The sequence below is a fragment of the Mobula birostris genome, chromosome 14, assembly GCF_030028105.1.
Source record: "Mobula birostris isolate sMobBir1 chromosome 14, sMobBir1.hap1, whole genome shotgun sequence".
Classification (NCBI taxonomy): Eukaryota; Metazoa; Chordata; class Chondrichthyes; order Myliobatiformes; family Myliobatidae; genus Mobula; species Mobula birostris.
Genome location: NC_092383.1, coordinates 53,116,973 through 53,189,061, shown reverse-complemented (window position 1 = coordinate 53,189,061; position 72,089 = coordinate 53,116,973). Strand labels below are relative to the sequence as shown.

Genomic DNA, 72,089 nt, shown 5'->3' with positions numbered 1-72,089 from the left:
ATAGACCCAAAGTTGATGCACAGACTTACCCCTTCACTTTTCTCAACCCCTGCACAGTCAAACTAAAATTTGAGCTGAACCACAATGTCCTTCAGCTGAATGTTATCCCTTCCACAAACTCCAATGCCCTCCCCACTTGCCATTTTACTGAATGGGACAACACCATTCTATCCTACTCTGGGCTCATGACACACGCCATCTCCAATATTAGAACTAGTCACTAGTCAACAGTCTTCTCCTCTCTCCACCCCAGCTCCCCTACCACATCTGCTGCTGAAAATTGCACCCATGTCCTTTTCAGATCATGTGTTCCAATGTTCTCCAGGATAACCTCCCACATTCCATTCTCCATAAATCTCAATTGTTCAAAAATTACTTTCCTTGTATATGTCACTCCTACCCCAAACATCTAGCACACCAGTCCCTACTGGCCTGTTCCTGAAAAGATTGTAAATTTTAAACATACTCATGCTACACAATTGATTTTCCTTAGTCTGAAACAAAAGAGAAAAGATATGATATTTGCAGTTTGAATAGTCCACAGATCATCCCTTCTATAAACACTACCTCTAAACTCACATATCCATTTCTAAGTTTAACCCTGCACCTCCATCTCTGCCATATCCAAACTTAGCCTCAGTTCATAAAGAAGCTTTGTCCTATCCAACTTCCCACAGTCTCCCCATCTTTTTACTAATTAGAATCATTGAGCAATACACATGGATATAGGCTTTCGCGGGTCCTTCCTCTCTTTCTATGATGCTAATAATTAAAGTTATAAAAATTCTCTCCCTTTACAGAGACTTAGCCTTCTCCAACAGTTCTCCATCATATTTGGCTCAATGTCACATTGACTCATAAGTTTTGCTTTACTCATTGAGCCAGAAGGATGTGGGTTTAAAGTCCATTCCAAATTTTTGAGGACATAATTTGACTGTCATTTTAGCAAGGAAATGATATGCAGCACTATTGAAGTAGTATTCTTTCTATGACACTATCTGCCCTCTAGCCTGAACAACAATGATTCCCAGACACAGTTGAGAAAGAACAACAATGTGATCATGATTTACTTGTGTTCCAACATGCTCCAGAACAGAATAGCCGATCATGTAATAAATTATGCAAATACAGAAAATATGCAACAGGTCAAACATCATTGGTGGAGAGAGTGAAACATAGTTAATATTTCATTTTGATAACCTTTCATTCATAATTTCCAGCATTTCTGCTTTTATTTTTGCATTTACAGCATTTTAGTATTTTTTTGCTATTTAATCATTAGTAAAGAATGTTTAATTTTACATTTGGAATCAAACTGCACACACACACAACTCATATCTGAAAATGCTTAAACTAATTGAATGAAGTTAAATGCAAGAAAAACACACAAAATGCTGGAGGAACTCAGCAGGCCAGGCAGCATCTAGGAAAAGAGTACAGCCGACCTTTTGGGCTGAAACCCTTTGACAGCACTGAAGATTTAAACGTCAGGGCAGGCATCCCTGGGAGAGACTTCACGGAGTAATAATCCATAGAATCATAGAACATTACAGCACATTACCTTTTGGCCTTTCTTGGCTGTGCCGAACCATTTCTCTGCCTAGTCCCACTGACCTGCACCCAGACCATATCCCTCCATACACCTCTTATCCATGTACCTGTTCAAGTTTTCTTGAATGTTAAAAGTGAGCCCGCATTTACCACTTCATCTGGCAGCTCATTCCACACTCCCACCACTCTCTGTGTGAAGCCGCCCCCCCATGTTCCCTTTAAACTTTTCCCCCTTCACCCTTAACCCATGTCCTCTGGTTTTTTTCTCCCCTAGCCTCAGTGGAAAAAGCCTGCTTGCATTCACTCTATCTCTACCCATCAAAATTTTATATACCTCTATCAAATCTCCCCTCATTCTTCTTGGCTCCAGGGAATAAAGTCCTAACCTATTCAACCTTTCTCTGTAACTGAGTTTCTCAAGTCCCAGCAACATCCTTGTAAACCTTCTCTGCACTCTTTCAACCTTATTAATATCCTTCCTGTAATTTGGTGACCAAAGCTGTACACAATACTCCAAATTCGACCTCACCAATGCCTTACACAACCTCACCATAACATTCCAGCTCTTATACTCAATACTTCGATTAATAAAGGCCAATGTACCAAAAGCTCTCTTTACGACCCTATCTACCTGTGACGCCACTTTTAGGGAATGTTGTATCTGTATTCCCAGATCCCTCTGTTCTACTGCACTCTTCAGTGCCCTACCATTTATCTTGTATGTTCTACTTTGGTTTGTCCTGTGCAATACCTCACACTTGTCTGTATTAAACTCCATCTGCCATTTTTCAGCCCATTTTTCCAGCTGGTCCAAATCCCTCTGCAATCTTTGAAAACCTTCCTCACTGTCCACTACACCTCCAATCTTTGTATCATCAGCAGATTTGCTGATCCAATTTACCACATTATCATCCAGATCATTGATATAGATGACAAATAACAATGGACCCAGCATTGATCCCTGTGGCACACCACTAGTAACAGGCCTCCACTCAGAGAAGCAATCCTCCACTACCACTCTCTGGCTTCTTCCACTGAGCCAATGTCTAATCCAATTTACTACCTCTCCATGTACACCCAGCGACTGAATCTTCCTAACTAACCTCCCATGCGGAACCTTGTCAAAGGCCTTACTGAAATCCATGTAGACAACATCCACTGCCTTCCCTTCATCCACTTTCCTGGTAACCTCCTCGAAAAACTCCAATAGATTGGTTAAACATGACCTACTATGCACAAAGCCATGTTGACTCTCTCTAATAAGTCCCTGTCTATCCAAATACTTGTAGATCCTATCTCTCAGTATTCCTTCCAATAATTTACCTACTACTGACACCAAACTTACCGGCCTATAATTTCCCAGATTACTTTTAGAGCCTTTTTTAAATAACAGAACAACATGAGCTATCCTCCAATCCTCCGGCACCTCACCCGTAGATACCACCATTTTAAATATATCTGCCAGGGCCCCTGCAATTTCAACACTAGTCTCCTTCCAGGTCCGAGGGAATACCCTGTCAGGTCCTGGGGATTTATCTACTCTGATTTGCCTCAAGATAGCAAGCACCTCCTCCTCCTCAATCTATACAGGTTCCATGACCTCACTACTTGTTTGCCTTATTTCCACTGACTATGCCAGTTTCCTTAGTAAATACAAATGCAAAAAACCCATTTAAGATCTCCCCAGTTTCTTTTGGTTCCATACATAGCCCACCACTCTGATCTTCAAGAGGACCAATTTTATCCCTCACTATCCTTTTGCTCTTAAATATACCTGTAGAATCCAATCACAAACAATAGAAAACTTGCAGATGCTGCAAGAAAAGTCCTGCTGAAGGGTTTCAGCCCAAAATGTCGACTGCACTCTTTTCCTAGATGCTGCCTGGCCTGCTGAGTTCTTCCAACATTTTATGTGTGCTGCTTGGATGTCCAGCATCTGCAAATTTTCTCTTGTTTGAGGTTAAATGCAAGGCTTTACTTATTTTTTAAAAGCAGGTTTCTCCTATTTATTTGAATGAGCCTATTGTGCTTTGACAGATTAGTCTGCTGCAGGTTCATCAGTTTGATTCTTTCAGGATCTGAGGTGCAGCTTAGCTAACAATGAAAACATACATAGAGACAAAGGAGACTAGGCCTTATACTCAGAAGGTACTGTGCAAATGGAAATATGAAATAAATCAAGTGTTGAAAATACTTAGCAGGTGTGACACCATTAGGGGAGAGCGAAACAAGAGTTAGCATTCATATCATTGAGCTCATCTCATGTTTTTTCCATCACATTGCTGTGCCAAGATGGTCCTTTTTCTCCAATGTTCCATGGTCTTCACCTCCTCAGCTGTACCGCAGATGTGGAGAAAGTAGAACAGAGCCAAGGGCCATATCAACCATGTCCAAGGGAAATCCTCACTTGAGGGGAATGAAGAATTCCAGGTGCATGCAATGTATTGGAAAGGACAAGTGAAAAGGAGAATGTTGCCTTGCAGAAATTGATTGAAAGAGAAGTAGAAAAAACATGTATAGATTTGCTGTGGTTATATCAAACCCAAATTGTAGAGAATAATTATGACTGCCACTCTTTGATGAGCAAAATATTTATTCTGTCTTAGAGTAAATGGAAAGACAACAACAAAAGTGCAATCTGCGGTTAGCAAAGGAGGACGATCATGCTCAGTTGAAAAGTGGAGCATAAAAAGTAGCAAGGGCGGGTGGGACAGAGGACTGGGAAATTTTTAGGACCCAACAGCAAAAACCTAAAAAGTTCATAAACGGGAAGAAAAGTGAATTTTGAGAGGATATGGATTTCAGCAAGGCATTTGATAAGGTACCCCATGCAAGGCTTATTGAGAATGTAAGGAGGCATGGGATGTAAGGAGGCATGGGATCCAAGGGGACATTGCCATGTGGATCCAGAACTGGGCTGAGAAGTGGCAGATGGAGTTCAACCCAGATAAGTGTGAAGTTGTTCATTTTGGCAGGTCAAATATGATGGCAGAATATAGTATTAATGGTAACACTCTTGGCAGTGTGGAGGATCAGAGGGATCTTGGGGTCTGAGTCCATAGGACACTCAAAGCTGGTTGACTCTGTGGTTAAGAAGGCATATGGTGCATTGGCCTTCAATTGTGGGATTGAACTTAGGAGCCAAGCGGTAATGTTGCAGCTGTATAAGACCCTAGTCAGACCGCACTTGAAGTACTGTGCTCAGTTTTGGTTGCCTCATTACGGGAAGGATGTGGAAACCATAGAAAAGGTGCACAGAAGATTTACAAGGATTGGGGAGCATGCCTTATGAGAATAGGTTGAGTGAACATGGCCTTTTCTCCTTGGAGCAATGAGGTAACCCGATAGAGGTGTACAAGATGATAGAGGCATTGATCATGTGGATAGTCAGAGGCCTTTTCCCAGGTCTGAAATGGCTAGCATGAGAGGGTATAGTTTTAAGGTGCTTGGAAGTAGGTACAGAGGAGATGTCGGGGTAAGTTGTTGTTGTTGTTATTGTTGTTGTAGTAGTAGTAGTAGTATGCAGAGAGTGGTGAGTGCGTGGAATGGGCTGCCAGCTGTGGAGGTGGAGGTGGAATGATAGGGTCTTTTAAGAGACTCCTGGATAGGTACATGCAGCTTAGAAAAATAGAGGGCTATGGGTAAGCCTAGGTAATTTCTAAGGTAGGGACATGTTCAGCACAGCTTTGTGGGCTGAAGGGCCTGTATTGTGCTGTAGGTTTACTACGTTTCCATGAAACTTCTGTGTGAAACAAAGAAATGGCAGATATGTTAAATTAATTTTTATTTTTTTTCCTCTGTAGCGTCTCCTGTGAACATGCCCAAGGAAGATAAAAGAGGTGGTGGGAAGGGGTATTCTTAATCAGGGATGGTATTACAGCTGCAAAAAGTGAGGATATCATAGATACATCATCTGAGTTAGTATGGCTGGAAGTCATAAACAAGAAGGAAGCAACCCCACAAAAGCAGCAGAGTCATTGAGAAGATCAGAAGCGGATTTTGCAAAGGCGCAAAAATACCAGGGTTGTCGGCATGGGTGACTTCAGCTGTCTAGGAAGGACTCCTGAAAGAAAATGTAGACAGGCCAACTAGAAAAGAGGCCATACTGGATCTGGTAGTAGGCAATAAATCTGGTCAGCTCAGTGGGTGAACATTTCTTAAACAGTGACCATAACTCCCTGATTTTTTGCAGAGCCTTATACAGAAATAGGAACAGACTGAGCTGAAAAGTGTTTAACTGGGGAAGGAGGGCAAATTATGATGCTACTTGGCAGGCATTGGCAAGGGTCATCCCAAAGGAGGGGGGAAAAGATGGCAGAGTGAAGGAACCATGGTTGACAAGAGATGTGGAACATCAAGTCAAGAGAAAGAAGAAAGCACATTTAAGGTTTAGAAAGCAGGGATCAGACAGGGCTCTTGAGAGTTATAAGGTAGGCAGGAAGGTGTCAAGTCAAGTTTATTGTCATTTAACTACATACATGTATATAACATATATAATGTATATAGAAACAAGACAATGTTTCTTCGAAACATGGTGTAAAGCCCATAACTCACAATAACTTATGAAAGTAAGGATAATATCTACAGATGAATCACACATAAATCACAAACTGAAGTGCATTAAAATTAAATATTGTAAGGTATGCAACAGATTAACCAGTGACACTTTGAATACGATGTGGGCAGGAGTTCAGAAGCCTAATGACCTGGAGGAAGAAACTGTTTCTCACCCTGACTGTTCTTGTTTTTATGCATTGTGCATCGTTGTCTATGGTAGAAAGTCAAAGAGGATGCTGGATGGATGGGTGGTATCCTTAATAATACTAAGGGCCCTGCATATGCAGCATTCCTGGTAAGTGTCCTGATGGATGGTCGGGAAGCCCCTATGATCCTCTCAGCTGTTCTCACAGTCCTTTGTAGCGATTCCTGGTGCGATGCTCAATTGCTCCCATACCAGATGGAGATGTACTCTCAATGGTGCTCCTGTAAAATGCAATTACAATGGGGGCTGGGAGCCTTGTTTGCCTCAATCTCCTGCAGAAGCAGAGGTGCTGCTGTGTCTTCTTGTTCAGGCAGGCGATATTAAGGGACCAGGTGAGGTCATCCATAACATGAACTCCCAGGAACTTGGTGCACTTAATTCTCTACAGCAGCCATGGACTTGCAGAGGGGGATACTTTGCCTGCACTATGCTGAAGTCCAGAATGAGTTCCTTTGTCTTATCCATGTTCAGGCTTAAGTTGTTTTCTCACACCAATCCACCAGCCGCTCCACTTCCTCTCCGTACCCCGCCTCATCATCATTCTTGATAAGGCCAACCACTGTTGTGTCATCCGCAAACCTGATGACACGGTTTGAGCTGAATCCTGCGACACAGTCATCTGTCAGGAGTATGAACAGCAATAGGCAGAGCACACAGCCTTGGGGAGTGCCAGTGCTCAGCGTAATGGAATGAGGGATGTTCCTGCCTACATGGACTGACTGTGGCCTTACTGTTAAGAAGTTTCATATCCAATTGCAGAGGGAGGTGTTTAGACCCAGCATGGACAGTTTCCCCACCAGCTTCTGGGGTATGTTGGCGTTGAATGCAGAACTGAAGTCTATAAACAGTGCGACCCCATTTTCCGGGTGGGACAGGACAGGGTGGAGGGTAGAGACTATTGCATCATCAGTGGATTGATTTGAGCAATAAGCAAACTGGAAAGGGTCCGGTGTAGCCAGGAGAAAGGCTTTAATGTTCTCCATGAGCAGCTGCTCAAAGCATTTCATAATGGCTGATAATGGTTAATGCCACCAGACGATAGTCATTTAGGCAGGTTACTCTCACCTTCTTTAGCTGGATGATGGTTGCCACCTTGAAAACTGAGGGGACAATAGATTGTTCCAGGGTGATGTTAAATATATGTGTCAACACCTCCGTTTGCAGACTCTTTCAGAAAATGATCTGGTATAATTATTGGGCTCCTCAGGTTTGCATGGGTTTACGTTGCCAGGGTCTTCCTCACCTCAGCTTCAGCCTGATGGAATGTCTGCTCCCCTAGGGGGAGGGGTGCCTTCCTTGCCAGCACTTAGTTCTGCGCGTAGAATACATTCAACCTCTCAGGGAGAGGCTCCTTCTTGAGGAGCTTAAGGGACTTAGAGCTATTCCCACTGCCGTCTGTAAGGAGTTTGTATTTCTCACTGTAACTGCATGGGTTTCCTCTGGGTGCTCTGGTTTCCTCCCACATTCCAAAGACATACAGGTTATTGTTAATGAATTGTGAACATGCTATGTTGGCACCAGATGCCTGGTACACTTGCAGGCTGCCCAGCACAATCCTCACTGATTTGATTTGACACAGATGATGCATTTTACTGTATCTTCCCATGCACATGTGATAAATAAAACTAATCAAATCTCACTGTAGTTGGCCAAATCAAAAGTGGTGACAAATTGACATCTATTCACTTTTCACCTGTAACCCAAGACATTTTAATTCCTTGGTGCTAATGTATTAGAGGATGTGTTCCAGGTGTCATCACATAGAAGGCACGAATGCACCTCTACTTTCTAAGAAATGTCCGTTGTTTCTGCTTGTCACTGAAAACCTCAACAACTTCTAAGCATCCTAACATGGCCTGCAATGCACACACCAATGCTCTGGAATGGAAAGTAGTGGATACAGCTCAGTACATCACAGGCAATATCCTCCCACCATTGTGTATGTTTACATGGAGCACTGCACGACAAAGCAACATCCAAAAGCAAAGTGATTCACCATTCAGGCCATGCTCTCTTTTCACTACTACAGTGGGGCATTAGGCACTGGGTCCTACACCACCAAGTTCAGGAACAGTTATTACCCTACAACCATTGTGGATAACTTCACTCACTTTAGCTTTGAACTGATTCTATGACCTACAGGCTCACTTTCAAGGGCCGTTTACAACTCGTTCTCAATTTTTTTTTTCATTTGCGCAGTTTGTCTTCTTTCACATGTTAGTTGTTTGTTGGTTGGTGAGGCTGCACTTTGCATATTACATTCAGCTTTGGTCACCCTGCTATAGGAACGACAGCATTAAGCTGTAAATAGTGTAGAGTAGAAGGATCTACTGCTTTCCTGGTGTATATGACAAATTCTTCTCGGGCTTCCTGCTGGGTACAACTAACTCAGTCCCTTGAATTCTGACAATGTCCTTGTAAACCTTTTCTACAGTAATGTTATTATTGTATCTGCCTCAAACACTTCATCCAGCAGATCATTCCAAGTATTACCCTCTGAGTGAAAATGTTGCCCCTGAGGTTCCTCTTCCTCTTCGATCCATGGAAGAAAGACTGTGCATTCACTCTGTCTATGACCCTCCTTCTGAATCTTCTCCAATGCCAACACATCGTTCCTTAGATATGGGGCCCAAAACTGCTCACAATATTCCAAATGCAGTCTCGCCAATGCCTTATAAAGTCTCAGCATTATATCCTCGCTTTTATATTCTAATCCCCTGGAAATGAATGCTAACCCTTATTACTGACTCAACCTGCAAGTCAATCTTTGGGGAATTCTCAGTCTACTAGGAATCTGAAGTCCACTTGCACCTCCAATTTCTGACTTTGCATTCTCGGACTGATGCTTGTATTACCACTTAGTCACTTCCAAGAGTTATAAATTGATGGTGGCATGCAATTAATGTTCAGGAATTTGGGAAAATTTAATTATTGTATGAAATCTTCTATTGCACATAACATTTGGCATTAATTTTAATTCTTTAATATGGTAATTAATGTGTAAAGAATCTGATTAATCTATTTTCCAGGGAATGATAAAGTGGTGGATGTTGAATATTGTGAGCTCAAATATCCTTCTATCGAAATCAATGTTACATTCTTTCCAAAGCCAAAATATCCTATTGGTTATAGTGCCAAAAACTGCCCACAATATTCCACCCAAGTTCAATTACTTAACTATTATGCTGCCAAGTCCTACATAACGAGTTTTATGGGTTGAAGATGCATAAAAAAGCAGTCAGAGATCAGCTATTATCTCACTATGTGGTGGTATATCGGGAAGCACCTTAAATGGCCTGGCTCATTTCTTCTATTCCAATGTTCTTTATGACATCTCTAGAAATAGAAGAATGGATATTGAATGTTGTAAGAGATGGTGAGGTAAGACAATTCCCTAATGATTCCACTCTTAAAGGAGAACAATCCTTCAGCAGAATTTCCAGATAAAAATGCATGCCATCTTATAGATTTTCTTTACATGTTCCTAAGAAGAGGATTATTTTTAGTTTGATTTCAGAATCAGAATGCAGTGAAAACAAAGGTGATCAGTTAATTAGCATTTGCATGGGCATATTTTAAAGATTTCCTCTCAATAACCAAATATTAATTACTGTAATGTCTTTTTAAGGTGAAGGGATTAGGTGTATTTAATTTTAGAGGCAATAATCTCCAGTGGTATAGGTAAAACTCAAGAAGCAGTTCATCTGATTGAGAAAAGATCTTCTAACTTCTACAAAGTTTGTAGTTCTGTATTAGAAGATTACTAGTTTCGAGTGTCTAATTTCAGAGACCCAACCAGTCCCCTCCACCAAATCTCATTTAATTGAGTCAACCCATTCTCATAACAACATTTCCTTCAAGCCCATTCACACTTTCCAGAGTAAAGGTGCATCTATTGAAATTCATACGGGATATGAGAAATAGTCTTGCTCGGACCTCCTCCTCCAATCCTGTTTCCAGTATTTCAATGATTGTAAAGCATTCATTAAAAATTCAAAAGCTTAATTAACCTTGCTACCAATTTTCACCCTGCTCTTACTTTCATATGGCCCATCTCTCATTTCTTTCCTTCCCTTTCACTTCATTTCGTGGGATAAGTTAGCAACAGATATACAAGTCTTCCACATCAATGTTATATCTACCTTTTCCCCACATTACCTCCTGTAAAAACACCAGTCTGTTATTACACTTTCCACACATCTGTTGTGGAGGCGATTTCCTTGTCCCTGAACGTCAGCTACCATAGCAACACACACAAAATGCTGGAGGAACTCAGCAGGTCAGGCAGCATCTATGGAAATGAATAAACAGTCAACGTTTTGGGTAGCAAAGGAAGGTGGGATAGGCTGGAATATCTTCTTCAGGGCTGGAACGGAAGGGGGAAGACTGGAAAATCGGCTATCATAGACCCCTGGAACACACCTATTTCCCATTCCTCTAATCCCAGATTCCCCTCTCCCAAGCACAGCAAGGATAACGTTCTCTTGCTCCTCTTTACGCCTGTTAAATTCAATAGATCACTGTCATTGCTGATAATAAAGTAACTGGGCCCAGAACACACACACTGGTACGACTCATGCGTTCTTTTTGTTTTACCTGCGCTCAAGGAGAACAGCATGGCTCCTGTCACCTACACTCTTCCGAAGCCGGGACAGAAAACTGCTGTTTTTGTACAGAATTGGCTTATCAGCTACAGATATTGGCCATTAGGTTTAAATTCTTTACCTGTAAGAGCAATCACCATTCACAATAGAGGTACTAAAAGTCAATAGACACTTGAAGTTGACAACCAAGTACTCCATAACCTCATCCTTTACGATTGACTCCTACATTTTCCCAACCACCAAGGTCAGGCTAACTGGTCTATAATTTCCTTTCCACTGCCTTGATCCTTTCTGAAAGAGTGGAGTAACATTTGCAATTTTCCAGTCCTCTGGCACCATGCCAGAGTCCAATCATTTTTGAAAGATCATTGCTAATGCCTCCACGATCTCTACCGCACCTCTTTCAGAACCCTAGGGTGCAGTTCATCTGGTCCTAGTGACCTACATACGCTGAGGTTTCAGCTTTTTGAGCACCTTCTCCCTTGCACTCATTTCTCTTCCCTCACGGCCTTCAACATCTGGCACACTACTAAATGCTCATTTAGTTCATCTGCCATCTCCTTGTCCTTTGTTATTATTTCTCCGGCCTCATTTTCTAGCGGTCCTATATCCACTTTCATCTCTTATTTTTTTTTAAACAGAACGAGATTCAGTGTGCCGGCTTTTGTTCAGGTTAAAAGGTTCAGCTGTTTAAGCAGAACGGGAAGGAAATGTAGAAAGCTGCCTCAGTTAAATGCAAACGCCGCATTTTCGCGTGTATTTTCCACCATTTTTTCCCAGATCGGGAAGAAAACACGTCACAGAAAAATTATACGCGGGTTTATAACGGCATTTTCCAACGGGCAAATTTAAAATCGTACAAGTTCTGAAGTACAGTCCGGGAACGGATTAATTAATCTGCGTAGTGTACAGTTCCGGTGGCGGTGGAAACGTATTCAAAGTCGCCTTGGCCCAAAAGCATCTTCGAGCCCAGTGACCAGGCTAACCACATACAAAAATATACCGTGCGACGACGTCCCCGTGTTTATCCCCACCGTATCCACCATCCCACCATGCTTATTGGATCAAAGACCTGTAAGCCCCATACATTTCCAATAGTAACAACAACTATGCTGTTCCAACCAAATATTACCAGTCACAAATGGGTCACATGAGCCATGAAACAGGTAATATTACAAACCAAAGTCTTCAGTGAAATTTTAAGCAGAAGTTAATCTAGTAATGATCAGCCAGAATTTGGTCACTGTCAACTTGGTTAAAGATAAAACAAAGCTACAAGTTAAAACAACATTCAAAGTGTATAGGACAGCTATCGCAATATTTTTAAAGCAATGTGCAATATTGCCCGGAGTGTAGAGTAGAGCAGCCCGGGAAGTCTCACACAAGTATCGTTCTCATTCCCCTGACAGCTTCAATCCTTTGATGTTGTAATTGCTTTTGGCAATATTGTAAAACACTCACAATTTTATTTAACTCTTCTCCTCTCACACAAGTAACAGCGCATATTCTCCTGTAATCTAGGTTGCAATTTAATCACACTAACATTAAAACAGGCGTCCCCGCCTCTACTGTATCCCGATACTTTTGAAATTTACGCGCGCGTTTTACATATCTATTAGCAACATTGTCTCCCGCCTGACCCTGTTTTTAATGCCAATCTACAGTGCGAGGGAAACAATTTCTTGGGGCTCCTATTAGATCAACTCTAGGGACATTTAAATCAACATTTCCCTCATCCCCTCTGCAGGCTTCTGGCTTGCGTAAAGCTCTAGAGGCAGGGCACCGGCTAACGCTGGGTGTACTTGAGGCGGAACTTGGCATGTGCTTTGTTAAAACCGTGCCAGGGGTATGTAACATCGAGTTCATCCTCGGACTCGAGTGGTGATTGTTTCTTTTCAAACACTGGGGTATTTTTACACTTTGCCTGTTCGCTGTGCTTATATCGAAATGGAACAGTCACAAGCCTTTTGCCATTTCCTGTCGCTAACAAGAAGTCTGCGGACACCCAGTCCAGTCCACACATTTCAACATAATACTTTCTGCTATAAACATGGGGGTCCTTTAGAGGTCCGCGACAGGGGATTTTCACACTACCATTCGTGCACAGACACAGGCCTACACATCTCGGAATTCATTTTTTTTTGGTCGAATTTTCCAGTGCTTCGAGCGGGACACGACCCGGACAACGGCAACTTTAAAATAAAACGCTGCAGCTTTCCTGTGTCGGCGACAGAGGTGTTGGCGTACCTTGACTACTCCGTACAGGAGGGGAGTTGCGTTCCAGCTGCAGATTCAAATTTCTTGTTCAAATATGAACAGCCTACGATTTAGCACTGATCCGCCACCGGGGCCGAATTCCTTTCTCCCATATAACGGGTTAGCCATCTCGGGGGAACCTCCAAGTAACCGTCGTCGCTGATAATAAAATAAGATAAATAACTGGGCCCAGAACACACCGCTCCTACAACTCAAGCGTTCCTTTTATTTTACTTATGCTCAAGGACAGCATGGGTCTTCTGAAGCCAAGCCAGAAAGCTGCTATTTTTGTACAGAATTATCAGGCTTATCAGTTGCAGATGTTGACCATTTGGTAAAATGTACATGTTTAAATTCTTTATTTGCAAGATCAATCACCACTCACAATAGGAGGTGTTAAAAGTCGATCAAAACTTCAAGCTGACAACCCACATATTTTGAAGTTAGTAAACCAATTGTCCCTTGGTTGCTGGAGGTGTTTGACACCCTTCTATGAACTCTGTCTTGTCTGTCTCTGGCACGCCCTCCGCCCCCCCCCCCATGTTTTTTGGGGAATGCTCTCCCTCTAGCATTCAAAGGGGACGGTAGCACTCACGATATTCCATCTCCATCAAACACTTCCCTGAAACCAGAATGGCTCATGTCAGAAAGAGGACAAGGGTAAATGTCCACACTGTAGGGCTCAGAATCTTTGAAACTCCATACCACTGATAGTTGAGAAGATGACCATTAAATACAATATATTCAAAGCAGTGAGTGACTTTTAAACTACAAGGCAGTGAATGAGCTCATTGTGGAAGCAAGATCTCCGAGGACCTAACCTGGTCCCGATAACTCAATGCAGCTATAGAGAAGGCTATACTTCATTAGGAGTTTGAACAAAAACACTGAAAAACTTCTATAGTTGTACCGTCGAGAGCATTCTGACAGGCTGCATCACTGTCTGGTATGGGGGGGGGGGGAGGAGAGAGAGAGCTACTGCACAGGACCGAAAGAAGCTGCAGGGGGTCGTAAATCTAGTCGGCTCCATCTTGGGTACTAACCTACAAAGTACCCCGGATATCTTTAGGGAGTGGTGTCTGAGAAAGGCAGCGTCCATTATTAAGAACATTCAGCACCCAGGGCACGCCCTTTTCTCACTGTTACCATCAGGTAGGAGGTACAGAAGCCTGAAGGCACACACTCAGTGATTCAGGAACAGCTTGTTCCCCGCTGCCATTCAATTCCTAAATGGACATTGAACCCTTGAAGACTACCTCACTTTTATTAATATATATTATTTCTGTGTTGCGTGATTTTAATCTATTCAGTACTGTAATTGATTCAGTTATTTATTTTTACTTTTTTTCTTCTGTATTATGTATTGCATTGAACTGCCGCTGCTCCTAAGTTAATAAATTTCACATCACATGCCGGTGATAATAAACCTGATTCTGAGACAGTGTGCGGAGCTAGTTCCGTGGAATGGAATATTCCTGCCCGTTTTTTTTTTAAAACACTCTAGAACACCACCGCACAGAACCAAGCCCTTCCGCATAGTTAGCCAGAACTGAATTATTAATTTGCCTGGTCGCATTGACTTGCATGGGAACGACAGCTCTCCATACTCCTCCTATCCACGTACCTATCCAAATTTCTCTCAAATGTTGAAATTGAACCCGTACTTACCACTTCTGCTGGCAGCTTGTTTCACACTCTCACCACCCTCTGAGTGAAGAAGTTCCTGCTTTAAACATTTCACCTTTCTACCTGAACCTATGAGCCTAGTTCTAAACACAAAATAATCTACAGATGCTGGGGTCAAAGCAACACTCAGAACACGCTGGAGGAACTCCGTGGAAAAGATTGGTCGACATTTCGGACGGGAACCCTCTGTCAGGACTGTAGAGGGAAGCGGCAGAGGGCCTCTGCCCCTTCCCTCTACAGTCCTGACGAAGGGTTCCAGCCAGAAACGTCGACCAATCTTTTCCACGGATGCTGCTCGACCTGCTGGGTTCCTCCAGCGTGTTGTGAGCCCTAGTTCTAGTCTTCTCTAACCTCAGTGGGAAAAGCCTGCTTGCATTTATCCTATCCCTGTTATGAGAAGCGTTTAACCACAAGATCTCCTGGAGTTTAGACACTTTCTAACTCTCCGGAGAAAGGAGTAGCTGACACAGCCCCTTTAAGGATTCAGAACTACCCCGCTAATTGGCAATCATGTTTTGGCGCCAAGAATTCAGTCTTTAAAGAGCACCTGAAAGGCGCCTCAAAGCTCAATCATAGTTTAACTAGAGATAAGGTCTAGTGTTTTGTTGTACAGGTACTCAGCTCACTTTCCAGCTTTATACCATGTCTCGATCCTTGCCTCAGCATTTGGGTCCTAACCACCCTTGGCAAGGTCTCTCATCACAGTATGATTAAGCCAACATGGACCCAGCGGGGCATCAGTCTTCCGTCCGCTGTCGCCAGCCACGGCGAGATGATCTCGAGAAAAAGCCTGGAGGTTCAGTACCTCTAGGTTATCGTTCATCAGCTTTCACAAAAGGGAGGCCAGAGTCACCCGAGAAAGCTAGTCAGTCACTCTGCAGAGCCAGTATGTCTTCCATCTCCGGAGAGATTCGATGGTGACCCGGGTTCTTGCCGCGGTTTCCTCACCCAGTGTTCGTTAGTATTCAAACTCCAGCCGTCCTGGTTCCTTTCTGAGCAGGGAAAGGTGGCTTTCATTATCTCTCTTCTGACTAGAAATACACTGGCCTGTGCCACCGCGCATTGGGAACGAAGGTCGGAGATTTCCTCTGATTCGGAGGAACTCGATGCCTTCACGAGAAAGGTGTTCCCGCACCCCACTGGAGCCAGCTGGTCCTCCTGATAAAGATTTGACCAACTGTGGAATAGCAGATGAGGTTGGGGGTTCATGTGGAAGACATCAATTTCTACATTATTGACTCCCCACTCACCCCCCCCCCCCCGATCCTCGGGTACCCTTGGCTGCCTCAGCATAACCCATCCGTGGACTGGAGGGCGGGGAGAATCATTGCTTGGTCCCGTCATCGTAAGACGTTATGATTGTGCAATGGTGTCCCGACCCGAGACCAACGATCAACAAGGGGGAAGTTTTCAGTGCGAGGTCATCTGAAACCTTCTGGAGACCTTGTTCTGCCCTCAAGGAAAGAAAGGCCGGTTCTGGACAGCGGGACTGTGCGTGTCCCGACTCTGTCCAACCGGGTCCGCACGGGAACTTTCACCTGAGGATGAGGAGACTCGGAGGACAGACGAACCACCCCTGCCACCGAAGAAACCTCGGGAGTCCTCTTGAAGGAGGGTTCAGAAGAACTTGGGACTCGCAGACCAGTTGTAGTTCCTTTCGTATACAGTACCAGGACTTAGATGAGGCTTTCAGCAAGGGAAAGGCATCGACTTTTCCACCACACTGACTATGCTGTAGAAACATAGAAACATAGAAAATAGGTGCAGGAGTAGGCCATTCGGCCCTTCGAGCCTGCACCGCCATTTATTATGATCATGGCTGATCATCCAACTCAGAACCCCACCCCAGCCTTCCCTCCATACCCCCTGACCCCGGTAGCCACAAGGGCCATATCTAACTCCCTCTTAAATATAGCCAATGAACTGGCCTCAACTGTTTCCTGTGGCAGAGAATTCCACAGATTCACCACTCTCTGTGTGAAGAAGTTTTTCCTAATCTCAGTCCTAAAAGGCTTCCCCTCTATCCTCAAACTGTGGCCCCTCATTCTGGACTTCCCCAACATAGGGAACAATCTTCCTGCATCTAGCCTGTCCAATCCCTTTAGGATCTTATACGTTTCAATCAGATCCCCCCTCAATCTTCTAAATTCCAACAAGTACAAGCCCAGTTCATCCAGTCTTTCTTCATATGAAAGTCCTGCCATCCCAGAAATCAATCTGGTGAACCTTCTTTGTACTCCCTCTATGGCAAGGATGTCTTTCCTCAGATTAGGGGACCAAAACTGCACACAATATTCCAGGTGTGGTCTCACCAAGGCCTTGTACAACTGCAGTAGTACCTCCCTGCTCCTGTACTCGAATCCTCTCGCTATAAATGCCAGCATACCATTCGCCTTTTTCACCACCTGCTGTACCTGCATGCCCGCTTTCAATGACTGGTGTATAATGACACCCAGGTCTCGTTGCACTTCCCCTTTTCCTAATCGGCCACCATTCAGATAATAATCTGTTTTGCTATTTTTGCCACCAAAGTGGATAACTTCATATTTATCCACATTAAATTGCATCTGCCATGAATTTGCCCACTCACCCAACCTATCCAAGTCATCCTGCATCCTCTTAGCATCCTCCTCACAGCTAACACTGCCACCCAGCTTCGTGTCATCCGCAAACTTGGAGATACTGCATTTAATTCCCTCATCCAAGTCATTAATATATATTGTAAACAACTGGGGTCCCAGCACTGAGCCTTGCGGTACCCCACTAGTCACCGCCTGCCATTCTGAAAAGGTCCCGTTTATTCCCACTCTTTGCTTCCTGTCTGCTAACCAATTCTCCACCCACACCAATACCTTACCCCCAATACCGTGTGCTTTAAGTTTGCACACTAATCTCCTGTGTGGGACCTTGTCAAAAGCCTTTTGAAAATCCAAATATACCACATCCACTGGTTCTCCCCTATCCACTCTACTAGTTACATCCTCAAAAAATTCTATGAGATTCGTCAGACATGATTTTCCTTTCACAAATCCATGCTGACTTTGTCCGATCATTTCACCGCTTTCCAAATGTGCTGTTATCACATCCTTGGTAACTGACTCCAGCAGTTTCCCCACCACCGACGTTAGGCTAACCGGTCTATAATTCCCCGGTTTCTCTCTCCCTCCTTTTTTAAAAAGTGGACTTACATTAGCCACCCTCCAATCCTCAGGAACTAGTCCAGAATCTGACGAGTTTTGAAAAATTATCACTAATGCATCCACTATTTCTTGGGCTACTTCCTTAAGCACTCTAAGATGCAGACCATCTGGCCCTGGGGACTTATCTGCCTTCAATCCCTTCAATTTACCTAACACCACTTCCCTGCTAACATGTATTTCGCTCAGTTCCTCCATCTCACTGGACCCTCTGTCCCCTACTATTTCTGGAAGATTATTTATGTCCTCCTTAGTGAAGACAGAACCAAAGTAATTATTCAATTGGTCTGCCATGTCCTTGCTCCCCATAATCAACTCACCTGTTTCTGTCTGCAGGGGACCTACATTTGTCTTTACCAGTCTTTTCCTTTTTACATTTCTATAAAAGCTTTTACAGTCCGTTTTTATGTTCCCTGCCAGTTTTCTCTCATAATCTTTTTTCCCCTTCCTAATTAAGCCCTTTGTCCTCCTCTGCTGAACTCTGAATTTCTCCCAGTCCTCAGGTGAGCCACTTTCTCTGGCTAATTTGTATGCTTCTTCTTTGGAATTGATACTATCCCTAATTTCTCTTGTCAGCCACGGGTGCACTACCTTCCTTGATTTATTCTTTTGCCAAACTGGGATGAACAATTGTTGTAGTTCATCCATGCAAATGTAGATCTTCTGTACGTCCTCTGCGGATCGATTATACACACTCTCAGGCCCAGAGAGAAATGCAATGGAAGGGCATATAAAGGAGGCTCTTGCCAGGGTCCACCTCAGCAGCTAGTGCAGGCTTCATACAAAAGGATGGGAGCCTGTGGCCATGCATTGACTATAGGGGATTAAACTACATAACAGCCAAGAATCATTCCCCCTTTCCACTGATGAAAAAATGAATATTGCCTTCAGATTCTTCAAGGGGCAAGAGTATTTAGTAAGCTAGACCTGCAGAGTGTGTACAGTCTGGTCTGTATACAGGAAGATGATGAGTGGAAGACTGCATTCAACAGCAACAGGGCATTACGAGTACCTGGTTAAGCCCTTCAGGCTCGTGAATTCTCCAGCAGTTTTTCATGCCTTTATAAATGACATTCACTGGGATACCCTCCATAAGTACTTGGATGTTATCCTAATCTTCTTAATTCCATGGAGGATCATGTCACTCATGCCGGGGACATTTTAAAGTGCCTTCTAGAAAATGGGCTGTCAAGCAGGTGAAGTCTGAATTTCACGTGATGACCATCGTGTTTTTTTTATCATCTCCAGTGGCCATCTCAAGATGGCCCCTACAAAGACCCAAGGCAGTCAGAGATTGGCCACAACCATCCTGTTATGAGATTCACCCAACCTTCCAGCTTCTGCGGTTTTTGCTCTAACACTCCAGAGTATGGATAGTTGGTGCAGCCCTTTTAAGGGTTCAGGACCATCCCACTAAATGGCAATCATGTTTCGGCATCAAGAATTCCGAATTTAAAGATCACCTGAATGAAGCCTCAGTGCTCAATCATAGCCTAATTAGAGATATCGTCCAGTGTTTGTTTTGTGCTCAGTTCTCAATCTAGTTTGATATTGTCTCAATCCTTGCCTCAGAGACTCCAGCATTTGGGTCCTAACCATCCTTGTCAAGGTATCTTGGCACAATTTTTATAACTCTAACAAATCTCCCCTCAGTCTTCTATGCTCCAGAGAATCTCACCTGGTCCGAACACCAGCTCCATACCAAAGAAAGCCCAGCAGCATCTCTACTTTCTGCAAAGGCTGAGAAAAGTCCATCTCTCACCCCCCATCCTCACCACATTCCACAGAGGTTGTATTGAGAGCATCCCGAGCAGCTGCATCACTGCCTGGTTCAGAAATTGCACCATCTCGGATCGCAAGACCCTGCAGCGGATAGTGAGGTCAGTTGAGAAGATCATCGGGGTCTCTCTTCCCGCCATTAGAGACATTTACACCACACGCTGCATCCGTAAAGCAAACAGCATTATGAAGGACCCCACGCACCCCTCATACAAACTCTTCTCCCTCCTGCCATCTGGCAAAAGGCACCAAAGTATTTGGGCTCCCACAACCAGACTATGTAACAGTTTCTTCCCCCAAGTCATCAGACTCCTCAATACCCAGAGCCTGGACTGACATCAACCTACTGCCCTCGACTGTGCCTATTGTCTTGTTTATTATTTATTGTAATGCCTGAACTGTTTTGTACACTTTATGCAGTCCCAGATAGGTCTGTAGTGTAGTGTAGTTTTTGTGTTGTTTTTTACATATTTCAGTGTAGTTTTTGTATTGTTCATGTAGCACCATGGTCCTGAAAAAACATTGTCTCGTTTTTACTGTGTATTGTACCAGCAGTTATGGTTGAAATGACCATAAAAAGTGACTTGACTTGACTTAAGTCCTAGCCTATTGAACCTTTTCCTATAACTCTGGCCCTCAAGACAAGGCCAATTCCTTGTACTTTTTCAATCTTATTGACATCTGTCCTGCAGGTAGATGACCAAAACTGCACACAATACTCCAACGTGGGGCTCACCAAAGTCTTGTACAGTTACAATATAACATCCCACTCCTATATTTAATACAACCAACACACATAAAAGTTGCTGGTGAACGCAGCAGGCCAGGCAGCATCTCTAGGAAGAGGTGCAGTCGACGTTTCAGGCCGAGACCCTTCGTCAGGACTAACTGAAGGAAGAGTGAGTGAGGGATTTGAAAGTTGGAAGGGGAGGGGGAGATCCAAAATGATAGGAGAAGACAGGAGGGGGAGGGATGGAGCCAAGAGCTGGACAGTTGATAGGCAAAAGGGATACGAGAGGATCATGGGACAGGAGGTTTGGGAAGAAAGACGGACGGGGGGAACCCAGAGGATGGGCAAGGGGTATATTCAGAGGGACAGGGGGAGAAAAAGGAGAGTGAGAGAAAGAATGTGTGTATAAAAATAAGTAATAGATGGGTTACGAGGGGGAGGTGGGGCATTAGCAGAAGTTAGAGAAGTCGATGTTCATGCCATCAGGTTGGAGGCTACCCAGACGGAATATAAGGTGTTGTTCCTCCAACCTGAGTGTGGCTTCATCTTTACAGTAGAGGAGGCCGTGGATAGACATGTCAGAATGGGAAGGGATCGCTCCCTACGCAACTTCCTTGTCCATTCGTCCCCCCCATCCCTCCCCACTGATCTCCCTCCTGGCACTTATCCATGTAAGCAGAACAAGTGCTACACATGCCCTTACACTTCCTCCCTTACCACCATTCAGGGCCCCAAACAGTCCTTCCAGGTGAGGGGACACTTCACCTGTGAGTCGGCTGGTGTGATATACTGTGTCCGGTGCTCCCGATGTGGCCTTTTATATAATGGCGAGACCCGACGCAGACTGGGAGACCGCTTTGCTGAATACCTACGCTCTGTCCGCCAGAGAAAGCAGGATCTCCCAGTAGCCACACATTTTAATTCCACATCCCATTCCCATTCTAACATGTCTATCCACGGCCTCCTCTACTGTAAAGATGAAGCCACACTCAGGTTGGAGGAACAACACCTTATATTCCATCTGGGTAGCCTCCAACCTGATGGCATGAACATCGACTTCTCTAACTTCCGCTAATGCCCCACCTCCCCCTCATACCCCATCTGTTACTTATTTTTATACACACATTCTTTCTCTCACTCTCCTTTTTCTCCCTCTGTCCCTCTGAATATACCCCTTGCCCATCCTCTGGGTCCCCCCCGCCTTGTCTTTCTTCCCGGACCTCCTGTCCCATGATCCTCTCATATCCCTTTTGCCAATCAACTGTCCAGCTCTTGGCTCCATCCCTCCCCCTCCTGTCTTCTCCTTTCATTTTGGATCTCCCCCTCCCCCTCCAACTTTCAAATCCCTTACTCAATCTTCCTTCAGTTAGTCCTGACGAAGGGTCTCGGCCTGAAACGTCGACTGCACCTCTTCCTAGAGATGCTGCCTGGCCTGCTGCGTTCACCAGCAACTTTTATGTGTGTTGCTTGAATTTCCAGCATCTGCAGAATTCCTGTTGTTTGCGCCTATATTTAATACACTGATTTATGAAAGCTCTTTATGAAGTCACTTCCAAGGAATTGTGGATCGGTATTCCCAGATCCCTTGGTTCTATTGCAGTCAGTATTCTACCACTCCCTGTATCAGGCCTACCCTGGTTGGTCTTCCCAAAGAGCAACAGCTCACACTTGTCTGCATTAAATTCCATATGCTGTTTTCCTCCCATTTTTCCAGCGGGTTCTGATCCCTCTGCAGCATTGATAGTCTTCCTTGGCGTCTGCCTCAGCCCCAGTCTTGGTGAGATCTGGACAGTTGCTGATCCAGTTTACCACATTATCATCCAGCTACCACCCTGATATGATCCAGATACAGTATCACCAGGACATGCCCGCCACTTATTGCTACTCAGGTACAGGAGCTTGGAACCACACATACAGCATAAGACCATGAGATACAGGAGCAGAATTAGGCCATTTGGCCCATCGAGTCTGCTCTGCCATTTCATCATGGCTGATCCATTTTTCCCAGCTTCTTTCCCATCATCAGATTTCTGAATCGCTAATGACCCCAAGTACACCAGCACACTATTGTGTTCTTCTATTTTGCTCTCATTTTGCACTCATTTTTTAAAGTTATATCTTATGTTTTTATGAATTGCAATGTACTGCTCTAGGAAAACAACATATTTGACAACCTATGCCAGTGACATTAAACACCATTCTGATTCAGATTATTGATAGAGTTGGCTTCTCCCACAAAGCCAATGTTTAATCCAGAGCGACACACAGAAAATGCTGGAGGAACTCAGTAGGTCAGGCAGGGAATGAATAAATAGTTACCGTTTCAGATCGCCGAGAAGCTGGGGAGGGGAAGGAGGCCAGCTGGAAGGTGATGGGTGAAGCCAGCTGGATAGGAAAGGTAAAGGGCTGGAGAGAAAGCAATCTGATAGAATTTTGACAGACGGAGGCACTGGACAAAGCGGTCCCCCAATTTACGATGGGTTTCACCAATGTACAGTACAGAAGGTTGAATTGGGAGCACTTGTTGGAGAAATTCTGTTTTGGCAAGTTTCCAAAAGCAGAATTTCCTGGTGGCCAACCATTTTAATTCCTATTCCAACATGTTGGTCCATTGCATCCTATTTTGTCATGATGAGGCCACTCCCAGAGTGGAGGAACAACACCTCATATTCCATCTGGCTAGCCTCCAACCTGATGGCATAAGCATCGATTTCTCCTTCTGGTTTAAAAAAAATTCCCTCCCCCCACTTCCCTCTTCTATTTCCCACTCTGGTCTCTTGCCTCTTCTTACCTGCCTATCACCATCTCCTTCCCTTTCTCCCATGGTCCACTCTCCTCTCCAGCCCTTTGCCTACCCACCTGGCTTCACCTGTCACCTTCTAGCCAGTGCTTCTTCCCCTCCCCTGACCTTCCTATTCTGGCATTTTCCTTGTTCTTTTCCAGTCCTGAAGAAGGCTCTCAGCCCAAAACGTCAAATCTTTGTTCATTTCCATAGATGCTGCCTGACCTGCTGAGTTCTTCCAGCATTTTGAGTGTGTGTTGCTTTGGATTTCCAGCATCTGAGGAATTTCTTGTGTTATGTAACCGGCAACAATGAATATCAATCGAGTCAGGTTATATAAAAACAACCAAACATTTATTAAACACAGATAAACAATTTAAAAAAACCACAACCTTAACTGGAAGTTAACTGCTATGTGGCCATTCAACAAATCGCCACTCAGTACTGGTTCTTAAAGTGATAAATGCGAAAACAGTTCTTAAAGCGGTAAAGTCAAATACAGTTCTTAAAATGGTAAATTTGAAAGTCCAACAGATTTATACATTCAATTGGGAGAGACTTCTCTGGGGAAGGATTTCTTCACAGATGCGACTTTCCTGCTGGTTCTGTCCAAAGAATTCATGACAAAGGAAATAAACAACTTAAAAGCAACTAACCTTTCTTCTGGTGATCAAATCCTGCATGAACTCTTTGCTCTTTTGGCAAGAGTTATCTTTGATGCAGGTCGCTACTTCTTCAACGAAGACTCAATAAGGTCGATCCTTTGTTAAACTGCCGAACGATACCAACTTCTCTTAATCCTTCAGGTCCTGTACTTCGATAAAGTCTTCACTCTCCAATACTACTGAAAAGGTACATCAACAAATCTGGCAAAAATGGGTAAACTGCCAGTCCAGCACTATTGTAGCTTGCAATAGTACGTAAAACTCTGTTTTAAAAATGGAACCGTGTCATAAAAAAACACGCAATGGACCAGAGCCTCAGGCTAACGTTCTAGCTGGAAAACTAACTGCGTCACCAGGGGTCTTTCCTTTTATACCCGTGGTGAACATGTCATCATGTGACCTCACATCGGTGGGAAAATTACATCAGGTGACCTCCAGAAGACCATTACATCATTCTCACAAGAAAGTCACAAGATCTCCTTGAGGTATGTAACACTTGTTAATGATTAATCCAATTTACTCCTTCATCTTGGATGCCAAGTGAGTGAACCTTCTTGACTTAACCCCTCATGCGGGATCTTGTCAAATGCTTTGCTGAGGTTCATGTAGACAACACACTGCCCCACCTTCATCAACTTTCCTGGTAATTTGCACGAAAAACTCTACAAGATGGGTTGGCCACAACCTACCATGCACAAAGCCATGTTGACTATCCCTGTCTATCCAAATATTTATATTTCCTGTACCTTAGAAAACCTTCCAATAACTTGCCCACTAGTGATGTCAGACTCTCCAGGCTATAATTTCCTGTCTAATTCTTAGAACATTTCATAAACAACTGAACAACTTTAGCTATCCTCAGGCACCTCACCAGTGGCTGAGAAAGTTTTAAGTATCTCTGCTAGGGCCCCTGCTATTTCTGCACTTGCCTCCCACTGGGTCAAAGGGAACACCTTGTCAGGCCCCAGGGATTTATCCACCCTAATTTGCCCATGAGCTCATGTTACGTACCCCATAACTGGGTTGCCAAACCAGCAGAAATGGAACACTCGTTGGAGTCTGTGATTACTAGGAACTAATAAAGTTTTATTAAAGAAGTAAGTAATACAGTACACTAATCGTAAGGATATAATGTAACAGGTTAGCAATGATAATACACACATACACAGAAATAGGGTAATAGGAATCAATCAAGCTCTATCGCAGTCCAGGGGTAAGGTAATCAGTCTTAAGTGAAGCAGAGTTCAGTTCAGTTTAGTGCAGTTCGAAGTAATTGCTGTTGTACCGTTGGAGAGAGAGAGGGAGAGAGGGAGAGAGAGAGAGAGAGAGCGCAAGAGAGAGAGATGCAGTTGGTTTCTGGCAGACCTTTTGATGTCTTCTGATCCCACTGTGGCCACCGACTGTGACCCCCTCCATTCTGGATACGATCGTTCTTCCACGGTGAACCTGGCACCCAGGCAAGGGTGGACACACACCCCAGGTTCCCACCGATTGTACCCTTACACCCTGTGAGCCTCTGACTGATTCCCACGAACCGGTCCTCCAAACTCCCACCAACTTGTGGGGGAACACTGCTCTTTCCAGGGTCTCGTGGTGTGTCTCGTGCCTTAGCAAACCTGTTCTTTTTATCCCCCTGCTGGGGTATCACCTGTCCATCAAACTTCAAACAGTTCAGGTTCAAAGCAAGCGGTCTGTCAATATCAGAATTGTGTTTCTTTCTCGTTAATCTCTCTTCTCTCTTATTAGCATTTTGAATGTTTCTCCATTGTCTTCCGTTATCTCTCTCATTAGCATCAACCGCCCGGTAGCTCTGCTTGGCGTCACACATGACACTCACCACTGCTTTGCCTCACTTTTATAGACTGTTTCAGTCTCCTGAGTAAATACAAGTGCAAAAGAAATCCATTTAGGATCTCCTCCTTCTCTTTTGACTCCATTCCTAGATGACCGCTCTGATCTTCCAGAGGACCAATTTTGTGTCTTGCTATCCTTTTGCTCTTAACGAAAGGATAAGTGGAAGCCCTTGGATTCTCTTTCACCCTGTCTGCTAGAACAACCTCGTCTCTTCTTTTTAATATCATTTGTCTCTGTACAGCACCATGTTCAATGCTCAGGTCGAAGTTTCCGATCACGGTTTTGAGGCAAATAACTTAAGATTCGCAATATCGCCCCGTCTAGAGTCTTTGTACAATGGGGAGAATGGGGGCTGCAGTTTTCTGTACCACCAGAGTGACTGCAATCAATAGATTGAAAAATGTTTTGTGATCCTGCGGTCAGAACAGGCGCTTTAGAAATGTAAACCTTTCTCTTTTCATATAATATTAATATACATCTCTTGGCACCGAGGCTGTTTGTCATATAATCACTTCCTTGTTGCCATGGTAAAATGCTGCTTATTTTTAAAAAAAAACTGATTCTATGTTGCAAATCGAACTTCGCATACTCACCATTTAATGCAATTATTCTGCATATAGATTTGCAAATCATTCAGCATTAGACCCTTTGATCAATATTCATAAATGTGGTTTTAATGGACCTTTCCGATATTTTAATAAATGTTTTGCAAGGTTGCAACTGACTAGGAGGCGGAGCCTCGGCGCTGTTTAGTTTCAATATTGGAAGAGCTCATTGAACGAGGGGAGCATAAAAGCAATTAAAATACTGCGCTGCCATCCTTTCGAATAAATGAAACATACAGAGACCTCGCATATATCAGTTAAGTATTAATGATACTATCTAAATAGACAGTTGATCCTCTTCAATGCGACCCTATGAATTTGAATACAAAAGTATGACTCGCGTATCCGCCCCGTGTTTGCAGAGTGGTAGGATCTAATTTGAAATTACAGCGGGTCGGTGTAAACATCGAAAGTAAAAGAGGGCGCGAAGGTAAGTGGTTTCGCTCCAATATCGATGGCAAAACAAACCATTTAGATTCTCCATACATTTTCGTATTTACTTCACTGTAGTCGACAAACTATTGTGTCTAATGTTTCAAGGAAATGGTTCACAGATGTTTATATGCATTTCAAATTTGCATATATTCCAGTCTTGAAGTAGTAAATGATGCTAAGGAATTGCTTTTTTAATCTTTTGATCTAACATGCGCTTCTCGCTGCTAAAACGTGGACGACTGTGTAGCAGTTGCTGTTTAGTTTTGCTATAAAGAGAACACTAACTTCAAATGCTAAAAGTCTGAAATAACTGGGTGGACGTTTCTATCCGTACTTGGGGAAGCACGTCGCCAAAAGAGTTGACAGGTGTTTAATTTTTGTGGAGCTGCTGGGCATTTCCAGAATAGCCGGTGGAGAATGACAGTAGTGTTTGGGGATGGACGACACTCCTCGGTCATGAATCGTGTTTGCAATGTCTGTGCACGCAGAGGGTCTCTGTGAGGGCGGAGAGATATTGGACAGTAACTCAGGAACAGCTCTCGACAATGTCAGATATTTGTGCAGCACTAATAAGTAATAGAGGAGGCAAAATACTGCAGGCGCGAGTATGTCTTGAACGGCTTCTCAATTGTGACAGTGGGTGCTATATTCAGGTTTGAATTATCTGAATATTCTTTTGTCGGAAGCTTTCAAACTCCGTGCAGTGTGTGACAGTCGGACCTCTTTTAGTCTCAGTAGTCACAGATTATGTTCCGACCGTGGAGAACTCAGCATTGTGTCCAGATTCCTAGTTCAGTTACTTGGTTTATTTAATAACAAAACATCACGAACCTGGGTGGAAGGAGCCTTAATCTTCTTAGCAGGAATAAAGAGTAGAAAATGATGGAAAAAGGAAATGCTGAAATGACCAGAGAGGATGAATGTTTCAGTCAGTGAACTTTGGTTCTGATTAATGGGTTTTGACGTGGAACATTAAATCTGTCTCTCTCGTCGCACCTACTGCCTAACCTGTTGAATACTAAGTGATTTCTAACCCTAGATTTCTAACATCTGTAGTTTCTTTACTTCTCAGCAGGAAAAATGTGGTTTGGTATGTTTTAAGAATATTTTTGAAGATGGGTGGATGGCCAGTGGGTTTTCGGGAGTACAGAAGCATGAGTTTGGAGACACTAATTCTGGATAAGAATAGGAATAGAGGAGGTGGGTATTAGTGGTGGGAAAGTGAGAGGAGGGGGGGCTAAATTGATGGTCAGGGATGAAATGGGGATGTAGTGCTGAAGAGGTTAGGAAGGGTTGTGGAAAATGACAATGGAAAAATTTGCAGAGAACTTCAGTGCAATAAATAATGGACACAACAGCTTATGTTTTGCTTTACTGGTTCTACAAACAGGAGAAAATCTGCAGATGCTGGAAATGCAAAGCAACACACAAAATATAGGAAACGGCTGATGTTTTGGGCCAGGGTCTCTGCCCAAACTCTGTCGACTGTTTCCTTTTTTCCATGGATTGTGTGTGTGTGTGTTCTAGATAGATAGATAGGTTTGTCCCATTGAAGCCAGGAAAGGATGAAGAAACCATAGTTAGAGATGTGAAACATTCTTCAACAGGAAGAAAGAAGCATTCTTAAAGCTTAGGAAGCAGGGATCAGACAGGGCTCTTGAAAGTTATAAGGCAGCCAGGAAAAAGCTTGAGTAGGGACTTATTAGGTCAAGAAGGGTACACAAGAATGTCTTGATGAGTAGGATTAAAGATAACTCCAAGGTATTCTACAAGCAAGAGAAAATCTGTAGATGCTGGAAATCCAAGCAACACACACAAAATGCTGGAGGAACTCAGCAGGCCAGGCAGTATATATGGGGAATAAAAAGTACAGTCGCTGTTTTGTGCCGAAACCCTTCGGCAGGACTGGAATACAGGAATGTGAAGAACAGGATGATAACGGATCAGGGTTGAATGATGAAACATAAGACCACATGACATAGGAGCAGAATTGTGCCATTCAGCTCATCGAGTCTGCTCTGTCATTTGATTATGGCTGAACCATTTCCCCTTCAACCTCGTTCTCCTACCTTCTCCCTGTAACCTTTCACGTCCTGACTTATCAAGAATCTGTCAACCTCTGCCTTAAACCTCTGCCTCACAGCCAGGTTAAGCAGACTCATCTGGCAAAGAATTCCACAGATTCGTCACCTTCTGGGTGAAGAAACTCCTCCTCATCTTTGTTCTCAATGGGACGTCCTTCTATTCTGAGGTTGTGTCCTATGGTCCTAGTCTTCTCCACTATGAAAGACATCCACTCATCTAGGCAATTGAACATTTGAAAGGTTCCAATGAGATCCCCACTCGTTCTTCTAAATTCCAGTGAGTACAGACCCACAGCCATCAAACACTCTTCATATGATAATCCTTTCATTGCTGGAATCATTTTCGTGAGCCTCAATTGAACCCTTTCGAATGTCAGCACATCCAGGAGGTAGAAACGGGAGGTGTGGGGTGCTGGAACTGAGAGTGGTGGTGATACCGACCCTCCTCTCTCTAATTCCATCCTCACTCTTTCCGAGTGCTCTGCACTCCACTCCTTCCACACCAATCCCAACCTCACCATCAAACCCATGTATAAAGAAGGTGCTGTAGTAGTCTAGCGTACCGACCTCTACCTTGCTGAGGCCCAACGCCAACTCTCAGACACCTCCTCTCACTTGCCCCTTGAACAGGACCTCACTAAGGAACACCAAGTTATTGTCTCCCAACCCAACATTATTGACTCTGAGGATCTCCCATCCACCACCAACCACATAGTTCTCGTGCCCCGCACCTCCCGTTTCTATCTCTTACCCAAGATCCACAAATCCACAAACCTGCTTGTCCAGGTAGACCCATTGTTTCAGCTTGTTCCTCCCCACTGAACTCGTATCTACATACCTCAACTCTACTTAATCTACCACCCCCCCCCCAAGTTCAGTCCCTTCCTACCTACATCTGTGACACTTCACATGCTCTGGATCTTATCAATGATTTCAGGTTTCCGGCCCCCCATCTTATTCTTACTATGGATGTCCAGTCCCTATACACCTCCATCCCCCACCGGGAAGACCTCAAAACTTTCCGTTTCTTTTTGGACACCAGACCCAACCAGTTCCCCTCCACCACCACTCTCCCCTGCCTAGCGGAACTTGTCCTCACTCTAAATAATTTCTCCTTTGGCTCCTCCCACTTCCTTCAAACATGTAGTCATTGGTCCCTCACATGGGTCCCAGCTATGCCTGTGTTTAACAGGGTTCCCAGTGGTAGGCTCATGCAGAAAGTCAGGAAGCACGGAATCCAGGGACACTTGACTGCAGAATTTGCATGCCACATGAGACAGAGGGAGTTAGTAGATGGAGAGTATTCTGTCCGGAGGTTTTCCGCGAGAATCTGTTTGGGGTTTCCTGTTCTTTGTAATTTTTACAAATGATTTGGATGAGGAAGTGGAAGGGTCGGTTAATAAGTTTGCAGATGGCACAAAGGTTGCTGGTGTTGTGGATAGTGTAGAATGATGTCGAGGATTCCAACAGGACATTGCTGGGACGCAGAGTTGGGCTGAGAAGTGACAGATGGCGTTCAATCTGAAAAGGTGTGAAATGGTGCACTTTGGAAGGACGTATTTGAAGGTGGAGTACAAGGCTAATGGCAGGATTCTTAGCAGGCCAGGCAGCATCTCTAGGAAGAGGTTCAGTCAACGTTTCGGGCCGAGACCCTTCGTCAGGACTAACTGAAAGAAGAACTAGTAAGAGATTTGAAAGTGGGGGGGGGAGGGAGAGATCCAAAATGATAGGAGAAGACAGGAGGGGGAGGGATGGAGCCAAGAGCTGGATAGGTGATTGGCAAAAGGGATATGAGAGGATCATGGGACAGGAGACCTAAGGAGAAAGAAAAGAGGGAGGAGGGGAAAACCCAGAGGATGGACAAGGGCTATAGTGAGAGGGATAGTGGGAGAAAAAGGAGAGAGAGAGAAAGAATGTGTGTATATAAATAAATAACGGATGGGGTACGAGGGGGTGGTGGGGCATTAGCGGAAGTTTGAGAAGTGAATGTCCATGCCATCAGGTTGGAGGCTACCCAGATGGAATATAAGGTGGTGTTGAATCTTCTCATATCCCTTTTGCCAATTAACTGTCCAGCTCTTGGCTCCATCCCTCCCCCTCCTGTCTTTTCCTATCATTTTGGATCTCCCCCTCCCCCTCCCACTTTCAAATCTCTTACTAGCTCTTCTTTCAGTTAGTCCTGACGAAGGGTCTCGGCCCGAAACGTTGACTGAACCTCTTCCTAGAGATGCTGCCTGGCCTGCTGCGTTCACCAGCAACTTTGATGTGTGTTGCTTGAATTTCCAGCATCTGCAGTATTCCTCGTGTTGGCAGGATTCTTAGTGTGGAGGAACGGGGGGATGTTGGCATTGATCTCCATAGATTCCTCAAAGTTGCCATGCAAATTAATGGGGTGGTTAAGAAGGTGTATGGTGTGTTGACCTTCATTGGTTGGAGGATTGGGTTCAAGAGTTGCGAGGTAATGTTGCAGCTCTGTAAAGTCCTGGTGAGGTCATACTAGGAGTATTGTGTTCAGTTCTGGTTACCTCATTATTGGAAGGACGTGAAAGCTTTAGAGAGGGTGCAAAGGGGATTTACCAGAATACTGCCTGGATTAAAGAGCATATCAAATGAATAATAGGTTGAGTATGCTAGGTTTTTTCTGTTTGGAGAGAGGGAAGATGAGCGATGACTTGATAGAGGTATACAAGATGAGAGGCATAGATAGAATGGACAGCCAGTTACTTTTTTTTTGCAGGATGGAAATGGCTAATACAAGAATGCATAATTTTAACAAGATTGGAGGAAAGTATAGGGGATGTCAGAGATCATTTTTTTAAATACAGCGGTGGCTATTTGGTAGAGGTAGATACATTAGGGACATTTAAGACAGCGGTCCCCAACCACCGGGCCGCAAAGCATGTGCTACCGGGCCGTGAGGAAACGATATGATTTGGCGATATGAGTCAGCTGCACCTTTCCTCATTCCCTGTCACGCCCACTATTGAGCTTGAACGCACACGAGGTTATTACGCACGTGAGGTCATTATCCGCGCGTCATCCATGTCAGCGCGGGAAGGAGATTAACTCCTCGAGTTTGCAAATGACAGCGGGCTGAAAAGTATGTTTGACATAACATCTCTGCCGGCATTCTAGATCAAAGTCAAGGCTAGGTATCCTGAGATAGCCACGAAAGCACTGAAAACGTTGCTTCCATTTCCAACATATCTCTGCAATGAATGCAACAAAAACTAAATTGCGGAATAGACCGGACATAAGGAACCCCCTTCGAGTATCGCTGTCTCCCATCACCCCTCGATGGGACCGTCTTGTTGCAGGAAAACAAGCCCAGGGCTCCCACTGATTCAGCGATATTGGTGTGTTGCGATGATTTTATATGTTCATACGGGGAAAATATGTGCTGTGTGTCTGATATCCAAATGTTACTTAAAATGTTATGATGCTCTTGACTTATCACCATAGTCATGCCAGGGAAATATGCGCTGTGTGTTTAATATTAAATTCGTTAGATAAACCCTTTTAGAAATGAAGTTGAGTGTATTAGCCACTTATAAGTGACTTATAGTTCTTATCACCTATATTCCAGTCATGATTTCCCCCCCCGAACAGAATCGCTAAAAATGATTTGTAGAAAAAAATCGACACGTACACGCATGCGCACTGGTGCCCGTGCAAGGCTTCGTGGTCATGATAGTCTTTCTCGGGTAAACACAGCGTATTTGACTGCTACTGTTGTCCGTTGGCAACCCTACCACCCCGTACCGCCCCCCCAGGTTGGCTGGTCCGCAAGAATATTGTCAATAATAAACCGGTCTGCGGTGCAAAAGAGGTCGGGGACCCCTGATTTAAGAGACTCTTGGATGGGCACACAGATGAAAGAAAGTGATCTTGGAGCAGGTTGGCACAACTTTGTGGGCTGTAGGACCTGTACTGTGCTATGCAGTTCTACTTTATGTTCCATGTTAATGTGTGGTTAGACACTGGAAACTTTAATTTTTTGATAACTATGTAAGTGACAACCTATTTTACATACAAAGACAATGCAGGGTTTACCTGATATTAATCTCACAACAGAAGAGAAAATCTTGCAAGGCTCTGGCATCAGGAGATCAGTGTTGACTGCAGCAAAGGTGTTGACTCACCAGAGTCTCGACGAGAGAATGAGTGAAGGTGAACGTGCAGTGGGCTTTAGCAAGTTTTTCAGATACCTTTTGCAATGTAGATTCGACATTTGGTAATTAGTCTCCTTTCCCACTTCACCCCTCAAGGGGACAATTCTATATCTGGGTAATTGGGAGGTGCCTTTCAGTATTACAGAGGAACAGAGAGCATTGATCTGAAGGATGCATCTTCATTTTTAACCAACAGATTTCCTCTTCTACTGGATTTGGAGGGGGAAATAATTCCAGACATAATGCCCAACAGTGAGGACAAACTGCCTGTGAATGACGGTCACAATAAAGATCAAGGGGAACAGGAAAGCAGAAGAGCTCTATCCACTGGTGTTGGCTCAAATGGTGGGAATGACATCTCCAGTATGCCTAATCTCTGCAAGCCAAGTATTTCCTGCTGTAAGTATGAGGTTACCGTTCAGCAGCCATCTCTTTTCAAGTCTTGTGTATCAACTATCTCAAGCTGCCATATGACTTGTGAAGAGCAGCACTGGCATATAACGATGAAATGAAACTTCCTACTTTACCTGATATTGCTAGGCATAATCCCAAGTGTCATCCTTGGAGTATCAGCCAATTAATGTTATAAATATTTATAATACTATACCATTAATTGTTAATATGCAATATTTATAAATAATTAGTAAATGGCACAAGCAGCATATTTGCATCTCCACTGAACTGTTTATCGGACCCTGCTCACTTGGATGTTTTTGCACCACTTCCAATACTTAACCCACACGAATGTGATTATTGTCAGTATTTCAGGCTCCGGGGCTACTGACAGCCCTCAATATGCTCTTACTTTCTTTTTATTTGCCATCAAAGGTAAGATTGGGCATTGAAGATGAATGGTATGTCCTTTTTAGGACCAGTCCCAAAGTAGCTTTCAAAACAACAGCTCAGGTACTCAATTCCAATAAGGCCAGGACATGTAACATTCTGTGCTCTGAGTGTCATGAGTATTTATGACACAATGAACTGCCAGATAAACTGGGTGTTGTTCAAGGATAGGAGAAGCTAGTTTCCAACAGATGGCATTTGTCATTGTGTTACTGACTCCATAATGATGCACACATTTTACAAACTATCATTCAGAAATTCAGGTTCAGAACACACAGTTATTTTGCCGCCTTCTATAGCTAATGCAGATTAGAATAGGACTTTGTTGCCATTGCTCAAGACAATGAGGTTGTGGTGCAACTCCAGTCTGTGCAAAACAGTTGCATGAGCAAAGCCATTGTGGAAAGGTTTGGGTGGAGACAGTGCTAGTCACCCTTCATCAGATTCTTTACTCCCAGCTCTGAAGCACCTGGACAATGAAGGTGCATACATCAGGATGTTCTTCATTGACTACAGCTCAGCATTCATCACTATCATCTCAATGAAACTCATCACTAAGCTCCAAGACCTGAGGCTTGATCCCAGATTTCCTCACCGGCAGACCCGAGTTAATACAGATTGGCAACAGCATCTCCACGCTCACAGGGCTGTGTGTTTAGCCCCCTGCCCTACCCACTTGATACTTGTGACTGTGCACAACAACAACCTCTCACTCAATGCCAGCAAAACCAAAGAGTTGATTATCAACTACAAGAGGAAGAAGCCAGAGGTCCATGAGCCAGTCCTTATTAGAACAGAGTTGATGATGGTCAGTAGTTTTAAATTCATTAGTATTAACAATCTGTCCTGGAACCAGCTTTTAAGTCAGTTGTAGAGCACTACAGAACTGAAACAGGCCCTTCGGCCCTTCTAGTGTGTGCCGAACTATTATTCTACGGAGTCCCATTGACCTGCACCTGGACCACTGCCCTCCACACCACTCTGCATGTCATCACAACGAAGGCCCAACACCACAACAGACTTCTCTGGTGTAATGCTTTAAAGAACAATTTTCAGTCACTGGCACAAACTAGCAGTTTTAAATAGCTTTTGGAGTAAGGTGGGTGTTCTGTTAAGGCAGTTACACCTAAAATAACCTGACTATTAATTTCATTTTTCCTTTGAAAATTATCAGCAGTGTAATAGGTAGAACAGTTTGTTTATTCTGGAATTCATAGGTTGAGCTGTAAAAATGGTCAAGGAAGGGAAGAAAGAAAGAAGCTTTGAAAGTTGGGATTATCCAAAACCACTGATTAGCTTAACTGAATAATTGTTTCAGAAGTTATCCTGTGGAGATTTCTTGGATGTATATTTGCTAGGCAAATGGCTGCCCTGTACCTGCCCCTTGGACAATATGGTGGCATTTAAGATGACCCATAAAATTTATCCAGAATGTAACAGGCAACTGATGTAAAGCAAAAGTCGTCACCTCACTGCAGCTGTCCTGAGGACATTGGACTAACGAGCCATCTTGTGGGTTGTACAGTGGCAGAGTTGGTAGTGCTGCTGCCTCACGGAAACAGTGACCTGAGTTTGATCCCAACCGCTGTGCTCTCTGTGCGGAGTTTGAATGCTTTCACTATGACCGGAGAGGTTTCTCCAAGGTGTTTCAGCTTCCTGCCATATCTCAAAGGCATTCAGGTTGGTAGGTTAATTGGTCTTTGTAAAATTGCCTCAAGAAGAGTGTTAAAATCTGGAATAAGGAAGCAGGAAGTTAAAATTGGTGAGGATGGGATGGGTGTAAAAATGGATGCTTGTTGGTTGAATGGAACTCGATGGGTTGGAGGGCATGTTTTCCTGCCATATTTATCTATGACTCTGAATTCTGGTAGTAAAGCAATCAATTAAGAAGGCATCCATTATGTTGGCCTTTATTGCAAGGGGATTATATTTTAAGAGTGAAAACATTTTGCTGTGCATATCACGTACACTCCATTTCCAAGGAAGATTATATTTTTTAATAGAGAAAGTGCAATGGGGGTTCACCAGATTGACTCCTGGATGGCAAATTCCTCTACTTGAAGAGAAATTAAATTGACAGGGCCCATACACTCTCTAAGTAAGCAAGGTAATCTCATTAAAATGTACACAATTCTTACAAGCTTGGCAGGGTAGATGAGGAATTGATATTTCTCCTATCTTGTGTGTCTTGAGCCAGGGAGTAAAGTCTAAAAATAAAAGATCAGCTACATACAACTGAGAAGAACTTTCTGCACCTAGAGGGTGGTGACTTTTTAGAATAACCTACCTAAAAGGCCTGTGGAAATTGATTCACTCCTTTTATTCAAGTTAGATAAGGATAAATAGTGCTGGGGTAAAAGATCAGCCACAATATATTTGAATGTTTGAATAGGCACAAGGTCCCAAATGGATTTTTGCTCTTTTGTAATGTTCTTTGAAGTAGCAATAATTTGATAAATTTGTTTATCAGACTTAAAGGAGAATGGAAATCAATATTTTTCTGATCACACAGGAACAAGAGAATTTGTAGAAGTTCTATTAAGACCATAAGACATAGGAGCAGAAATAGGCTATTCAGCCCATTGAGTCTGCTCCACCATTTCATCATAGCTCATCCATTTCCCCCTCAAACCCATTTCTCTTGCCTTTTTCCCCATAACCTTGCATGTCCTGAGTAATTGAGAAACTATCAATCACTGCCTTAAATACACTCAGTGATTTGGCCTCCACAGCCACCAGTGGCAATGAATTCCACGGTTCCACCCACCTCTGGCTAAAGAAATTCCTCCTCATCTCCGTTCTAAACAGACGTCCCTGTATTTTGGGGCTGTGCCTTCTGGTCATAGACTTCCCCCAACAAAAGAAACATCCTCTCCATCTCCACTCTATCTAGGCCTTTCAACATTTGAAAGGTTTCAATGAGATCTTCTTATAGTCTTCTAAATTCCAGTGACTGCTTTATTCCTTTTATAATTTTTAATTTAATAATCTTCCCTTGTAATTAATATCCCACATCCTGGCAACTGTTCAGAAGCCTTTTATTCCCAAAATCATTCTCGTGAACCTCTTCTGAATCCTCTCCAATGTCAGCACATCCTTTCTTAAATAAAGGACACAAAACTGCTTAAAATACTTTAAGCCAGGTCTCGCCAGTGCCTTATAAAGCCTCAACACTACATCCTTGGTTTTCCATTCTAATCCTCTCGAAATCAATGCTGTAATTGTAATTACCTTCCTCACCACACTCAACCTGCAAGTTAACCCTTAGGGAACCATGCATGAGGACTCCCATGTCACTTTGCAACTCAGATTGTTGGATTTTCTCCACATTTGGAAAATAGTCTACACTTTTATTTCTCCTACCAAAGTGCCAATCCGAAATTGCCTGTCTTCTACTGGGCTCAACCACAAGCTGCTCAAAAAAGCCATTTCATAGACATCATACAAATTTCCTCTCTTGGGATCCAGCACCAGCCTGATTGTCCCACTCTCCTGCATATGGAAATCTCCCATGACTAACAACATTGCTCTTTTTACATGTCTTTTCTATCTCCCATTGTAATTCATATTCCACATCCTGGCAACTGTTCAGAAGCCTGTATATAACTCCCAATCAGGGTCTTTTTATCCTTGCAGTTTCCTAACTCTACCCACAAAGACTCTACATCTGGCTTAAGATTCTCCAGTTTAAGATGGTGCTACGGAGGTCAGATGACAGCTTGCAGATAGTTCAAAAGGCAAGAAGTTCAACTAAAATATTAATAACACTTATTCGGGGTACTTTATGGTAAAGTATCACTGCAAACAATGAAGAGGTGAGTGTGAAGGTGAAGCTGACTCAAGGGATGAACTGTGCTGGAGCGTTGCAAAGTCATGTTTGAGGCAGTGTCAGAATCGTCAGTAGTGCTATCATAGATGGAGTTGGAGCAAACGTTTCGGAGGGGAATTGAGGCGGAGGAGTGAGGTTGGATCAGTGCCGAGCCGACTTGGAAAGATTGAGAATGTCTTTGGGCTGAGAGCAGGGTCTAGACCGTACTGCGGTGGCGCCTGCGTCCTAGTGTGTGGCCCAATCTGCTGTTTGGGCAATTTAGGTGTTTGCCCAGATAGACTGCAAAGGCAAAATGACAAGACCAGAGATGAGGCTCAGACCATTTCCGCTCTCTTCTGTGATGTTTACTCCTCTGTCTGTGGTGCGGAGGCTGTGAGACTGCTCTGCATACTACGCACTTCATGTCTGTGAGCTTTGCAGTGATTTGGCCTGCTATATGATGAACCGACCAGGATATTGGCCTGCTCTGAGATTCGGGTCTATGGACTCAATTTGGTTCTGAAAGCTGTTGCTTGCTCTTGTTGTTTGCATGATTTGTTTTTTTTTCCTCTTTCTCTGTGTATTGGGTGTTGGTCTTTTTTTTCAATTGGATACTTTTGGGTTTCTTGTTTTGTGGCTGCCTGTCAGTAGACAAATCTCAAGGTTAAGCAACACAAACAAAATGCTGGAGGAACCCAGCAAGCTAGGCAGCATCTATAGAAAGAGTAAACAATTCGATGTTTTGGGCCACTTTGTGGGTGCCTGTTGCTTGGATTTCCAGTATCTACAGATTTTCTCATGCTTGGGAATCTCAAGGTTGTATAATAAACATACTTTGATTAAAATGTACTTTGAATCCTTTGAATCTTCTGTGCAATCATCTATAACACCTTCGCTTGTATACCAACTGCCCCACACTCAGCCCTTTCACTCTGGTTCCCATTCCCCTGCCAGATTAGTTTAAACCCTCCCCAACAGTTCCAGCAAACCTGCCCACAAGGATAGTAGTCCCCCTTGGGTTCAGTGTAAACTGTCACTTTGCTACAGGTCATAACTTCCCCAAAAGAGATCCCAATGAACCAGAAATCTGAAACCCTGCCCCTGCACCAGACCCTCAGCCGCTCATTCATCTGTACAACCATCTTATTCCTGTCCTGACTAGCACATGGCACCAGGAGTAATCCAGGAATTTCTACCTTGGAGGTCCTGCTCTTCAGCCTCTTCCCTAACTCCCTATACCCACTGCGCAGGACCTCTTCCCCTTTCAACCTCTGTCATCGGTGCCAGTGTGCACTATGACCTCTGGCTGCTCACCCTCTCTGTTCTGCAGCTGCTCTGAAACACCCTTAGCTCTCACACCTGGGAGGCAACACCATATAGTGTCTCTTTCGCAGTCACAGAATCTCCTGTCCGTTCCCCTAACTATTGAGCGTCCTATCACTATCGCCCTACCTGACTTTACTGCTGAGCCTCCAGAACCGGCTGCAGTGTCACTGGCCTGGCTGCTTCGGCCGTGCCCTGGTAGGTCATCCCCTCCAGCAGTATCCACAGGAGACTGTTTACTCCCCTTCTGCTGGTCAGCCATCTACTATCTGAAGCCCGCACTCTGAGCATAACCACCTTGGTAAGAGTCTCACTTGTGAGGGTTTCAGACTCCCCAATCGTCCTGAGTACGTCCAGCTCCAGTTCCTTGACCTTGTCGGTCAGGAGCTGAAGTTGGCTGCACTTCCTGCAGGTGTAGTCACCAGGGATGCCCTGCAACCCCACAGCATTCCATTGCCTTAACTGCCATCCCAACTACGCTTGTTTTACCTTGGGGGTCTAACTTCTTGAGCTTAAGTTCTACGATCAACTAAACGATTCCAAACAATTGTGCACCCTTGTCCTCTGCCTGTTGAGCCAGAGCCTGACCACTCTAACACTGGCCCACTCCAACATTGCCTGCTCCTACAATGGCCACTCTGCTTGCACCTCGCTTTTTATTGACCCTTGCTAAGTTACTAATAACCCAAGCAATCTCCCGCTCAGCAGGCAAGTCGCAACAGGCCCCAGCTGCTTTTTAAACCTGGCGCAAGAAGTCCAGAAAGAACTGTCTCCAACTCACTCCATGATCTCCCTCTCAGCCACTTCTGCTTCTCAGAAAGGAAGCTGCAACAATTTTAGGAAATGCAGTTCAGAGATGTATTTCTTTTATGTCACTGGAGCTATTCAAGCAGGTAAGGCGATCCACAAGATTATGGAGAGATACACCAGAAATATTTGAATTCAAAATGGATTAATAACTGGGAGGAATGTTTCCATTGGTGACAAGATGGACATTCTAGGAAACAGAAGTTAAAAATTCTGGAGGGCAGGTGAGGAGAACTTGTTTCCATGATCTGGAGTGAAAAGAAAAACCTGAAGACTCAAAAGAAAGAGCTGAGTAGTGGGATGGTTTTGAAATTCTTCAGTAGCCTGGCAAGTTGAATAGTTGCCTCTTGTGTTGAGATGCGACAATTTTTCAGTTTCGTGACTGATCTACATTGTGGCCTCATCTCAGTGAAGAAAGACATGGGGGAACAGAAATAGTAGTCTATGCCTCCTGTACCCATCTCTCCTCAGATGACTTTCTGGCACCTGTTGCTGAGAAGTAGACATGAGTGGTTTGTGACCCATCCAGATTAACTAAGCAGCTGGTGCTTGTTAAATGAGGATCCGGTGCTTGGGGAGGTCCCAAAGGATCCCCAGCAAGAGCCCATGTTTTTTTGGAGGTGCAAGGTTTGCAGTTTTGAAGTCAAAGACAACTTGAGCAATTGCATTCCTCATCCTTAACCTTCACACTCTTCTTTTTAAATCTGCATTCTAAATTCCAATCTATGAATTTGTGAACAAGAGCAGAAATAACCACCAGTAGTGGAAACCAGCATCTACAACAAGGCCAACTCACAGTTTGAGAGTGTTGCGTTTCCTTGAACCAACAATTTGGCCATTTATATCTGTTTCCCGTCCTATATTCATAAGAATTCTATTCAAATGCATTCCTCACAGGGTAGTATTTGGTTAAGAATAGTCAACACTTCCTAGAAGGGCAAAGGAGTTCTGGCCAGTATTGAAACATCAGTAAAACAGTTTAATTGGTCTTTTATCTCAGTGTTATATAATGGTCATCGGACTACGTAAATTGCTTGCTGCTTTGCAAAAGTAATCACTCTTAAAAAGAGTTCTGGGGAAAGTACTGTATGATCATAAGTTTGAAGTAAGATGCACTTTACAGTGTGGAGAAAAGAGTAGTGATTCAGCATCTAAGCTCCCAAGTTAGGTTATGTATTAGAGAAAAAAATTAGTTCTCAGCAGGTCGGGCAGATTCGGAGAGAGACAGTGAAGTAAAATTAATATGTGTGTGTTTTTTTTTTGCATGATAAAAAACTCTTGTAAAGATGGGTCTCTGTGCCAGGAGAGAATCCAATGCTAAATGCAGACTCTTGAGTTTTGTTTTTGGCAGAATTTGTTATGTATTGCATTTTAAATGCACTAAAGGGATAGCACACTATAGCATTCACATCATGGCATAAGAGTATAAAAACAGGTGGATTTCTACTCAGATCAACCATAAACCTTGGATAGAAACTCACTGATACGTTTCTTCTCCATGAAGAGGTTTGAAAACAGAAGGGCAAGTGTGGGAGTGGAATCTATTTATGAACTCCATTCTTCGTGCATGGAAGAAATCATGTAAATTATCTTTAACTGTGGAAAGGAAGCCTAGGTGCTAATGCCAAGGAACTGAACCCAGAACAGTAAGCTACTATCACTCCACTTGCACATCCAATCACTGCAGAGTACAATCACTTCAGTTATGCATTTCTAGACAGCCACCGTCTAGACATCCAGGAACAGATAACGGACAGTCCTTGGAGCTTATAACAAGCCAATTTAACAAAATTTATTTTTGGAGGTGTGAGAATATTCACTTCTTTCACGTGTTCATCTTCACTTGGCACGCTGAGTTGGACACCTTTATTTGTGTTCAAATTAAAGGCTACTTTCTGAATGCATCAACTTCATAGTTCTCCTACTCTTTAGATGTATTCAATTTTCCAAGGTTATGGTCTAAAATGTTGCCATTCAATGTGCCAAGCAGATGTCATATTCCTGGCATTTCCTCGAAAAGGAAGATAGCCATTTGAGTGTTAAATTACATTGGGTTACACCTGCACATTTACTGTGAATCTCCTTCTGTAATGCAGGAGTGAGGAAATAGGCTGGTAGCAGACACTTGGCACAGTCCCATCTTTACGAGTGTTCTCTACAGTGGTGTCAGGCAATTGGAATGCTGCTTGTCCCAATGCCTGTTATTACCAGACAGAGCTCTTACTGAATAGGGAATCCAATGCAAAATGCAGACTTTGTCTTAGAATATGAAGATTAAAGCAAAGGAACACTGGAGGCAATAAGGAAAGTACATAAAGCAAACTTCAAATGATCAGCTTTCGAGCAGGTTTGATCAGTAGACTTTTAGTTCTGGTCATTTAATTCTGAAGCTATTAGCTGGGAAGATGATTTCATAATAATGCCACTTATTACAATAAATCCTGTAAACTTCAGGATGGAATGCTCGGACCTCTTCCTTTACACTTTCACAACTCTTCATTTTCCACAAGATTAAGAGGGTTATTGGTTGATTAATTTGCTGTGAAAATAGCAGCAGATAGTGTCAGTATGGGTTATCTTTGGTGAATTGTCCAAGACTGGTGCAATTAGGATGATGGATGCATGTGATTCGCATTTCTCCTGCGTGGAGGAATAATGGTGTGTGTGCATTAGGACTGGTTGCTAAGTACGCTGCTGCTGAAGTAGAAGTGTGTGCTGGTACCCGATTCCTCAGACCAGATCTCCTCACTTTAACCCTGAGCAGCTGCTCTTCCTTGAAATAAACTTATTACAGTATTTAAAATCTCATTTAGTACTGGACACTATTTTAATCTGCAAACTGTAAATTTGGGTGATGTTGAGGTTTGTTGCCTGCCAAGGGCCACTGGGACCATGTGAAAGATGTCTTTCACTGAGCGAGTCCCTTATAGCCCATGTGCACAAGGTCTCCTTCCCTCCCTTGAGGAGCAATTCCCTAAATCCCAGTCGGAGACTCTCTCATGTTGCTGTTCCTCTTGAACACAAGGAAACAGGAGCAGGAATCGGCCTTGCTCCTCAAACCTCCCTGGCATTCAATAGGAATATGGTTGATCTATGTAAACACGAGGAATTCTGCAGATGCTGGAAATTCAAGCAACACACATCAAAGTTGCTGGAGAACGCAGCAGACCAAGCAGCATCTCTAGGAAGAGGTACAGTTGACGTTTCGGGCCAAGACCCTTCAGTCCTGACAAAGGGTCTCGGCCTGAAACGTCGACTGTACCTCTTCCTAGCAATGCTGCCTGGCCTGCTGCGTTCACCAGCAACTTTGATGTGTGATGGCTGATCTATGCTGGCTTCAATTCCTCTTCTGTGCCAGCTCCTCATAATCCACAATTCCTAGCTCTTTAAAATATTTTTTTCCATCTCTAATTAATGATCTGGTCTCCAGCACTGTACAAAGAAGAGAATTTCAGAGATTCATTACCACCTGATAACGAAATTTCCACGTCTCGGTTTTAAGTGACTGGCCACCTATTTTGTAACTTTGTCCTCTTTTTCCTGATTCTTCAACTTGTGAAAACATCTCAACCTTAAGTCCTTTAGGATCTTATACATTTGAATAAGGTCACCCCTCATTACAGGGTTGCAGGGTGGGAACAGGACATCTTCACATTCCTCCTCCCTCTTTCCCTCCCCCCTTCTTTTGACACAACAGTCGGGGCTGGGTCAAGCCAAGCAGAACTGGGAGCACTGGGTTGCTTGCTCGATCACCAGGTCACTGAGGTCAGCTGGCGATTGCTCTTCCTGCAGTGGTTCATTCTGTCATTGGTGTTTGTGTGATTCTCTTGTGCACACTGTTCATCTCCATCCTATAGTAATCTGAACACTGTCTACATAAAGTGGCACATTATTCCAGACGTGGCCTCATCAACCCCTTGCACAACTGTAACAAACCTCACTGTTGCTGAACTCCACCCTTCCCCCACCCACAATAAAGATCAAACTGTTGCTTTGAGCTTCATTCTGAGACGCTCTCCATTTAGAAAATAATCATCCTTTTGATTCTTCTTATCACAGACTACTGAGCATCCGAACATTGACACAGAACAGTCCAGCACGAAAAATGGGCCCTTTGGCCCACAGTGTTAGGATGAACTAATTAAACTAGTACTTAACATTTTTATTACAAAATAAATTTGAACATTAGAAGGTTTTTGACAAGGGTAGGCCATTCATCCCAACAAAGCTTGCCAAAATTCACGCAGTGTGTTGAAATAACTATCGAGTTTAGATTTGGAAATCTCCAAGGTACTACTCTCAAAATCCTCCTAAATTAATCTCCTCTGCAGAAACAAATGTACGTTCTGCATATTCATGTACTTTTTAACATCTCTGTAGTATTTGCCTCCACAACCACCCCTAAAAGTGTATTTCAGGCAACCATCATTCTCTGTTTTAAAAAAAAAACAACTTGCCTCACGGAACTTTGAGGTTATCCTTGCCCCCTTTCCTGACATGTATACTCCCTAATATTAGACATTTCAAAGTTCCACTTGCCAGAATTTGGTCTGATCACTCAGTCTCTCTGCAGTTTATATCTCTATCTCTATGTCTATCAATATGCATACTCGGAAACCTTGCATTTGTGTGCTCCTTCAGGTCATTAATATGAATAGTCTGTTTTTTACATATTGTAATTTGAATGTAAAGTTTTGCATAAAAGCTGTCAAAGGCAACTTGTTCCTAAATTACCACAAGCAGTAAATTATTTCCCACTGTTCCAGTTGTGAGAGGCTTAAATATTATAAGACAAAAACTTAAAAGGATTTGGATTTGAGACATGAGAAAATATTTAACAAGCAAAGGCAGCCAAATATACAAAGGTTATTTATTTAAGGCTTAATAGATATTTGCTATAAGATACATTAAAATGTTAATGTAATTTCCTTTCTTTTAAGAAACATGAGGAGGGTTATAATTTGAAATGTTGAAAATTTAGACTTATTTCAATTCTTTCCTCAGGCAGGTGCCACATGTTATAATCTCAAGTAGTGAGAAATCAAATTCTAAATAGAATTCATTTCCAGTTCCTTTAAAGTGAATTTAATCCTTGATTAGACATGCCATTTAGTAGTATCCTAGATTTTAGTCTCTGTAGTTCAGATTAAATAGTTTATATACCATTTGGATTTAAACTATATTCTCAGATGGATATCTCTAGGAAGGTCTCAATAAAAATCAGATTGAACCTAGCATTAATCTTCAGGTTGGTCAAACAGAGTCCATGTCGACAGCCACACACCAATGAAGTTGGTAAGGGTGTAAGTTAGCCATAGCTTCATGAAGAACTGATGTGGTCATTTTGAAAATAAGAATATGCTGTCTACATTTTCTTTCCACAGCCAGCCCGCCACGACTTGTACCTGTGACTGAAGTTCTGGAAACTGCCCGAGATGTGTCCAACCTGGCCATTGCTCATGAAGTGGTCATAAACAGCAACTTCCAGTTCCAGCAGAAGGAACTACCTCAGAACAGGTAAAGGTCAATTTTACCAAGTTTAGTTTCAGGATTAATCATTTGTCTTCCCTCCCGCTGTTAGTTGACATGTTATGTATTAGTTTATCAACTAACCTATTCAGAAGGAATTGATTACGAAAACTAAAGCTCATGTGATTCAAGATATAATGCAGCTGGATATAAGACTAAGAGATAGAAAACAACTCATTCATGATAGTACGTTGTTTTCTCATAGCAGAGAATTGTTTTGATGTTCCCCAGGAGATATTGTTGGAGCCAATGCGCTTTTATTTCTGACCTGGGTTGGGAGGATATTATTTCAAAGTGTGCCTCAGGAACAGCCCAAAAATGTAGTGAATTATGAGGTGCCATCAGGGTGAAATAGAGAGTCTGGTGAACTGGGAGGTCACACGGCAGCATTTTTAATGCAGAGAAGTGGGAAGTGATTCATGTTGATAGGCAGAATGCGATCAAGTAATGGGAACCAAATGGTACGATGTTAAAGTTCTGTGAAAACAAGGTACCTGGAGATGTGTGCACAAAATACTTTGAAGGTGGCAGGACAAATTTTAGAAAACACTTTTTAAAAAAAGAAACCATTGATTTTATTAATTCATAAAAGATAGAAACAATGAAATTATTGGTTAACTGCTGTAAAAGGATTAGGCTTGGAATTTTGTGTTCACTTATAGATTCCAGTTTTGCTATGAATATCAAGGCCTCAGGAAATAATACTGAGCATATTTACCAGAATGGTATCATAGGAGAAGGACTTGGATTGTGTGGAGAAAATGCCAAAGCTGGGTTTGTTGTCTTTGGAGCAGAGAGTGATTGAAATGTTCAGATTCATGAAAGGCTTCAACAGGGTATATAGGAATACATATTCTATCGACAGAAATGTCGGTAACCAGAGGAAACGGATGTGAGGTGATTGACAAAAGGACCAGAGGTGATATGAGAAAAGCAAATACACGGGAGCTTTCATGACCTGGAATACATAGTTGAGAGGAATCATGAAACTAACTTCCAAAATGGAACTGTATAAATGCTAGAAGGGAAAAGGTTACTAGACTGTAGGGAATGAAGGGAAATTGATAGCACCACCAAAGAGCTATTCAGACAGTGCCTTACCATCGTGCTACCTTTACCTGTGATGCACCATTGTTTCCCTGTAACAGTCTCACTGTTCAATATCTGCTCATTTCTTTCACAGTTTGGAAAGGAGGGTGAAGGAGATCATGCACCAGGCATTCTGGGACTGCCTGCAGGCCCAGCTGAACGAGACCCCACCACAGTACTTCCAGGCCATCAAGCTGCTGCAGGAAGTTAAAGAGGTGAGGTCTGGAGATAGACAGGTCTGTATGGAATGCTAGACACATGCTAATTGGCCCAGTTCTCGTACCTTTTCCCTGGAAAAGACAGATTGGAGTTTAACACTGAAACCTCAAAGCAGCTGTTTACAACACTGCAGAGCCTTTCACATTCACTGTACATCTGCCTTGAACAAGAATGTCCGATAGTATAATTTATAAACCCTTTAGAGTTGTGCTGGACAGTGACATTAGTTGTAGAATGGCCAAATCCACATTTACCCTTGCACTGGGGATAGAGAATGCTTCAAACATGGCTCACATCTTTGCAAATACGATGCTAAATTGAGCTTTGACCCTCCCTGAATTTCAGCCAAAGTTTCTCAACTTCCTGTCATAATATCAATGGGAATTCTGTGGAACTATCACCAGTATAGCAACAATCTCCAATCCTTGGAGCAATATTTCTGAAAGTTCTCCCTTTGGAAAACTGGCAAACTATCCACCTGCCCACTCACTCTATCACCAACTGCCCCATGTGTGAAAGAGCTTTCAGTTTACACATTGACCTCATTAACTGCTTTAGAACCTGCAAAACCAAAATTGAAGCAAATTATTTTCGTTCTTCAGGGAGTGTCTAAGAAGAAAACAGAATAGGGAAACAGCTCTCCTCGACCACACTCTGAATCTGTGCATCCTGGGAAGTTATCCTGGAAAATAACTCGGGTAGATTCTAGGAGTTGATCAAAATTGCTCAGCAAGTGCAGAACTCCTTGTCCAAGGGAGGAATTCTTATAGAGCTATATAATGCCGAAATAGGCCCTTCACTTTAACTTGTCCGTGCAGACCAAGTAGTCTAACTGAGTTAATCCCATATGTCTGCATTTGGTCCATATCCTTCTACACCTAAAGCTTTGCTATCCATCCTCTAAACCTTCCCTATCCTCCAAAGGTAAAGGAGAGGGAGAGAAAGGGTCACAGCACAGTGGGTCAACAGGAAATGCAGCTGCTGACAACTCCAGCAACCTGGACTCGATCCTGATCTCTGATACTGGAGTTTGCACGTTCTTCAAGTGACCACATGGGTTTCCTACCACAACCCAAGACATGCAGTTTGATGGACTTATTTATAAATAATTTACTATAAATTATATATTACCACTTGTGATGGTAGTTTCAGAGGAGATAATGGGTATGTGAAAGGGAATATGTAGCAGGGAAATGAGTAGGGAATAGGATTGATGTATCAAATTACTTCCTTTTATGTTGTGAGGAATTATGAGACAGAAGGTGGTTATCCCCTGCATTCTGAAAAAGATAGAAAATTGCTTTGTCTTTCAGCCTTGTCCAAGTTATAAACTGAAAAGCCAAGCAGTTTGTGAGTGGAATATTCCAGAGCTATTAAGGATTGCAGTTGAACAAGAGTAAATGTGTCAGATATGATTTGGGCCAGTGGTCTGATGTGGACCCTCTTCATTGTTGATTTGATTCTCCTCAGTCACTGTTGTCACTCCTGCTGCCTGGTCACACCCGTTTGCGATCACAGATCGGTGAGGTACTGGACATAGAGCTGATCCAACAACAGGCCAATCACAATGCCCTGGATATCCACCGATTGGCTGGCTTCATCATCAGCATGATGGGAAGTCTCTGTGCGCCAGTCCGGGATGAGGAAATAAAGAAACTGAAAAGCATCACAGGCACCGTATCGCTCTTCAAGTAAGTGAGGATGGGCAAGCGTATATATTAGAAATAACCCTCTTTCCACTTCACTTATTCTGATATCGACTGTTGGGACTTAGTCTCCCAAATTTTGATTTAGTTTTAGTGGTCCATCCTGTCACATTTTACTGTATTAAAGGCAAATATATAAATGCAATGTTTTATTGCAGGATTCACATGGACTTACAAATAATAGTTACCTTTTTAAATTATAAATTGCAGAAGTATTGTAATCTCCTTTAAAGCACAGTTCTTTCATTTCATAATAACATCCACAATCTTGTTTATTCTCTTAACAGAAACCGAGAATAGACTTGATAATGAGATCCAAAGTTTCTTGCACATTTATTTCTCCTGGTGTTTTCCCATGAGTCTTTTAATTTTGTACCATCGATGCTGCACCTGTCAGTTCTGAAAGTGTTGATTAATCCGCGTTCTATCGCGAATTCTGACACAACTTTATTTATCACATCTCTTCGTACACAGTCCTTGTTACTTGCAAAGTTGTCTTCTTTCTGGTGTTCATAATTTGCTTCATTTTATATAAAAAGCAGAAGGTGCTGGAAATACTTAGCAGTTCGGCCAGTGTCTAGATAAGGAATCTTAGCATTTCAAGTCAATGGCCTTTCATTAGAATTGAAGGGAATCAGCAATGTAACAGGCTTTGTGCAATGTTTTAAGAAGAAACAAAATGGGAAGTCAGCAAAATTTCAATGATGAAAGAAAAATATCTCGATTCTCATAGGAGTTAACATTAGGGCAATGAAAGGGTAATAAATGGGTCTCGAGGTATAAATGGAAAAAGTAAAATCATCAGATACAGGGGTCATTTGGAAAGCTGAGGTAGCAGATATAAGTGAAAATCATTCAAGCCCTTCAGATTTCCTGCCTAGTCCAGAACTGTGGCTTCTGCTGGACTCTGAGGTTTATAATCACCATGTTTACCACTGAAGCACATTAATATTTGAATGTAAATCTTCATTAGAAATGGTTTATGTCCTCTCCTAATTGCTCTGCGCACTAACTCCGTATTGCACCCAGATTATAATGTATTAAAGGTTGTTTCAGGTCTTCTTGCTCTCTACCCATCCAACTATCCATATATTGTGTGATGTTGCGTCCATCCTAAACATTGCAGAGTACAAAGGCCTGTTCCCTTGAAATGGTATCTTTGATCCATCTAGTTTTACATTTTTAGGGAGATCTTCCGTGTGCTTGACTTGATGAAGATCGACATGTTGAACTTTACCATTAAGACACTGAAGCCACACTTGCAGCAACAGTCTATTCAGTATGAACGCAGCAAATTCCAGGAGTTCCTCAACAAACAGCCCAGTAAGTAACTCAGTGAAGTGGTCATGATAGAGTCTGAAAGGTTAAGGTGCAGGAATGAATGATTGACTGCAGAGAAGGTGTTGAGGCGAAGGGAAGGTGTAGTGATGAATGGGTAAAGATTTACTTTTGTAGCATGTTATCTCTGAATGCATTCACAATTTTGCCGCACGTATTAGAACCAAAGTGACCCCTTCCATCTGCAAAGCAGAGTTCAATGGAATTGTTTTGTGTCAATGCAATAACAGTCTGATATCCTTCAAGTCTAAATGGCACGGTGGTGGGGGGATGGATACTTATATAACAGTCTGATATCCTCCGAGTGTAATGTTCATGTTAACGGTGGGGGGAGGGATACTAATATAACAGTCTGATATCTTCCAAGTGTAATGGTCACGGCTGGGGGGGGGGGAATACTCATATAACAGTCTGATATCCTCTGAGTGTACTTGTCATGGTAGGGAGGTAGATACTAATATAACAGACTGATATCCTCCAAGTGTAATGGTCACAGTGGGAGGGGGGGTGGATACTAATATAACAGTCTGATATCCTCCGAGTGTAATGGTCATGGTGGGGGGGGGGGAATACTAATATAACAATCTGATATCCTCCGAGTGTAATGGTCATGGTGGGGGGGGGGGGAATACTAATATAACAATCTGATATCCTCTGAGTGTAATGGTCATGGTAGGGAGGTGGATACTAATATAAGTCTGATATCCTCCGAGTGTAATGGTCATGGTGGGGGGATATTAATATAACAGTCTGATATCCTCCGAGTTTAATGGTCATGGTGGGGGGGGGGGGGGAATACTAATATAACAATCTGATATCCTCCGAGTGTAATGGTCATGGTGGGGGGGGGGAGGGATACTAATATAACAGTCTGATATCCTCCGAGTGTAATGGTCATGTTAACGGTGGGGGGGGGGATATTAATATAACAGTCTGATATCCTCCGAGTGTAATGGTCATGGTGGGGGGGCTATTAATATAACAGTCTGATATCCTCTGAGTGTAATGATCACGGTGGGGAGGATATTAATATAACAGTCTGATATCCTCCGAGTGTAATGATCACGGTGGGGGGGATATTAATATAACAGTCTGATATCCTCCGAGTGTAATGGTCATGGTGGGGGGGAATACTAATATAACAGTCTGATATCCTCTGAGTGTAATGATCACGGTGGGGGGGATATTAATATAACAGTCTGATATCCTCCGAGTGTAATGGACATGGTGGGGGGGATATTAATATAACACTCTGATATCCTCCGAGTGTAATGATCACGGTGGTGGGGGGGATATTAATATAACAGTCTGATATCCTCCGAGTGTAATGGTCACAGTGGGGGGGGGGTGGATACTAATATAACAGACTGATATCCTCCAAGTGTAATGGTCACAGTGGGGGGAGGGGGTGGATACTAATATAACAGTCTGATATCCTCCGAGTGTAATGGTCATGGTGGGGGGGATATTAATATAACAGTCTGATATCCTCCGAGTTTAATGGTCATGGTGGGGGGGGGGGAATACTAATATAACAATCTGATATCCTCCGAGTGTAATGGTCATGGTGGGGGGGGGGAGGGATACTAATATAACAGTCTGATATCTTCCGAGTGTAATGTTCATGTTAACGGTGGGGGGGATATTAATATAAAAGTCTGATATCCTCCGAGTGTAATGGACATGGTGGGGGGGATATTAATATAACACTCTGATATCCTCCGAGTGTAATGATCACGGTGGTGGGGGGGATATTAATATAACAGTCTGATATCCTCCGAGTGTAATGGTCACAGTGGGGGGGGTGGATACTAATATAACAGACTGATATCCTCCAAGTGTAATGGTCACAGTGGGGGGGGTGGATACTAATATAACAGTCTGATATCCTCCGAGTGTAATGGTCATGGTGGGGGGGAATACTAATATAACAATCTGATATCCTCCGAGTGTAATGGTCATGGTGGGGGGGGGGAGGGATACTAATATAACAGTCTGATATCTTCCGAGTGTAATGTTCATGTTAACGGTGGGGGGGATATTAATATAACAGTCTGATATCCTCCGAGTGTAATGGACATGGTGGGGGGGATATTAATATAACAGTCTGATATCCTCCGAGTGTAATGGTCACAGTGGGGAGGATATTAATATAACAGTCTGATATCCTCCGAGTGTAATGATCACGGTGGGGGGGATATTAATATAACAGTCTGATATCCTCCGAGTGTAATGGACATGGTGGGGGGGATATTAATATAACACTCTGATATCCTCCGAGTGTAATGATCACGGTGGTGGGGGGGATGTTAATATAACAGTCTGATATCCTCCGAGTGTAATGGTCACAGTGGGGTGGGGGTGGATACTAATATAACAGACTGATATCCTCCAAGTGTAATGGTCACAGTGGGGGGGGGTGGATACTAATATAACAGTCTGATATCCTCCGAGTGTAATGGTCATGGTGGGGGGGATATTAATATAACAGTCTGATATCCTCTGAGTTTAATGGTCATGGTGGGGGGGGAATACTAATATAACAATCTGATATCCTCCGAGTGTAATGGTCACAGTGGGGGGGGTGGATACTAATATAACAGTCTGATATCCTCCGAGTGTAATGGTCATGGTGGGGGGGATATTAATATATCAGTCTGCTATCCTCCGGGTGTAATGGGCACGGTGGTGAGGGGAGGGATACTAATATAACAGTCTGATATCCTCCGAGTGTAATGGTCACAGTGGAGTGGGATACTAATATATCATTCTAATGGTTTTAGTGCAGAAAACTAAGAAAAAGTTGAAGCTCGTGTGACCAAGTTACAAGGTCTCAGGTGCGAAGCTTGTTGAAAGTGGTAGTTTCAAAAGTAGGTAGATGTAGCAATTTAGTGAGGAGACTCCAAGTGCTGGGGGATAACACAGCTGAATCCAAGGGGAGTTGGCAGCGGTCTTTATAAACCATCATCATTGTGGAAATAAACCAACCCTTCAAAGGCTCGGAAACAAGTTCGGCTTTCGGTTCACAGAGCTGAGGTAACTGCTGCTGTTAGCTCCTGATCTACACCGGGCTGACTTCGATACCACCTTCCTTCTGTTCCCAGATGCTTTGGAGCACACCACTGCATGGTTAAAAGCAGCAACTAAAGAAACTATCGATTCAATCTCAGAGAATCACAGCAACAATCCAGCAGTGGTGAGCCCAGATGCTGTGCTGAATCAAGGTTACATGAACTTGCTGAAATGGAACCACGACTCCAACACTTACCCAGAGGTAAGCTCAGAGTCATTTATGGGGGTAGAAACCCCCAGTCAGTTATATTAGGACATGTTGTGCCACAAGGTGAGTTTCTTAATGAGTGAATAAAGCATCCAAAGAGAGATAACTAAAAAATGTTTCATACTGCCTTATAACTAAGTCTTCTAAAATCAGTATGTTGAAATCAATTAAAATTATTTGCAATAACCTTTACTTAACAGAAAATATTAGCTCCTACCAGGTATCAAGTGAGCTTTTTAGATGTGTCATTGAATACCTAGTATCTTTTGAAGGTGACTGGTAGACATGGTCATCCCTGAAAAAAAAGGTATCTTTAGCCCTTAGATATTATTGGATACTGGATTGATGATTTTAGTCCTTTTGACTGGGGGTAAGTTTCTAATTAACTAACTCCTTCTAACCTGTTACTCCCTAAGTGCCAGAAAATTAAAACAGAAGAAGAAATTAAGTGGATTCTGTTGAACAAATGATACCTAACAGTAAGACTAGTGGTGAATCTCATTCCAAGTACAGCTGCCGAGAATGAGTTTCTTCATCACTTGTGGTGAAGCAGTCCTGTCCACAATATCCATTCAGTATTTTAAATTTTAAAAAAATCAAGAATAACCTTAGATCTGTTTTGTTGATAGGATTGATTCATGTCAGTTATACTGGGAAATATATGGCACATTCTGAACTTGAAACTGTCAATTGTTCCTGGAGCAACTTCCCCATTAACACTGAGTACTTATGGATATTAAAATGGATAGAGGAAATGAAAAAATAAACTGACCCCAACTTGAAACCTGTTAATGTCATCGTCATTATTCAGAAATTTATCCGGAAATAAATGTAAAATAACAGGTCCAAGAAATTACAATATGCTTATTTTTGCCCCAAAGGTAGCTAACTATATGCTTTGTCAATAGTTAATTTGGGAGAGTCAATCACGTTTAGGAGTCCATCACCCAAACCATGTCAGGGACCTGCAATTTTCATGAGTGCAGTTTATCATCATCATCATCAAAATGATCAGATTTTGTTTCAATGGACCCAGCTGTTTATACGATTCCTCCCAGTTCCAGAACTCGCTCTGAACCACTCTCTGACAGGGCTTGACTCCGTGTTGAGATTCTTTCAGTCAGATGGCATGGACCAATCCTGCTGCTCTCCTCCTTCCCTCACAGACTGTGCTGATGGACAAATCCCGTCTACAGGAGCTGCAGTGGAGACTTGATCAGCTGACCCTAGTGGCGACTGTTCTTCTGGTGACCACTAATGCAGCAGGAGCTGCTATTGGTGCTTTGCCTGGGTTTGTAGACAAACTAAAGCAGGTGACTTGTGCCTTGTTGGATGAACAGAACTGCAAGTAAGTTAATCTGACCATCTGCGTCTCCAGGAATCGATAGAACACAGAAAGCCTAGAAGCTTATCAGCACCTAGTATTCCTAAAGCTCAATGTCATCAGCAAATCCAGGTGAAACAAGGCATCGAACAAATCAGCTTCTACGTACAAGAGCAAAGATAGACATCAGCAAGGCCGACAGTAGAATATTCAGTCCTGTATTTTTGTTTTGCTGTCCGGGTCACACTATCGAATTCCTTTGTCTTATTTGGTACCATTATTTCAGAATTCCCAACTACGAGTGCATAATCATGCTTTCTCCCGTCCTGCTGCTCGATTCATTCCAACCCTAGTCTGGTTCTCCCCCTCCCCACCGTCTCCGACCCCTGTGATCCCCCTCCCCACTGTCTCCGACCCCTGTGATCCCCCTCCCCACCATCTCTGACCCCTGTGACTCCACCCCACCGTCTTCGACCCCTGTGATCCCCCGCCCCACCGTCTCTGACCCCTGTGACCCCCCACCCCACCGTCTCTGACCCCTGTGATCCCCTCCCCACCGTCTCTGACCCCTGTGATCCCCCTCCCCACAATCTCCGACCCCTGTGATCCCCCTCCCCACCGTCTCCGACCCCTGTGATCACCCTCCCCGCCCTCTGATCCCTGTGATCCCCTCCCCACCATCTCCGACCCCTGTGATCCCCCTTCAATCTGACTATATGTTTGGAAGGCGGTGGAATGTGTCGGAGCTACCAATGATATTTTTTTGTCCCTATCAATGTATCACATATCCTGGTTTGAAGCTTTGACATATAAAGCCAAGAGCAGTTGAAATTTTGATTTGATATGGCAAGAAATGAAAAGGGACCCTCTCTGTAAGCAGTAACAGAAAACGTACTAAAGGATTCTTGTCCTGCTTTTCCCTGTCGTTCAACAGCACTTCAGGATTAGGAGAAGCTCTGCATGCACTCAGTGACCAAGTACACAGGGAGGTTAACAGATCACTTGCTGAACATGGATACCCTCCTCTGACAAATGAGCAAGAAGCCATTCTAAAAGGACAAGTCAGAAGCATTAGACACAAAAGCAATGTTGTTCGTATTCTGATAGGTGAGTCTTATGTACAACTTCCAAGGTCAGCTAAGGAGGTATAAGAATGTAAATGAAATCAATTCCTGAGTGAAATTACACTACATTTTCTTTGTTATTTTAAAAACAATGATGTTCTCCTTGGAGTAAATTATTTTTTCATAAATTCTATTGTACATTATTTTCCTGCAAATGCCTGCATGAAAATGAATTTCAAGATAGTATATGATAACATATGCATACTTGATAATTTACTTTGAACCAATATCGCTTAGGATTTTTAAAATGAGTGTACACAATGTCAGAACTGAGACATTGGTGAGCAAGATCCCACAACTAATTTCCACTCTGCTTATTGAGCTGTTTGTTGCTAGATTAGCTCTAGCCTTAAAAGGCGACTAGTTCTTTAGCTGGTGTCCTCATTCTATTTCTGGAAAGTATTGGAAAGCGATACTTGATCTGGTATTGGGAAATTAACCTGGTGAGGGGTCAGGTCTCTCAGTGGAAGAGCATTTTGGAGATAGTGATCACAATTCTATCTCCTTTACCATAGTATTGGAGGGAGATGGGAACAGACAAGTCAGGAAAGCACTTAATTGGAGTAAGGGGAAATATGAGGCTATCAGGCAGGAACTTGGAAGCATAAATTGGGAACAGATGTTCTCAGGGAAATGTACGGCAGAAATGTGACAAATGTTCAGGGGATATTTGCATGGAATTCTGCATAGGTACGTTCCAATGAGACAGGGAAAGGATGGTAGGGTACAGGAACCACAGTGTACAAAGGCTGTTGTAAATCTAGTCAAGAAGAAAAGAAGAGATTATGACAGGTTCAAAAAACTAGGTAATGATAGAGATCTAGAAGATTATAAGTCTAGCAGGAAGGAGCTTAAGAAAGAAATTAGCAGAGCCAGAAAGGACCATGAGAGGGCCTTGGTGGACAGGATTAGGGAAAACCCCAAGGCATTCTACAAGTATGTGAAGAGTAAGGGGATAAGACATGAGCGTAAAGGACCAATCAAGTGTGACAGTGGAAAAGTGTGTATGGAACCAGAGGAAATAGTGTGGAGGATCAGAGGAATCTTGGGGTCCGAGTCCATAGGACACTCAAAGCTGCTGCGCTGGTTGACTCTGTGGTTAAGAAAGCATACGGTGCATTGGCCTTCATCAATCGTGGGATTGAGTTTAGGAGCCGAGAGGTAATGTTGCAGCGATATGGGACCCTGGTCAGAATTGTGCTCAGTTCTGATCACCTCACTACAGGAAGGATGTGGAAACCTTAGAAAGGGTGCAGAGGAGATTTACAAGAATATTGCCTGGTTTGGGGAGCATGCCTTATGAGAATAAGTTGAGTGAACTCGGCCTTTTTTCCCTGGAGCGACAGAGGATGAGAGGTGACCTGATAGAGGTGTATAAGATGATGAGAGGCATTGATCGTGTGGATAGTCAGAGGCTTTTTCCCAGGGCTGAACTGGCTAGCACGAGAGGACACGGTTTTAAGGTGCTTGGAAGCGGGTACAGAGGAGATGTTAGAGGTAAGTTTTTTTACGCAGAGAGTGGTGAGTGTGGAACGGGCTGCCGGCGATGGTGGTGGAGGCGGATACGATAGGGTCTTTTAAGAGACTCCTGGACAGGTACATGGAGCTCAGAAAAATAGAGAGCTATGGGTAACCCCAGGTAATTTCTAAGGTAAGGACATGTTTGTCACAGTAGGGCCTGTATTGTGCTGTACATTTTCTATGTTTCTATTCAGGGTTCACAGCATTCAGTTGTTTTGCCAATTGCACATTCCTTCCCACCCCCATTCCCCAATGGATACCACTATTGTCTTTGCTCAGAAATAAAGGGTGTCCACACTGCAGAATACCAAAGAATGCTAACAACTACAGCCCTGTATCTAAAATTCATCCACTCTTTCAAAATAAACAATATAATGTATTACAGTGTTATTCAGACACAAAGTAGAGATAGGAACAGCATTTAAGCAGTTAATAAAGAAGGTAAAATTGATAAGGAATGTCCACCTATACATGACACAGGAGATTCTGTAAACATAGAAACATAGAAAATAGGTGCAGGAGTAGGCCATTCGGCCCTTTGAGCCTGCACCGCCATTCAGTATGATCATGGCTGATCATCCAACTCAGAACCCCGTACCTGCCTTCCCTCCATACCCCCGATCCCTTTAGCCACAAGGGCCATATCTAACTCCCTCTTAAATATAGCCAATGAACTGGCCTCAACTGTTTCCTGTGGCAAAGAATTCCACAGATTCACCACTCTCTCTGTGAAGAAGTTTTTCCTAATCTCAGTGCTAAAAGGCTTCCCCTTTATCCTCAAACTGTGACCCCTCGTTCTGGAATCCCCCAACATTCGGAACAATCTTCCTGCATTTAGCCTGTCCAATCCCTTTAGGATTTTATACGTTTCAATAAGATCCCCTCTCAATCTTCTAAATTCCAGGGAGTATAAGCCTAGTCCATCCAGTCTTTCATCATATGAAAGTCCTGCCATCCCAGGAATCAATCTGGTGAACCTTCTTTGTACTCCCTCTATGGCAAGAGTGTCTTTCCTCAGATTAGGGGACCAAAACTGCACACAATACTCCAGGTGTGGTCTCACCAAGGCCTTGTACAACTGCAGTAGTACCTCCCTGCTCCTGTACTCGAATCCTCTTGCTATGAATGCCAGCATACCATTCGCCTTTTTCACCGCCTGCTGTACCTGCATGCCCACTTTCAATGACTGGTGTATAATGACACCCAGGTCTCGCACCTCCCCTTTTCCTAATTGGCCACCATTCAGATAACAATCTGTTTTCCTGTTTTTGCCACCAAAGTGGATAACCTCACATTTATCCACATTAAATTGCATCTGCCATGAATTTGCCCACTCACCTAACCTATCCAAGTCACCCTGCATCCTCTTAGCATCCTCCTCACAGCTAACACTGCTGCCCAGCTTCGTGTCATCTGCAGACTTGGAGATGCTGCATTTAATTCCCTCATCTAAGTCATTAATATATATTGTAAGCAACTGGGGTCCCAGCACTGAGCCTTGCGGTACCCCACTAGTCACTGCCTGCCATTCTGAAAAGGTCCCGTTTATTCCCACTCTTTGCTTCCTGTCTGCCAACCAATTCTCTATCCACATCAATACCTTACCCCCAATACCACGTGCTTTAAGTTTGCACATTAATCTCTTATGTAATCTCCTTGTCAAAAGCCTTTTGAAGATCCAAATATACCACATCCACTCGTTCTCCCCTATCCACTCGACTAGTTACATCCTCAAAAAATTCTATGAGATTCGTCAGACATGATTTTCCTTTCACAAATCCATGCTGACTTTGTCCGATGATTTCACCACTTTCCAAATGTGCTGTTAATCACATCTTTGATAACTGACTCTAGCATTTTCCCCACCACCGATGTTAGGCTAACCGGTCTATAATTCCCCAGTTTCTCTCTTCCTCCTTTTTTTAAAAAGCGGGGTTACATTAGCCACCCTCCAATCCTCAGGAACTAGTCCAGAAGCTAAAGAGTTTTGAAAAGTTATCACTAATGCATCCACTATTTCTTGGGCTACTTCCTTAAGCACTCTGGGATGCAGACCATCTGGCCCTGGGGATTTATCTGCCTTTAATCCCTTCAATTTACCTAACACCACTTCCCTACTAATATATATTTCCCTCAGTTCCTCCATCTCACGAGACCCTCTGTCCCCTACTATTTCCGGAAGATTATTTATGTCCTCCTAGTGAAGACAGAACCAAGGTAGTTATTCAATTGGTCTGCCATGTCCTTGTTCCCCATAATCAATTCACCTGTTTCTGTCTGTAGGGGACCTACATTTGTCTTAACCAATCTTTTTCTTTTCACATATCTATAAAAGCTTTTACAGTCAGTTTTTATGTTCCCTGCCAGTTTTCTCTCATAATCTTTTTTCCCTTTCCTAATTAAGCCCTTTGTCCTCCTCTGCTGGACTCTGAATTTCTCCCAGTCCTCAGGTGAGCCGCTTTTTCTGGCTAGTTTGTATGCTTCTTCTTTGGAATGGATACTATCCCTAATTTCCCTTGTCAGCCACGGGTGCACTACCTTCCCTGATTTATTCTTTTGCCAAACTGGGATGAACAATTGTTGTAGTTCATCCATACGATCTTTAAGTGCTTGCCATTGCGTATCCACCGTCAACCCTTTAAGTGTCATTTGCAAGTCTATCTTAGCTAATTCACATCTCATACCTTCAAAGTTACCCTTCTTTAAGTTCAGAACCTTTGTTTCTGAACTAACTATGTCACTCTCCATCTTAATGAAGGATTCCACCATATCATGGTCACTCTTACCCAAGGGGCCTCTTACGACAAGATTGCTAATTAACCCTTCCTCATTGCTCAATACCCAGTCTAGAATAGCCTGCTCTCCAGTTGGTTCAAAAAACCATCCCACATACATTCCAAGAAATCCTCTTCCTCAGCACCCTTACCAATTTGGTTCAGCCAATCTATATGTAGATTGAAGTCACCCATTATAACTGCTGTTCCTTTATTGCACACATTTCTAATTTCCGGTTTAATGCCATCCCCAACCTCACTACTACTGTTAGGTGGCCTGTACACAACTCCCACCAGCATTTTCTGCCTCTTAGTGTTATGCAGCTCTACCCATATTGATTCCACATCCTCCCGACTAATGTCCTTCCTTTCTATTGCGTTAATCTCCTCTCTAACCAGCAATGCTACCCCACCTCCTTTCCTTTCATGTCTATCCCTCCTGAATATTGAATATCCCTGAATGTTGAGCTCCCATCCTTGGTCACCCTGGAGCCATGTCTCTGTGATCCCAACTATATCATATTCATTAATAACAATCTGCACTTTTAATTCATCCACCTTGTTACGAATGCTCCTTGCATTGACACACAAAGCCTTCAGGCTTGCTTTTACAACACTTCTAACCCTTATACAATTATGTTGAAAAGTGGCTCTTTTTGATTTTTGCCCTGGATTTGCCGGCCTGCCACTTTTACTTTTCACCTTACTACTTTTTGCTTCTACCCTCATTTTACACGTCTCTGTCGCTCTGCACTTGTTCCCATCCCCCTGTTGTGAACTAACCTCCTCTCTCCTAGTCTCTGCAATTTGATTCCCACCCCCCAACCATTCTAGTTTAAGGTCACCTCAGTAGCCCTCGCAAATCTCCCCGCCAGGATATTGGTCCCCCTAGGATTCAAGTGTAACTGGTCCTTTTTGTACAGGTCACACCTGCACCAAAAGACGTCCCAATGATCCAAAAACTTGAATCCCTGCCCCCTGCTCCAGTCCCTCAGCCACGCATTTATCTCCACCTCATTGCATTCCTATTCTCACTGTCACGTGGCACAGGCAGTAATCCCGAGATTACTACCTTTGCGGTCCTTTTTCTCAACTCCCTTCCTAATGTCCTATGTTCTCCTTTCAGGACCTCTTCCCTTTTCCTACCTATGTCATTGGTACCTATATGTACCACGACCTCTGGCTCCTTACCCTTCCACTTCAGAATATCTTGGACGCGATCAGAAATATTCCGGACGCTGGCACCAGGGAGGCAAACTACCATTTGGGTCTCTGGACTGCGTCCACAGAATTGCCTATCTGACCCCCTTACTATTGAGTCCCCTATTACTACTGCCCTCCTCTTCCTTTCCCTACCCTTCTGAGCTACAGGGCTAGACTCTGTGCCAGAGGCACGGCCACTGTCGCTTCCCCTGGGTAAGCTGTCCCCCCCCAACAGTACTCAAACAGGAGTACCTATTGTCAAGGGGCACAGCCACCGGGGTACTCTCTATTACCTGACTCTTCCCCTTCCCCCTCCTAACCGTGACCCACTTGTCTGCCTTTGTGGCCCTGGTGTGACCACCTGCCTGTAACTTCTCACTCTCCCTGACCAGATGAAGGTCATCGAGCTGCAGCTCCAGTTCCCTAACGCGGTCCCTTAGGAGCTGCATCTCGGCGCACCTGGTGCAGATGTAGACGTCCAGGAGGCTTGGAGACTCCACGACCTCCCACATCCGGCACCGAGAACAACAAGCTGCCCTCACACTCATACTGACCCCCTCCTCAAATAACAACAAAAAATGAATATCAAACCTTCCTCGCCTCGCCCGTTTCCACCTAAGCCCGTTGAGCCGAAGCCCTTAAGCCTTCATTCTGCTTCCGGCTCACTCCACAGTCCGCAAACTACACTGCCGGCTGTATAATGCTCTGTTCCTTTTAAATCTTCCGTGCTTCACTGCCCGACGTCACACGCCTGCGCAGTCCCGCCTCTCTGAACGCCGATGGAAAAAAGAAACGAAAAATTCGAAATGCTGATAATCCAGAGCGAGACGTACAAAGTGCTGCAGGAGCTCGACAGGTCAGGCAGCATCTATCGAGGGAAAGGGTCAACCTTTCGGGCCAAAACCATTAATAATGATTGTCCAGTTGAAGGGTTTTGGCCCAAAATACTGACTGCTTATTTGCCCGCATGGATGCTGCCTGACTTGTTGAGCTCCTCCAGTGTTTTGAATGTGTTGCTCCACCAATGAATGTTTTCAATCCATATCCTGAAATCAACTAACAGGTGGATTCTCTATCCACATGTATTGTCTGTTGTTAAGCAATCCAAGTGTAGACATTTCAACCAAACATCTGGATAATCCAACCAAAATGCAAACATCTGGACGTTATACTCAAATCCAAAGCAAATATCTAGATAATTTAACTATGCACATTATATCCTGTCTGGGGAACTGAAATAAATATTTGTACTACCAAAATACGCAAGATCTGGACCATTAAATCTGGCAGAAAAAATTAGTAAGTTGATACATTTTATATTCAGTGTGCTGATACTGGAACTGTTACGTAAGAACAATTAATTTTGGCAGCAGACTGATAAACCAACGTAAATGATCACTAGTACTGAACGTTAGTTGGTTTCATTATTCTTTCTGTAGGTGAGCGGATTAACTCCTACGTGAAGGGATTCCTCAGTCTCTCCAGCCCACAGAATTGCCATCATGCTGTCCCGAGGGGCCTTGCTCCAATTCAAGCAGAGCTCAAGGACATTGGCTCCAATTTCCGGTGTCTAGTGCACCACAATAGGATGGTGTTCGGACCTTATTACTCAGGGATTCTGGCGAAGGTGCTCTTCACAGATGGCGATGTTGGGATGGACTCTCGGTGAATTGAGAAGCAGGATCTGCAGTAAAGCTGTGTATAAACTATACAAGATGAACAATCATTGTCCAAAGCAACACCTTAATCATTTACTACAAACTAGAGCAGTTTATAAAATATTCACAACATTCAGAAACTCTTTCCAAAACACAGTCTATCACTAGTACCAGAATTATCCATTGCAAATTGATAATCAAATAGCATCATAATTACTCAGCCATCACATTAACTTTTTTTGTATTGGGGAAGTGTTCATGACTTCGCCATCCTGCCCAGTGTAGTGCATTTACAGCTGTTCATAGTCATTGAATGGTAAAGTTTGTGTTTCCTTTATAACTCCCTTTCGTATTGTAGGTTAACCTGTTGCATGCAAATTTATGTACAGTGGACACCCTGTGTCCCATTTGACTTTTCGCCCCAAGAGGTTCTGTGAACACAAGGTCCCCAGTATGTGTTGGATAACATTTATAATGTAGGTCAGGTAGATGCCTCAATCCATAAATCAGTGATTAGCAAAGCTATCAGTTATAAATTGGTACTGATGCAATGTGGTATTTCAGTCGTGTAAATGGACTTTATCTTACTGCTTTTACTGGTGCAGTATTCTATTTGTTTCAATCACTTTAGGGTGCTTTACTCTCTAACTTTTTCATTGGAGACTTGTAATGCAATACTTCACATGTTTGATAAATGATACTCAGAATGGAAGTAAAACTGACCATTCGCATCCCTAATGTATATTCAATTTGCCACGCACCTGATTAAACTGAAAAACCAAGCAGGAGTCAATTAAAGCATTTAAAAATTATTTTAATATACAAAACATGTAATTGCAATGCAATATAATTAAAATGTTTAAGTAAACTAAATCTTTTTTTAAAAAACTGCCAATTGATAAAGGTTACCTTGATCCCTCACAACCATTCTTCTCCATTACATCAATAAAACTATCATTCCTACGGCAGATGTAGTTATTCAGATGGAGTCCACAGAGTAGATAATGTATCTGCATACTCCACTCCTGGGCTCCATAAAGAACCTCATTACAACAGTACAGCCTAACAGATGGCACCAAGTTTCCAAACTTACAGCAATTTATAGAGAGTATTTTTCTGCAAACTCCAGATTTTTATTGACCTTATTAAATAAAGCAGATCTTTACAAGTGTAATTCAGGAGGAAATGATGGTTTCATTATATAAATTACTCTGCCCAATTTCTCCAAAAGATGTTCTCCCCATACACTATTCCCAAAAATTCAATACTCTACTTGACTCATCTTGATTGTTTATGGAGAATTTTTGGCCATTAAGGGACATTGGTCTTGATCTTTTTTTCTTCTGTCTGCTATCAATGTCTCCCCTGGCAGTGGACTGGGGTCGACTGATATGGAAGTTGATCTACCATCTGTCACAGAAGAAACCGAGGACCTTCGGTGGAGGGACCTGTTGGTTTGTGCGGCCGCTTGCCAACTTGAAGCCTGTTCGGGAGATCTTTTTGGAGTGGGCAAGGTAAGGTCGCTGGCTGGGCTTCTGGCGACAGGTGAAATATCACTTGCAGAGGCTTACCAGCATGCGCAATGACACTTTCCTGTGTGCTGGAGACCAAAGACTCTTCATCCAGTTTGTCATCAGAAGACGGGGAGTGCGGGGAAGAAGACTCAGTGCGCACATATCCAATCGTTATATCACTCCCGGCAGAAAGATGTGGCCCAGACGGTCAACTTGGGCCCCTAAAAATCTGCTCACCTCCAAGAGCGAGCACTTCCACCAGGGACCTTTGACTTTTGGTCGGGGATCCTCTCAGCTGAGGGAGTCTCCGACCCTCAGCCAGTTCGGGAGGTCTGTCCCGAGAATTGGGACCTGCTATGTCCCATTGAACCATCTGAGATATCCACGGTTATCCGGGGTATGTCGGGGGCGGTGGCGGGTCCTGACAGGATTGGCATTCAACAACTTTGCCAGACCGACCCCTCATTCTGGGTGGCTTATTACAACCTTCTATTGGTCATAGGGGAACTTCCCTCACCCTTAAACATTCAAGAATAACCTTGGTACCGAAGCATACTGATGACTTGTCCTCACTGCCAAATTATCGCCCAACTAACATCTCGTCTGTTGTCATCAGGGCGTTTCATCGCATCTGTCTTACTCCCTTCTCTCTTTCCCTCCATCTGATCAGAGTAAATTCTGAGATACTGTAGGTGCAGTGTCTGAGATACTGTAGGTACAGTGTGAGGGACCAAGTGTTGAAGTGGCCAGTGTTTCTCTGCTGCTGTGGAATAATATACAAGGACTTAAAGGAGGGAACTGTTGAACCTGTATTCTGTTAATGTGCTGTACAGGGCATTACAATAGTGCCTTTTTAAAAATAATATCGCATTTCTATGGCTGCTAGTTACTGGAGTAGACTTTTGAAGTTCTCTCAAGTATGTTAATTGAATGCCACCTAGTGGTAAATTGAGCTTCTCCAAAAGTTGTTACCCCTACTTCAAGTTATATAGATAGCTAAGTAGAAATAGGGAGACTCGTTAGGAGCACAGAAGAAATGCTACATTGTTCAATGTGCCACTTTCAGGTCTGATGCTAGTTTAAGAATTTGTCAGACTTGTATCTCAATGAAGTTCATTTGGAAAAGAGCCAGACAGTTCCCTGCACACTCCCAATTAATAATTATCCCTCAGTCAACAGATTATCTGTTTATTATCGGTTTGTTTCACAGTATTGCAGGGCACAGATTGGCTGATACATTCTCTTGCATTATAAGTCTTGCTATGCTTCAAATAAAACTTCTCTGGCTGCAAGGAGGTTTGAGGCATCCTAAAGCTTTCAAAGATGTGGCATATATGCAAATCTTTCTTTCCATCCTAATTTTACAAATTGTTGTTTTTTTTTGGGTGTGAAGTGGCTCTTATTACTAGCTCAGGGAATTCGGAATGAACAGCTTTACAAATCAGCAGGAAAGAGAAACATTTTATAGTCTGTTACAAAAAGGAGGAAAAACTAAATATGCTTGTTTTCTCATTTCTGATGAAGGGTCTTAGAAACACTAAATCTATTTTCTTTCACTGAGGCTGCATGTTTCCAGCATTTTCTGCTTTTGTTTCAGATTTCTAGTTCCTGCTGTCGTTTGATTCTTGTAAAGCTGTGTTTGTTGACAGCTTGTAATACATCTCCAGAAATGAGCAGTTTAGGTTTGCATGCTTTTCTACAGCAACAGTATAAAAACAGAAAAATGATGGAAATACTTAGCAGGTCAGGCAGCATCTGTGGAGAGAGATTGAGTTAACAGTGCACCATTTGGCAGAACTGAACACCTCCACTCATAAATTGTCTCAGAACATAAGAGGCCAAGGGGATGGAAAAGGGAATGAGTCATTAGTGCAGTGGCTGGACAGGGATGGAGCAGAGATATTTAACTGCATTATTTAATTAGAAGGATTTAAAATCCTGAAACATTTTAAACTGGAATTAAAACTGAATTTTGATGATATTTTTGTCGAAGAAGCATCATGAAAACTAATTAGTTGGAAACTGAGGTTACACCAGCAGGGGGCATCTACTTCAAAACTATGAACATCTTAAATTGAAATTTTCACACAAAGCAGAAGAATATGGTGGCTAGTTGTAATTCAAGAATATACTTTCAAGTTAAAAATAGATTTAAACTGGAACAGAATTAAAAAGGGCATAAATTTTTATTGCTCATGTGCTGAAAGTCATATCTATACTCTTGACAAATGGCACATCAGTTCCACAGGATAAAAAGGCTTCATGCTGACCTGAATCATGGAGCATATTTTAATAAACAATATAACTTCTGCATTAATAGCCTTGCAGCTCTTCAAAATTATGGTTTAATTTGCCCTTCCATGCTGTGACTATTTCTTTAAGGTGTCACTATAAATAAAGCACCTTCTGTAATTCTTCCTTAAGGTTACATATTTTTAAAGCTGGACCATTTCCAGTTCCATTCCGTAACAAGCCACCAGGGGACAGATCCTCATCACATTGGCCATTCCTCAACTGCCAATGTGACGCTGTTTTCCCTAAACATTATGAGTAAGTGAAGATTTCCATGTCCCTCACATTTATGGCCAGCATTGGTAATGTGTTCAATACTGAGTGCTGCATAGTACTCTGTGTTAATTGGTGCCACCCAACCAATGAATGTACAGGTTAGTAGGTTAATTGGACATTGGAGTAGTCCTGTGCTGGGCAGCACAGCTCAAAGGTCCAGAAGAGCCTATTCCGCACTGTATAATAGACAGACAGACTGACCCTGAGGCATGTCATGGAAAATGTATCTGATTTTTTTTTAAACCTTCAATTTCCCTCTTATTTGTTAAAATGCATGTTCAAACCGCCAAAATTGATAATACAGATTGGATTAGATCACTGAACACACTGACCTATTCAATGAGATTATAGATGATCTATATCCCAAATGCTTATCTACAACAACCTTGTTTGCTTGACAGTTCGCAAATAAGTAATGATTTCACAAGCTGAGCTGACACTGAATTTTGTGGGAGAGCATGCTATCTGTGTGAAGGACACAGTCCTAATACCCTTCTGCCTCTGATTCTTGTTCAGTCCCTTTTGCTGGACCCTGCATTGCTTTTTCAAAAAATGTAAAATCTCTTTATCTCCACAATCCATTCTAAATCCTAAAGGCCTTAATCAAATTGCCAATAATTCTCCCATTTTCCCGGAATAGAATCTTCTCATATTACTTAACCCTAAGAGCCCTGGCTGCTTTCCAATGAAAATGCATTCCTTCCAAAGCTCATTTATCCTTTCTAATGTGCACTTGGTTTCACCCAAATATTATTTCTATAACTGTGATAAAATTTCCTCTATTTTAGTGGAGATATTAATCTTAACATTTAACCAAGAAAGGTTGATAATGTTGAAATCGTCCAGAATATTAATCTAAAATTGGCATTTAAAATTCTGCATTGTCATAGAGCGTCATTTCCAGTTTGCAGATTCTGTTAATTATTTGTCTCCACCTGTCTTATACACAAAGGATAAATCAAATAATTCAGCTTTAATCAGTTGGAACTCAGATAATTTCCTATTGCAACACACCCATTTGCACCTGAATGTTGATAATTCAAGAGGAACCATTAAAAATCAGTGTTGCCTCAGAGCACAATGCTGTCTGCCACACGTGACTCTCACCCTCTTTCAGATTCTAGTGCAGCTTCTTATCAAAACCAACAATGTAAACACCCGCTATAAATATTTTCAATGCCTGACCATATTTTTAATGAGCTTACGAATAGATTGCATGGAGAATTTCCAACCTAATTATTCCATGAGAAATGCAGTGTAATCAAAATTAAAAGACAATCTATCTTTTCATTTTGTTTTATACTGTTAACGCTGGTTGTGCTTGCTGCCTCATGTTCAGTTCATTGTCCTTTAAATCCTTGTAGGTGGCAAGATTCTGGTTGATTATAACAGACTATTTGTTTTTTACTACACATGGTAAAAAGGATGAATGCTAAAAAAATTAAATTACATCAAATTGATGTAATCAGAAAATTGGCCTTGAAAGGGAAACAGCAAATCTTAATTGCAGCTGGGATCCAATCATGTATGGCTTTTTGGTGGGAACTTAATCAAATTCAAGTTTCAAGTAGGATACTGATTAAGGTGTTGCTTAGACAGTGATGCTCTAACTGAAGTGCAATCAGTTTGTCCTCTTTTTTTTAGTTGCTGATGATATCATGTATTTTCAGAATGGCTTTTATTTTACAGTTTTATTATAAGCATTATTGAAACTTACTTAAGTTTTATGGGATTGAATTGATCGTGGATATTAGTTATACTGTACATTATACTGGTTGCAGAATATATTTTGGAATATGTGAATTATGAATAATCTGAATTGCGGGATCATGTATGTATTTGACTTTGGTTTGGTTTCCAAGTTGTGTAACATGTATTACCCTCTCTCGATTACTAAAATAGAAAATACTCCAAACTGTTGGTTTTGTCATTTCTGATCGAGATTTCAGAAGTGAAGTTTATCAAAGTAGGATGATCTGTGAGCCTCCTGATTTTATTATGGGACCTCCACCAAGTGCCTCCTCCTTTTGCCAAAGCCCTGGTGGGTATAAACTCAAAGACTGGCATATCATGTTGTGTGGTATCTCAGCTCCTTTGAGGGGTGAATTATTAAAATGAGCATCACAATTGTATCACCACATTCAATTCCATCATTCATTAAAAGACAAACGAGAAAGGATGAACTTCCCACCGAGAAAGGATGAATAAAACTACCAGAATCTCTCTGACCTCATCTCTGCTGACCGAACGTGAAAATTAGAGACTTGTGGGGTAATGTAATTGGTGGAAACGTACATAATTCACTGCCACTGACATTGAGTGGGGGTTCACTTTAAGGGGCCCGTCTGATGTGACGACATAACTACGTAAAGTACTTCTACCGCGCTTCGTGTTCAGTGTTTGGACTACAATAAATGAGTTGCTATGGTTTTTCTTAAGCATAAAACACCTCTGCTGTTTTTATTTGCAAAAACCAATATTGGTGACCCTGATACTCTAGAATGATTCCAGAGTTATTGAACGTGTTGGCTAACACAGTTGCTTAGAAACTGCCAGAGCAAAATGCCGTTGCTTGGTTTGTACAAGCTGAGGCCTAACTTGCACTGAGAAATTTCTGCCGACAACCCCAAATATTTCTATGTGGTGGTGTCACTCAACAACTCCATGGCTGCGAGGGTGGTGAGTCAACTAGAAGCCCACCTGAATATGATAAATACCGATCGCTGAAAACTCACCTTTTGCAGGCTTTTGGACTACCTGAGTCTGAGCATGCCTAAGTGTTGCTTTCCTTACCTGGCTTCAATGATGCTAAGCCGTCGAAGCTAATGGACCACATGCTGTTTCTCCTGGGAAATCACCATCCTTGTTATATTTGTAAAGAACTCTTCACACAGCAAATGCCGGATCAAATTCACACCCGACTCACCAATGCACTCGTGAAGGACTATAGGGAGCTTGCTAAAATGGCTGATAGTCTACACTCAGCTAGGTAGTGGGGCATCATTACTACAGCTTTCTCTACCTCAATAAGCCCGGTCAGCAAGCCCTTCAACACAAGGATGCCCGCAGCTGCAAGACAGATGACGTTGGGCCTGTGTTTTTACCATGCTTACTTTGGTATGAACACTAGGAAGTGCCAACCGCCTTGCAGTTTCAATAGTGCCAGCTCATCGGGACCTCAGCGGTCCGTGATCGCTTTGGGTCTACTGTTCATTACCCACACCATTTCAGGGCAACATTTCTTGTGTGACATGGGTGCTCAAGTGAGTGTTGCCAGCATTGCCCATTGATGAGAAGGCAAAAAGTGATGAAACCTCACTGGAGGCTGCCACGGCAACAAGATCCAGACTAACAGGACACGACGGGTGACTCTCTGGTTCAGTGGGAGACATTACACATGGGACTTCTTCCTGGCTGACATTACAAGACCTCAGTGCAGATTTCCTGTGTGCCCGAGGACTATTAGTCGACCTTTAGGAACTGCTGGTTTGTGGATGTCAAGGCATTTGGGTAGTTATACTGCTCCCCACAAGTTCCCACAACGACTCTGTAAAGCGCTTGCACCACCGCATGTGAGCTTACTCGACAGCTGGGTGAATCCCCAAACCTCAGCAAGCCCACGTTCTCCAGAACAGTCACAAAACATGGGGGTCAAGCACCACACTCCCACAACTGGCCCCCCAGTCCATGCCCAAGCGCATAGACTGGACCCAGAAAAGCTGACAACCAAGAAGGCTGAGTTTACCAACATGGAAAAGGCTTGGCTTTCTACGCTGGTCAAATAGCCCCTGGGTTTCGCCCCTCCACATGGTCCCTAAGTCCGATAGTGGTTGCCACCCATGTGGCGATCACTAATGCCTTAACGAGACCACCACCCCAACTGTTAGCCAGTCCCACACATTAGATTAGATTATGAGGACACACAGTCCTCTTTTATTGTCATTTAGTAATGCATGCATTAAGAAATGATACAATGTTCCTCCAGAATGGTATCACAGAAACACAAGACAAACCAAGACTAAATTTAATAAAGAACAGACCATGGGCATGGTAAAAAAAAGTCTCAAAGTCTCTCGAAAGTCCCATCATCTCACGCAGACGATAGAAGGAAGAGAAACTCTCTTCCTGCCATGACCTCCAGTGCCGCAAATTTGTCGATGCAGCACCCTGGAAGCACCCAACCACATCCGACTCTTGAGTCTATCCGAAAACTTCGAGCCTCCAACCAGCCCTCCGACACCGAGCACCGAGCACCATCTCTGCCGAGTGCTTTGACCCTGGCCCCAGCAATAGGCAAAGCTGAGGATTTGGGGCCTTCCCCTCCAGAGATTCTCAATCACACAGTAGAAACAGCAGCAAAGCAGGCATTTCAGAAGTTTCTCCAGATGTTCCTCCGTGCTTCTCACGTCTGTCTCCATCAAATCAGGATTGTGCACGGTACCTACTTACAAATACGATATCATTTCTGAGCGGCCATGCGCGCTGCGTAGCGCCGCCATCTTCTCCTCCCCTCCAAGACATCTTGGCATGTTTAGCTGGAAAGTTAATTTTTTCCAAAGTCGATCTAGTTAGGGGCTACCATCAGCTGCTATGTGCTCAGAGGACATTCCCAAAATGGCTGTGATAACCCTGTACAGCCTCTGAGTTTCTGTGCATGCAGATGGGGCTGAGAAACGCTGCACAGATTTTCCATCAGCTGACAGACTCTGTTTTAAAAGATTTAGATTTTCTTTTAGTTTACTTAGATGACATACTTGTCTCCAGTGCATCCAAATCTGAACATGTATCTGAACTCTGCGCACTTTTTGAGTGTTTATATCAACACAGGTTAATTATTAACCCTGCTAAATTCCAGTTTGGGTTGTCAGCCATTGACTTTCTCAGCCATTGTATCTCTGCAGAAGGTGCAAAACCCCTCCCATCAAAAGTAGCCACTATTATGGATTTCCGGCCACCTCGCACTAAAGAACTGACAGAAATTTTTAGGCGTGGTGAATTTCCCTCACCGCTTCATTCTGCGAGCTGCTAGACCTATGCTTCCCCTGTATGGTGTGCTGAAAGGCAACACCCCTAACCACGTGCTGGACTGGTCAGCTGACATGACCAGGGCATCTGAAGACACCAAACGAACTCTTTCCCACACAACCCTACTGGTGCACCGGCTCCTCAACTACCCTAAAGCCATTTCTACTGACGCTTCAGGTAATACTGTGGATGCCATGCACGAACAGTTGGTCGGAGGCATTTAGCAGTCACTCACCTTCTTCAGCTGACAGCTCCATTCCCTCAAAAGGAAGTA

The 72,089-nt window shown here is 43.1% G+C and overlaps 1 protein-coding gene across 2 annotated transcripts; it reads left to right on the top strand.

Annotated features, from left to right (window-relative positions):
• Nucleotides 1-26,877: 26,877 nt before the first annotated feature.
• Nucleotides 26,878-69,190, top strand: LOC140209903 (T-complex protein 11-like protein 1). 2 transcript variants are annotated; one of them, XM_072278558.1, is made up of 10 exons: nt 26,878-26,901; nt 33,359-33,561; nt 45,328-45,460; nt 46,656-46,776; nt 48,251-48,471; nt 49,673-49,809; nt 52,929-53,098; nt 54,271-54,395; nt 55,363-55,535; nt 62,490-69,190. In XM_072278558.1, exons 2-10 carry the CDS (start codon nt 33,405-33,407, stop codon nt 62,717-62,719), a joined length of 1,467 nt encoding a protein of 488 aa, XP_072134659.1. In that variant the 5' UTR covers nt 26,878-26,901; nt 33,359-33,404; the 3' UTR covers nt 62,720-69,190. The 2 variants fall into 2 exon arrangements, with proteins under 2 accessions (XP_072134659.1, XP_072134658.1); XM_072278557.1 differs by having other exon boundaries at nt 54,271-54,452.
• Nucleotides 69,191-72,089: the final 2,899 nt, after the last annotated feature.

What these genes read in the sequence shown, in the direction of transcription:
- LOC140209903 (XM_072278557.1), top strand. Translation starts at nt 33,405, where the DNA reads ATGCCCAACAGTGAGGACAAACTGCCTGTGAATGACGGTCACAATAAA. An exon ending in TTGGATGAACAGAACTGCAA is followed by an intron (nt 54,453 to 55,362) that starts GTAAGTTAATCT and finishes GTCGTTCAACAG; the next exon opens with CACTTCAGGATTAGGAGAAG. An exon ending in TGTTGTTCGTATTCTGATAG is followed by an intron (nt 55,536 to 62,489) that starts GTGAGTCTTATG and finishes TTCTTTCTGTAG; the next exon opens with GTGAGCGGATTAACTCCTAC.